Source organism: Aquarana catesbeiana, linkage group LG11 (genome assembly GCF_042186555.1).
Source record: "Aquarana catesbeiana isolate 2022-GZ linkage group LG11, ASM4218655v1, whole genome shotgun sequence".
In the NCBI taxonomy this organism is placed as follows: Eukaryota; Metazoa; Chordata; class Amphibia; order Anura; family Ranidae; genus Aquarana; species Aquarana catesbeiana.
In genome coordinates, this window is record NC_133334.1 from 163,813,995 (window position 1) to 163,886,083 (window position 72,089).

Here is a 72,089-nt window from a genome sequence, read left to right on the forward strand (position 1 = left end):
CTGACTCCAAGGGCGTGTTCAGAGGGTGGTGATAAATGGGGAGTACTCAGAATGGTCAGGGGTGGGTAGTGGGGTTCCCCAGGGTTCTGTGCTGGGACCAATCCTATTTAATTTGTTCATAAACAACCTGGAGGATGGGATAAACAGTTCAATCTCTGTATTTGCAGACGATACTAAGCTAAGCAGGGCAATAACTTCTCCGCAGGATGTGGAAATCTTGCAAAAAGACCTGAACAAATTAATGGGGTGGGCGACTACATGGCAAATGAGGTTCAATGTAGAAAAATGTAAAATAATGCATTTGGGTGGCAAAAATATGAATGCAATCTATACACTGGGGGGAGAACCTCTGGGGGAATCTAGGATGGAAAAGGACCTGGGGGTCCTAGTAGATGATAGGCTCAGCAATGGCATGCAATGCCAAGCTGCTGCTAATAAAGCAAACAGAATATTGGCATGCATTAAAAGGGGGATCAAATGCAGAGATAAAACGATAATTCTCCCGCTCTACAAGACTCTGGTCCGGCCGCACCTGGAGTATGCTGTCCAGTTCTGGGCACCAGTCCTCAGGAGGGATGTACTGGAAATGGAGCGAGTACAAAGAAGGGCAACAAAGCTAATAAAGGGTCTGGAGGATATTAGTTATGAGGAAAGGTTGCGAGCACTGAACTTATTCTCTCTGGAGAAGAGATGCTTGAGAGGGGATATGATTTCAATTTACAAATACTGTACTGGTGACCCCACAATAGGGATAAAACTTTTTTGCAGAAGAGAGTTTAATAAGACTCGTGGCCACTCATTACAATTAGAAGAAAAGAGGTTTAACCTTAAACTACGTAGAGGGTTCTTTACTGTAAGAGCTGCAAGGATGTGGAATTCCCTTCCACAGGCGGTGGTCTCAGCGGGGAGCATTGATAGCTTCAAAAAACTATTAGATAATCACCTGAATGACCGCAATATACAGGGATATGTAATGTAATACTGACACATAATCACACACATAGGTTGGACTTGATGGACTTGTGTCTTTTTTCAACCTCACCTACTATGTAACTATGTAACTATGTAACTATGATGCAAAACTTTGCAGCATTGCTCATTTCTGTGCTCCAACTATAGCATCTGTGAGGGGTTGCAGTGTTGTGGCACCAGCACCACCAGCACCACCACCAAAGGCCCAATTTTTCTACCACTGTTCAACAATGGCATGTAATTACAATTCTTGATCTAATATTTCACAGCAGGGCCCGTTCCTGCGCCCACCAAGAGTAACTGTGAGGGCTTACAGTGTTGTGGCAACACCACCACCACCACCACCAAAGGCCCAATTTTTCTGCCCCTGTTCAACAGGTGCATGTAATTACAATTCTTGATATAATATTTCACAGCAGGGCCTGTTCCAGCGCCCACCAAGAGTAACTGTGAGGACTTACAGTGTTGTGGCACCAGCACCACCACCACCAAAGGCCCAATTTTTATACCACTGTTCAACAATGGCATGTAATTACAATTCTTGATCTAATATTTCACAGCAGGGCCTGTTCCTGCGCCCACCAAGAGTAACTGTGAGGGCTTACAGTGTTGTGGCAACACCAACACCTAAGGCCCCAATTTCTGCAGAGTATATAGGGCAGGCCCCTACTTTCAAACATCTAACTTACAAACGACTCCTACTTGCAAACGGAAGGAGACAACAGGAAGTGAGATGAAATCTACCCCTAGGAAGGGAAATTCTCTCCTGTAAGAGTTAATATGGGAAAAACGTGTCTCCTTGTCACTGATGCTTTATCACCAATCCTTGTTTCACTAAAAACCCCAAATTTTCTAAAAATATTTGTCATTGGGACAGAAAGTGAGGTGAAATCTTCTGAAGAGGTGCACAGACAGCAAAACAAATGTTACAGGGGTGATAACCCTTCCCTATGTTTTCTAAAAAGCTTAAAAATAGATTTTTTGGCTGGAGCTACACTTGCAGTGCGGGGTTCCCCTTAATATCCATTCAAGACCCAAAGGGCCTGGTAATGGACTGGGGGGTGGGGGGTACCCATGTAGTTTGATTCACTGATTTTCATCCATATTGCCGGGACCCGACATTACATTAAAGCTGCAAGCAGTTTTAAATTACTTTTATTCCTTTAAAAATGTCATTTTGTGCAGGGACTGTTCTAAGCACGGGAAACACGTGCCACTTTACAGACATACTATAGATACCCCCCAGGTACGATATTTAAGGAATATTTCACTAAAATAAATCACTGCTCCCGAAAAAATGGCCGTTTTTAAAACTTTTTTGCATTGATACATGTCCCCTGGGGCAAGACCCGGGTCCCCAAACCCTTTTTAGGACAATGACTTGCATATTAGCCTTTAAAAATAGCACTTTTGAATTTGAACGTTCGAGTCCCATAGACTTTAATGGGGTTCTAAAGTTTGCGTGATCTTTCGGCCCGTTCGCAGGTTCTGGTGCGAACCGAACCGGGGGGTGTTCGGCTCATCTATAGCCAGGAATATTAATAGCCTAGTCATGTGAAGAATGAAGCCAAGATTCAGCAATACCAATTAAATCATAGTTCTCCTTGTGCACCAGAGCTTCCAACTCACATATTTTGCTTGGCAAACATCTGGGATTGGTGAACAAACACTTTAAATCATTGTCACAGTTTGCACATATATTTTTCATAATTTATATTTAGTACAAATAGTACAATTTCCAATTGTTGTTTGTAACATGGGAAGCTTCATATCACCTGCCATAGCCCTCCCCCCATCTTTCCCCATTTCACCCACCAATAGGTGCTGACCCCTGTCCGACCTGTCTGCCCCATTATAATCTGATTCACCCTCTCCCCTCAATCCTAGTTTAAATACTCCTCCAGTCTTTCCATAAACCTCTCCCCCAGCACAGCAGACCCCTTTCTACTTAGGTGCAAACCATTGTTTGCATATAGGTCATATACCAATGAAAAGTCAGCCCAGTGCTCTAACACCATAACCCTGCCTTCTTCACCAGGTCTTTAGCCATGCATTCAGTTCTCTAATCTCCCCCTGTCTTTCCTGTGTTGCGCATGGCACAGGCAATGTTTCAGAGAATATAACCTTGGAGGTCCTTCCCTTTAACTTGCAGTCTAGTTCTTTAAATTGGTTCTTAAAGAGCCTCCACCTTCCATATATTCTGTCATTGGTTCCAACGTGGACCAAGACAGCTGGGTCATGCCCAGCCCCTCCCAGTAATTTATCAACCTGGTCCACCACATGCCGAACCTTGGCACCAGGTAAACAGCAAACCATTTGGTTGAGGCGATCCTGGCTGCAAATCATTCTATCAGTGCTTCTGATTATAGAATCCCCTATTACTGCCAACTGTCTAGGCCTACCTGCACTACTCTTACCACCCATACTAGATGGGCTGCTCTCCTGGCTGTTATGGGTAGCAGTGACATCTAGGGCTGCCACCTCTGAGCTTGCCACCCACACATCTTCACCCAATTTGGCAAATCTGTTAGGGTGCTCAAACCCAGGGCTGGCCTGGATTTTCTGTGAGCCCCTAACACTCCCTCTGACTGCATTAACCCATCTTCATACCTGATAATCCTGACTTACCCCTCCACCCTCCCTATTAACCCTACTAGCCACCTGCTCAGCGAGCAGAGGACCCCTTTCAAGGTTGTCAGTTCTGCCAAGTGTTGCACTTTGCTCTTCCAGATCTCTTAAGAAGGGCAACCCACTCACATTAAGCACATGGGCCTTGTGTTTGACACATGTGAGTTAGAGTGTTGAGATAAACCCTTTACCACTGACAGGTGTGCTCACAGTGATCAGCTTTTATAAATGTAAAACTGAAAATAAATGTTTTCTGTAATTGCTTCTAAAGTGTGAGCTGGATTTCAGCTTAAGTAATGCCCTGTACACACGGTCGGACTTTGTTCGGACATTCCGAGAACAAAATCCTAGGATTTTTTCCACACGGATGTTGGCTCAAACTTGTCTTGCATACACACGGTCACACAAAGTTGTCGGAAAATCCGATCGTTCTAAACGCAGTGACGTAAAACACGTACGTCGGGACTATAAATGGGGCAGTGGCCAATAGCTTTCATCTCTTTATTTATTCTTAGCATGCATGGCACTTTGTCCGTCGGATTTGTGTACACAAGATCGGAATTTCCGACAACGGATTTTATTGTTGGAAAATTTTATATCCTGCTCTTAAACTTTTGCTCCGTACACACGGTCGGATTTTCCGATGGAAAATGTGTGATAGGACCTTCTTGACGGAAATTCTGACCGTGTGTAGGCTCCATCACACATTTTCCATCGGATTTTCCGACACACAAAGTTTGAGAGCAGGCTATAAAATTTTCCGACAACAAAATCCATTGTCGGAAATTCTGATCGTGTGTACACAAATCCGACGGACAAAGTGCCACGAATGCTCAGAATAAATAAAGAGATGAAAGCTATTGGCCACTGCCCCGTTTATAGTCCCGACGTACGTGTTTTACGTCACCGCGTTTAGAATGATCGGATTTTCCGACAACTTTGTGTGACAGTGTGTATGGAAGACAAGTTTGAGCCAACATCCGTCAGAAAAAATCCTAGGATTTTGTTGTCGGAATGTCCGAACAAAGTCCGACCGTGTGTACGGGGCATTTGTGTGTCGGAAAATCCGATGGAAAATGTGTGATGGAGCCTACACACGGTTGGAATTTCCGACAACAAGGTCCTATCACACATTTTCCGTCGGAAAATCCTACCGTGTGTACGGGGCATAAGTGTTAGTGTATTTAAATCTGCTAGTACATCTAACACTCCCCTCCCCCTAGACTGACAATACTGTTGTCCAAAGCTTCCCCTGGTTTCATTCATCCAGAGTGGGGACACTCTAATACAGGAGGTATGTTAGTGGCCAGATCACCAGGTGAAAAAAAAAGACAAATGCAATATAATACATTTTTTGCTTTGGGGTTTAATACTGATTTAAAAGGATATGTTCATATTTAGAAAAAAAAAAAAAGATTTTTGCAGGTACAAAATATGCATTTCCTTTTTTTTTTTTTTTTGGAGCCTGGAAAGCATTGCTTAGCAGATCTCTGATGCCATGCAGGTCTCCTGCAAACTGTCAATGTAAGCTGTCTGTCTGTACATTATACGGACAGGCAGATTCACAATGGATGTCGGTATTTGTAGTTCAGAACTCTATGGATGAATGACGTGGCTGTGTGAATGGAGTGCCGCACTGCCACGCTCTTTTCAAAAAGTTACAGCATGTACAGGGAACTCCCTATACTGCCATCACATTAAGAGCTCGGATCAAGAGCTGTTGCAGGAGGGGGGACATGTAACATGTTCCACCCTTGAAAAGAAAACTCCAATATTGGTGGAGCGCCGGCCATGTGACTTTGGCAGCTAACATGAGTGGGCTCTCCTGCAGCTTTTTTTTCCTTTTTTGTACAACTTCTGTTTATTTTTGTATAACTTCCGTTCATTTTTGTAGTGTTCTGCTAGCTTTGGATTATACTTTATAAATGTGTGGAACTTATCAAATAAGAATCTATGATATGTATGAATATACCCTTTCCAGGTGTAACCAAAACCTTTTCGGCCAGACTGTTTAATTTTTCACATATGACACCTTTGTTTGGTAACTTGTTTCTTAAAAATATCCTGAATCTATTTTTATACAAATCAGGGAAATTGTCAAGAAATCGTAAATTTTATTTTATTTAATTTAATGTGTACTGTATTTGGTACAAGTAGCATTCCATCTAGTTTCACTAAATTATTTTCTCCTATTTATCCAAGTACAGGCAGCCCAAATATGTGTAGGCTTTGATATAAACGTCAGTGAATATATTTTAGTACAATGACTGTAATTCACCAACAAGCCTGGGATGATCTTAAAGTGGTTGTAAAGGCTCAAGGTTTTTTACCTTCATGCATTCTATTCATGAAGGTATAAAACCTGTGTGCAGTAGCCCCACCAGTCCCCCCAAAACTTACCTGAGCCCAGTGATGTGCACAAGAGCAGCGGCTCTCTCTGGTCTTTTCCTCCTCATTGGTTAATAAAGCAGTGGGAGCCATTGGCTTCCGATACTGTCAATCACAGCCAGTGAGTCAGAGAGGAGAGAGTGGGGGTGGGGCTGAGCCATGCTCTGTTTATGAATGGACACACAGAGCAGTGCTTTGGGAGCGAGCCTGCTTGGGTACCCCCATAGCAAGCTGATTGTTATGGGGAGCACTAGACAGGAGGGAGGGGCCAGGAGCACTGGCGAGGGACCACAGAAATAGGAGAATCAGGGCTGCTCTGTGCAAAACCACTGCACAGAGCAGGTAAATATGACATGTTTGTTATTTAAAAAAAAAAAATCTGCCTTTAGTTAAACTTTAATGTACAGCATGGCCAAATAGGTTAAATAGAAAAGATAAGGCTGTGTCTATCTAATAAACAACAATTATTTCTAAGCTAAAATTTGCATCTATTTCCAAAAAATTAGAATACCCACAACTGTAAATAGGCTAAGCACTAAACACAGTTACAGCTTATGAATTCAGAGTTAAAGAAAAATGATGGCCATAAAATAATATATATTTTTTTTAATTGTATATTTTATTTTTTCCACAGTTTATAGACATATAAACAAACACATTTTACAAACACATTTAAATTGCATGCGTACCATAAAGTATATCTTAACGCAAATTGATTATATTTTCATCGAGTACATATAAGGTTACTATATAAATATTAATTAAACAACGGGGAAGGGGGAAAAAAAGAAAAGAAAAGAAAAAAATAATATTATTACCTTTGGCAATGTCTAATGTAATAAAATATGTTTTTTGTACATATATTTCTTTAATATATTATTATATTTTCCTAAATTACAGACTTCATCAACCAGATGTGCAGGCAGTAGAATTGCTCAAATATGGCCAATTTGTTTGCTCCTTCAAACAAACTTGTGAACATGCTGGATTCAGGTCTCATTTGCAAACTGAAGATGGCAAAAACTAACCTGAAAGGGGTTTTTCTTGTTGAAATTTTTATTGAAAATATCAACAGATAGCATAACAGATAATATATAAAGAAATACCATTGTGTTGTTAGACATATTACAGGTAAGGGAAAAAAATAGCTGTACATGGCCTATTCATTGACAGGTGTCCGTTTATGAAGCAGTGAAATCTATTCACTGCTTCATTCTCCGGCATTCACAGTGAAGATTTTTCTCCTCTGTGTGCCAGTTTATGAAGCTTTGTAGATCGCTTCACCTTTGGAGGAGTGAAGAGATCTACAAATGCTTTCAACAGTGGAGAAAGGCTCCTGATACTGGAATCTCGTGAGACTTTACGAGATTACAGCACCAGAAATACAGAGATGTCAGTTTATTAAGCAGTGATAAATTATCACCGCTCAATACACGGACAGACGGCGTGAATTACTGTTAATAAAATAATGAGTCCCCCTACATTATATACATATGTATACACACACACACATTATATATACATGTATATACACATACATTATATATATATACATATACACATTATATGTATATATGTATATATATATATGTATACACATAAATATGACATGGGGACATGCTTACAGTGTTGGGGGGTCTGAACGAGGCATAAGGAAGTTAAAAATCTTCCTCCTTCCCCCTCAGATCCCCCCAGATTTCCTCTTCACTCCCAGATTCACCACCTCTGAGCTGGTGAACCTGGGAGTGTGAATTCTGACTCAGATCACCAGTGAAGCGGTGAGATCACCGCTTCATAAACTGGCCCTTTCTGTGTCATTCAATGAGGATTCTCCATGTGTAGAGATAATCGGAGGGAGAACAAGTTCAAACATGTTCTCCCCCGATTATCACTGTTTCATAAACTGTTTATGTAGGTTACCTGAGAGACTGAAAGGGGTTTTAACCCTTCACTACTCTAAGTAGGGAAAAGAGTTTTGGCTATACATATGCTCAGAATGGCTTGCTTTTCTACATCCTATTACTTTAGAAGTTGATTGTTAGGTAAAGACAGATATTAGAGTACTACAGTTTGATTGCAGTAGCCCTTGTTTATTGCATCTCATGAAAAACAGCTGATATAAAGGTAGATCGGAGTAATGCAAATAATTGCATATCATAATCAGCAAGTTCTTTTTAAGCAGCCAAAGTACTTTGATAAGAATGCTTTCTCTAAGAAAAAAAATGATATGTAGTAATGGTGTGGGGTAGCTTGTATGCCACCTTTTACTACTATGAACTTACTACAATGCAGAGTTTATTCCAGATATACCAGCACTTAACAAGGACTACTGTATGCTCTATGACCCATGAAATAACTCATGTGACAGTAGGGCACATGACCATGTACACAGGACACATCAGTAGACATACCACCACCAACCATTAGCACATCTAGTCTTTGTTATTGTAAGTTCACAGTGGAGTAGTAAAAAGGGAGTACGGTAGGTCCAGCACTCAGTGTGGGAAACTAGGGTGCCCAGCTATCAGGGCCTAATCCAAAAATGTACACAGTGGCTCCTGCCATTGATTACATATTATTTGAATCTAAAATTCATTTTTTTTAATCCTTCAGCTCTTTATGCAACTGAAAAGTGAACATGATTTTAAATAAATAAATCCTGGTGGATGCCAGTATGGTATTCAGAAGTCAATAATATAAGGAAAATGATATTAAACCCAATATACAGAAAGAGGAAATACATACTCAGAAAAGTCAAATGTACACATTACCCTTTTCAGCCTAATAATCTCATTATATAAAGCTGTAATTTTACCTTACACTGTTATTCCAAATATACAATGAGGTTCAGGGGATTTAAACCCTGTAAACCTAGTCTGGTGTTAACATTATTTTACTGGTAAATCTGGGACTGTCTATAAAGGTATAGTATTAAAAGACATTTTAATTTTGTTAGCTGATGCAATCACCTAGCACAACATGTAAGTCATTTTTGTCTCTAATCCGGTGGCTGGTCTGTGCCATATGTCCTGCTTTGGCAACATCAAGTTTTTTTTTGTTTTTCTTCTGCTGAAAACCGATAGTGTTCCCCACATTTATTATTTTGATTTAACAACTGCTTTTCTTTTATATTTCACTGTTATTGACAAATATCAGATCCAAAAGTAAAAGAAATGTACTGACACATAGTTAAATGCACCTAAATGCAATGTAGTTTTAAAGGATTGCTTTTAATTTTGTGCTTAGCTATGTAAATAAAATGCCATCTTTTATTAGTTTATCATGTCAAATTTAAGGGATTATGTTGTTTGCTTCAATTTTAGGTGTAAATATTATTATCCATACTATTTTACAGGTATTCCATGTGAGTAAACAATATAGTAATGTATTAAGATGTCAGGCTGCACACATCAAACACACCTAGAAATATTATATCCAAAGAAAACAACGTTTATAAGTTGTTTGTGAGTTACAAAAAAAGGAGTACACCACAAATAAAATAGGGAATATATTAAACATGACTATGTTTTTCTTAGTTGCAGTTATCCAGCAATTATTGGTGTGTTCCATTTTCAGGTTGAATATCTGAATATCTTTACCAGGAAACAAATATATGTAAAGCACTAATTTTTGGTGTGAATAATATAAAAACTAATACTGACTCAAAAGGTTGTCACAAAATGCACCTTTCAGAAGTTCTACACTTCCACGCTAAAGAAACACGGGAAGTTTCAGAAGTGTTGTACACTTAGTTATTACAAAATGTGATTTTAGGCATATATCCTTATAATTATATCTTAAAATGTCTGTGAAATTTTTCTAAATTAGTAATTTTTTTTATTCTATGCAGACAAGCAATTTAGCTGTTACATGCATTGTTTGTTGATCATCACAAATGGATATTAACCATTTGACAATGTTAACATTTGTTATTTTTTTGTTTTAAACTCTTGACTGACAGCAGCAGTTTAAATCCAAACGTACTACTGTGTGAAATCATTTAGTTAACAAATGAATTGTTAGGAAATCAGCAGAAGGATTTGGCACAATATCTCTGCACTGACAGGGTTAAAAATATGTGGAACAAATATGCAGCCTACCTAGAAAAATCAAATGCATGGCTGGGATCCTATCCTGTACTGTGCTTTGGGATTACTGTGACGTATTTTTCTTCTTTTCGATGGATGAATGTTAAAAAAAAACACTACAGGCAAGCAAAAAACACAACAGGCTGTCTTCCTACCTTGCAAGATATCTTTTTTTAACCTTGTCAGCTGAACTATGTATCTTTAATTTATTATTCTTTAAAGAGAGCTTAAGCACTTTGGAACGTTGACCTAAAATCTGAAGATGCTGTACTTGTTACATGCAATCACTTGTACTTTTACATGCAATCATATATAATTATGTAAAGAGACCTGGGATGTGTATCAGATTCCGCGTCTGTTACAGACGATCTGCTTGTGAACTATTTTCTATGGTAAAAACAAAAACAAAGCGAAGATGTCATTTTCACAGTTTAGCTATCCATACAACAGCAACTCGCAGGTAAGTGGCAGTACTCTGCTTTCATTCATCAGTCCAATAGCACAGACATGAGGAGGATTACTTCAAGAACAGGCATTTTATTTGTACTTTTGTTGTGTGCGCACATGTGTATATATATCTATATATATATATATATATATATATATATAATCAGTACTAGTTATTTTTATTCTGCTATAAAGATGTTTTGGAATGACTAATTAGTAATTGTTTTATACAACAATTTTTAAACATATTTCATTTTCGTTGTATAGGTATTTTATGTATACAAAAAGTTAAAATTTGCTTTGTTTTGCGTCTATTCTTGCTCTAAGGTGCATAGTATCTACAAATATTTGAAAATAAAAGAGAATAATATATTAATCTAAAATAAATATAAGTGCAGTATTAATTAGTATTAATTAAATATAAAAGAAATATAAAATAGTACAAATGTAATCTTTAACTGTGTTATGTTATAATAATGGTACTCTAATTACAACATGACAAAAACTACTTTATTTATCCTGTTTATACAGCAGCAAAATATATAGTAAAGTGTACACATCATATCAGTACAAAATTATATAAATAGGACAATGTATCATTTATTATAATTTGTGTAGGGTTATCATTTTACAAAGAATTATTGCATAAGTGGATTTTGCATGTTGCATTTCTGTCCACAGTTCTTGGTTTCTGTAAATCCCAGCACAATTTGTTACGATACTTCTGCATCCGGATCTTTGCCTGTGATCTCTGCTGCTTCTGTCCAGACCTCTGCCATCTGCTGTCCTTCCTATGAGAAAAGGCTGCTGGTTAGCACAAGAACTAATCTAAATGCAGCTTTTGGAATGTATAACCCTCCGCAAACAACAGCAAGCCTGGGCTATGCCAGTTACCTCCCTTGCAGCTCTGATCCCACAGCCTTTTATTCAACCTTGGTGAGTAGCATTGAATTTGCTGACAAATTAATCTTTTCAGTTCTTCTTGCTCATGTTCAGTGTTTTCATAAGCAGTCCAAACCTGTACAGAACTGAAATACATGTTGCATTTAAGTATCGGAACTATGAATCCTTTATTTACACTGACATTTTTAATTAGTCCTTGTATTGCATATCTTTAGAGTTTAACCACTTAGTGACAGAGATAGAAATTTAATTTTTCCAAATTGTTAAGTGCAATGCTGCACATTATTTTCTTATGAAATGTTCCATTGTATGTTAATTTAATTGCATTTTTTTTCTACAAATGGAAGACCTCGCAGTATGAAATGAAGGATTCTAGCAGCGCTTTGCATTCAGGGATATCTCAGCCCTCTGTATACTCTCCATATGATCATTCCTTGGGGCAGTACCAGTATGATAGGTAAGGTTTTCTTTGATCAATAAGAATAACTAATGCTCTGTCTGTGATGGTATAACAGACATCAAACCACACCATTTTCAACTAACACTTTTTTGTGATGAATCCCAAAGCAATCATATCTCAGAGAAATATACATGTAGGCTTACCAACTAAGTAAGCTCTAATAATCTGTAGAATGATAATGCCGAATAACACAGGAATATTACACTGATCTTAGTAACTTCAGAACTTTGGCTATATGTCCAGCATGATCTACAGAAACAATATTAGAGCATAAGTTTAAATATATACTGTATATATTTTTTGTAAAGAAGATTGCAATGTATAGTACTGGAAAAAATAGAGTGAATGTAGCAAATGAATATGCATGAAGCTACAGGGAGTTTAGGATGCTAGTGTACAGCATACCTGTAGTTAGTTTCAAGCCACTAAAGCACTGTTTGAAAGCCAAAGTAGCCACCCTCTTGCCCTATTTCATGAGGATGGCTGGCCTCACCGGTAAATAGTAAAATGCAAGAGGTGAGAAGAGATAAGCATAGACTCTTGACCCTGTGAGCATGTTGCAATTTGCATATTGGTGCCCATAGGTTTCAGATCTCATGAAGGGTTCAAAGGAAAACTGAATTGACACACTGCACCTGAAAATACCTTTTCCTGACCAAAGGAAACACTAGTCTAATGTTTGGTTAAAACCTGTATGAAGTGCTTGACTCATCCACCACTCTTCTCACTCATCCTGTGCAGTTCCTCTTTGTTAATCAGCCCACCAGCTACTAATTAGTCAAGCTTTGAACTCTAACCTACAAAGTTTTCAACAATATTACATTATTTTATTATTCCTTATAATTCCCAACTACCATGGCGGACATATCCTTCACTCTGCATATGACTCTTTTTTTTATCCACTCTATCTATGTATGTACTTCCTCATATTCCTGTATCAAGGACTTCTCATAACCTTCTCCCCTGTTCTGGAATTACTCATTTGCCGCTCTGCAACCCTGACACCCTCAATACCCACCTACTCAGACAAACATAGAATCTGACTTAAGATTTCCTCTTCAGTCACTGTCTTGTATTTCAGTGTATGTCACTCTGTAATATCCCTGTATGATATACTTTGAGATAGTTTATTGGCAATGGTTATTATATGGCCATTTTGTTTGTACTGCATTAAGCAGCATTTGTTTATTAAACTTTTAGGAAGGCATATTTGCTAAGTGTCCCGAATTGTACAGGACATCCATGTGGGTCTGAACATTGTCCCATGCTCTTAACATCCAATAGGAAGTCCCACAGGATTCAAGACCCTTTGCCTTGCATGACTCCTAAGAATAAATAATTGCCAAACTAGGCTGGAGCAAAATATGTTGTCTGGGGGTGGGGGCAGAAAGGGGGGGTAGTTATGGTAAGATGAATCCTCAGGACAAATCCTTTGGCTAAGGAATCCACTGATGAATCCAATCCAACAAACTTTACACAGCACCTCTGAGAGACTGAAGAGATCTCTATAATGGTAAATAGAAAATGAGAGCAGAGTGCACAGACTAAGTGTAGTGGATATTGGACATTTATTAATGGGAGACAATTAGCATCTTTTTACAATGGAATTCTCAACTGGGGGGGGGGGGGGCTGGGCACCAAGCGAGCTGTCCAATCGGATGTACTGGATGTAGTCCTGGTGACAATTGTAGTGGCTGAGAGAAACAACAAAAGGTCACCAGATTAAGTGCAGTATGGTGGAGAGGTGGACAAAGCACACAACAATTAGCAACTCACTTGGGTGTGTAGGTAATCCCATGTATAACAGGTTATAGAAGCAATCATTGTTGCACCTGCAGCTTGGAAGGAAACATCCAGGATCCAGGGAATGCTGCTGCAGAGAGAGAGTGTAATAGCTGGGGTAACCAGGCAGCACCACCGATCCAAGCGCACCGTTTCCTGCTTACTGCTCTGAGGCTGCCTGGTTACCCCAGCTACCATGCTCCCCCTCTGCAGTGGTGGTCCAACCCCTGGATCCTGAATGTCTCCCTTCTAACTGCAGGTGTGCCAATGACCGCTTCTACCATCTGTTATACGTGAGATTACCTACACACTCTAGTGAGATGCCAATTATTGTGTACTTTGTCCACCTCTCCACCATCTTGCATTTAGTCTGGCACCCTCTTGCTGTTTCTCTCAGCCACTACAGGTGTCACCAGGACCAGATCTGGTATATTCATTTTGACAGCTTATTTGGTGTCCTCCTCAGCTGTGAATCCCATGGAAAACCATAATAAGCATATTTTACTTTATTTCATGTGAGTTGCTAATTTTCTCCTTTTAATAAATGCCTAATATCCACTACACTTAGCTTGTATACACTGCTCTCATTGGCAGGACTCCTAAGCAGCACAGTGACACTGATCCTGCCAGCCCCCTTAAAAGCACATCCATGTTCTGGTCACACCAACACATCTCTGCTATCCTACTAGTGTAAAGTGTCTCTTCTGATTGCTTTAACATGATAGCAAATATGTGAAAGACAGAAATATATTGTGTAAATTGTGAGTGTATCTTTTTAAAGTAGACAGGCTGTGTACAATTTGCCATATTTTATACACAGGCTTTAAATGCAGCTCATTCCAAAGACATCTTGCATTATTTTCAGTGGATATAAGGTGTTTTTTGACTGGAAGGGAGATTGTGCTGTTCTTATGCACCATCTTCAATCACAGAATGCCTTGTATTTGAAAATAGATGCTTTCAGAATGGACGAGCTGCAGAGGAAACGACCCACTGTTATCTCTGTACCGCAGAAAGAACTGTAGGTTTTAGATTCAGACTCTCAGCATTGACTCTATTGTAAGGGAGAAATGAAAGTAAGGGTAATACATTCCTCTGGATCAACTGTGGGTAGAGGATTGTGTTTATAGGACTGTAAAAAATGTTCCTCCTTTTATTGGTTGAGCTAGATGGACTTGTGTCTTTTTTCTGCCAGACTAACTATGTAACTATGTACAGTGCCTTAAAAGAGTATTCATACCCCTTGAAATTTTCCACATTTCATCCTGTTACAACCAAAAACATAAATGTACTTTATTGGGATTTTATGTTATAGACCAATACAAAGTGGCACATAATTGTGAAGTGGAAGGAAAATGATAAATGTTTTTCAATTTTTTTTACACATAAATATGTGAAAAGTGTGCTGATCATTTATATTCAGCCCCCTTTACTCTGATACCCCTAACTAAAATCTAGTGGAACCAATTGCCGTCAGAACTTGCTGTATACTTACCTTGTCCCCACGATCCTGCGATGTGCCCCCGCTGTGTCCGTGGGCTCTGTCCTCCACCCGATGCCTCTGTGTGCTGTGCTCCGTTCCCTGCAAGCGTCGTGATGCACGGGGCAGAGCCCGGCGGCAAATTCAAAAAAGTGAAAATTCATAATACATACAGTACACTGTAATCTTACAGATTACATTACTGTATGAAATTATTTCACATCCCTTTTCACCCTAGTGCTTTGTCCAATGCCCTGCATGCAGTTTTATATGATATATACTGTTCTTTCTGTCTGGAAACTTGAGATTGTCCATTGCAACCAAAAAGTGTCCCTTTACAGCAAAAGTGGTATTAGACCAGCTAGAAAACAGTGATAGTAAATTAGAACACTTGCAGAATTGAGCGATAGTGATTTGTGGGGAAATTAATTTTATTATATTATTATTTTTTATAATTATTTATATTTATTTATTATATAATAATTTATGATTTTGTGTTTCAAACTTCATCATACCTGGGATATCTACTAGACTCTTGGTGGACAGATTTAAGTGTGTTATTGTTAAGAATTACAGGTCTACAATATAAAACGCCAAATTTCTATGCAAAATAATTGTACTGCTTTGAAAAGCAAAAAACTGACATAATTATACCGCCAGGGAGGCTACAGCAGGGTTGGGTTATAAAAAATATCCGAAGCTTTGAACATCTCATGGAGCACTGTTCAATCCATCATCCGAGAATGGAAAAAGTATGGCACAACTGTATATTGTGCATATGATTTCCTTACATACTTAAGTGTCAAGAAAATAGAAACACCCACAAAATTATGACATTTTGGAAAGCAAATACACCAAGTTATTTATTATATGCGGTTTTAGGGGCAAATTCGAAAGCTGCCGGAACACCGTTAAAGTCTATGGGACACTAACATGAAAAATCAAAAGTGCTCATTTTAAAGACTTATATGCAAGTTATTGTCATAAAAAGTGTTTGGGGTCCTGCCCCAGGGGACATGTATCAATGCAAAAATTTTTTTTAAAAACGGACGTTTTTACGGGAGCAGTGATTTTTTTAATTCTTAAAGTGAAACAATAAAAATGAAATTAATAAATGAAAAAGGGTTTCCGCGCTCACGGACTAACCGGTCTGCAGCCTCCCCTTAATCGCACCCCCAAAGGGGTGAGAGATAATAGTAAAGAGAAGATGGGTAGGGGTATACACCATACCTGGAGCGGAGGCACCTGGGGACGGCTATACTGGATCCTAAGACGCCATTCTACTGCCTGGTACTACATGCCTATTACCCCTGCAGTGGTTTAAGGAGCTGGTGAGTGGGGACCCTTGAGGGGGAGCACTGCAAAGTCACTGAATATCAGCTATTTTCCTCACGAAAGTCACCACTTACAAGAACTTTGTTTATGCCGGAACTTTATTTTCACAGTTCTTTCTTAATTATTGGTTTTGCACCACATGTTAATTTGGTTCTAAGATTATATTCCATATTCGTTCACTTTGCATTATGGATGGGACTGTGGTTTAATATGGACCTTGGATCTATCTGATATATTTGATTCACTTGGTGGACGCTGTTCGCATTTATTTGTTTATATTATTTCAGTTATTGGTATCTGCAGGTTGTTCACCACATCATCTTTATACCATTTGCTGGGGGGATTTCTACTATTAAGACTCCTCCCCATGCAACAGGTGGGGGATTTTCATTTACATTTGTATGGTTTATTTACACCTTTAAGGTATATATGAGTGTTTTTTACCGCTTTGTACACATCAGCATGGTTTATTAATTACAAATAGGTTTATATACACCTTTAAGGTTTATATGAGTGGTCTTTACCGCTCTGTACACATCAGCACGGATTATTAATTATAAATAGGTACCCCGGCATAGGTAGCGCCACTTACCCCTACCCATCTTCTCTTTACTAATAAAAATGAAATATTCCTTTAAATATCGTGCCTGGGGTGTCTATAGTATGCCTGTAAAGTGGCACATTTTTTCCGTGTTTAGAACAGTACTGCAGCTAAATGACATTTCTAAAGGAAAAATTGTCATTTAAAACTGATCGCGGCTGTAATGAATTGTCGAGTCTCAGCAATATGGATAAAACTCATTGAAAAAAAGAGCATGGGATCCCCCCCACTCCATTACCAGGCCCTTTGGGTCTGGTATGAATATTAAGGGAAACCCCGAACCAAAATTAAAAAAAAAATTTGTGGGGGTCCTCCTAAAATCCATACCAGGCCCTTCGGGTCAGATATGGAAATTAAGGGGAACCCTGCACCAAATTTTTTATTAAAAATGACGTAGGGGTCCCCCCAAATCCATACCAGACCTCAAGGGTCTGGTATGGATTTTAAGGGAAACCCTGCGCCAAAATAAAAAAAAATGGCATAGGGGTCCCCTCAAAATCCATACCAAACCCTTATCCGAGTACTCAACCTGGCAGGCCACAGGAAAAGAGAGGGGACTAGAGAGTGTCCCCCCTCCTGAACCGTACCAGGCCACATGCCCTCAACATGGGGAGGGTGCTTTGGGATAGCCCCCTAAAGCACCTTGTCCCCATGTTGATGGGGACAAGGGCCTCATCCTCACAACGCTTGCCCGGTGGTTGTGGGGGTCTGTGGATGGGGAGCTTATCAGAATCTGGAAGCCCCCTTTTACCCCGTTACCATTTCACACAGGGGGTAGGCCGGGATCTGGGGGTCCCCTTGTTAAAGGTGGCTTCCAGATTCTGATAAGCCCCCCGCCTGCAGTCCCCCACAACCCAAAGGTTGTGGGGATGAGGCCCTTGTCCCCATCAACATGGGGACAAGGTGCTTTGGGGGACTACCCCAAAGCACCCTCCATGTGTTGAGGACATGTGGCCTGGTACAGTTTGGGGGGGCGCTCTCTCATCCCCCTCTTTTCCTGTGGCCTGCCAGGTTGCGTACTCAGATAAGGGTTTGGCAGGGATTTGGAGGGGACCCCTACGCCATTTTAAAAAAAAAATTGGCACAGGGTTCCCCTTAAAATCCATACCAGACCTGAAGGGTCTGGTATGGATTTTGGGGGGACCCCTACACCATTTTTAAAAAAAATTGGCACAGGGTTCCCCTTAATTTCCATATCAGACCTAAAGGGCCTGGTATGGATTTTCGGGGGACCCCACGCAATTTTTTTTTTCATTTTGGTTCAGGGTTCCCCTTAATATTCATACCAGACCCAAAGGGCCTGGTAATGGACTGGGGGGATCCCATGCTCTTTTTTTCAATGAGTTTTATCCATATTGCCGAGACCCGACAATTCATTACAGCAGCGATCAGTTTTAAATGACAATTTTTCCTTTAGAAATGTAATTTTGCTGTGGTACTGTTCTAAACATGGGAAAAATGCGCCACTTTACAGGCATATTATAGACACCCCCCAGGCACAATATTTAAAGGAAAATTTCATTTTTATTATTTCACTTTAAGCATTAAAAAAATCACTGCTCCCGGAAAAATGGCCGTTTTTAAAACTTTTTTTTGCATTGATACATGCCCCTGTGGCAGGACCCGGGTTCCCAAAAATTTTTATGACAATAACTTGCATATAAGCCTTTAAAATTAGCACTTTTGATTATTCATGTTTGTGTCCCATAGACTTTAACGGTGTTCGTGTGTTCTGTCAAATTTTTTGCCTGTTCGGTTCGCAGCAGAACATACCGAACAGGCCAAAAATTCACAGGAGGGTGTTTGGCTCATCCATAGCACTGACTGTTTTAAGCTAATTAAAAACATTGGAACAAACTAGAAACTCTGCACTTGCTATGTTCTGCCTACTGGAAAAACTGGCTCTGGCTGTGATCTGCAAAATGGAAAAACTGGCACTTGCTGTTATCAGCAATATTGACATTTACTGTGATCAGCAACACTAGCGCTGACAGTGATCAGCAAAAGTGGAAACCTGCCACTGGCTGCATTTATGTTTTGCATTCATGTATATTGTATGCAATGATTTGAACACTGTGATGTGATTTTGAACACTGGTACTGGCTGCAATCGACAAACTGTAGACATTAGAGCTGGTTGTCATCAGCAAACTGGAAATACTGATGATGGCTATGATCAGCATACTGGAAACCCTGAACATGCTGTAAACTGCAACACTACCACTGGGTGTGACATGGGTCCTGGATGTGATAAACAAACTGGAAACACTGGCACTGGCTTTGATTAACAAACTGGAAACACTGGCCTTTGCTGTGATCAGTAACACTGGCACTGACAGTGATCATCAAAATTGGAAAACTGACACTGGTTGTATTTACACGTATTGTGTGCACTGTGATTTGTGATTTGAACACTAGCACTGGTTGCAGTTAGCAAACTGGGAAAACTGTCACTTGCTCTGATCGGCAAATTGAAATCACTGGCTGTGATCAGCAAACGGGAAACAGGGAACTTGCTGTGATCATGCGAACTGGAAACATCAGCACGTGTGATCAGCAACACTGACAATGACAGTAATCAATAAAATAGTAAAACTGCCACTGGTTGTGATTATGTATGTTGTGTGCACTGTGAAGTAACACTGGTACTGGATGAGATCAGGAAACCAAAAAAAAATAGGCTGTGATTTGTAAACTAGCAAAGCAAAAAAAAAAGATAAGCATCACTGGAAATGACAGTGATCAGCAAAATTTGGAAAACTGCCATTGTCTGAAATGATGTGTTTTGTGGGCACTGTTATATGATTCAGACACTGGTACTGGCAGTGATCAGAAAACTGGGAACACTGGTGCTAACTGTGACGAGAAAACTGCATACAGTGGCACTATCTGTAATCAGCAAACTGTAAATACTGCACTTGTTGTGATCTGAAAACTGGAAACACTTGTACTTGTGATCAGCAACACTGGCACTGACAGTGATTAGCAAAACTGGAAAACTGCCAGTGACTGTGATTATGTGTTTTGTGTGCACTGTGAAGCAGGTGAAACACTGTAATGTGATGGGAACACTGACGCTGGCTGTGGTCAGTGCACTGGAAAAAACTGTCTGTGACCATCAAATTGGAAACATTGGCTTGATTGATATGGCTTTGAACAGCAAAAAGGAAATGCTGGCTCTGGCTGTAATTAGCAAACTGGAAACAATGGTTGTGATGTGCAAACTGTAAACACTGGTATTTGATTGTAATTAGCAACAATGACAGTGAAAAGTAAAATTGGAAAACTGCCACTGCATGTCATTAGGTGTATTGTGTGATGTGATTTGAACAATGGACTTAATATGAAAACTGGTGGCACTGGTGCTGGCTATGAATCGGCAAACTGGAAACACTGGCACTATCTATGATCAGCATGTTGGGAATATTTGTTATGGTTTTGATAGGCAAACTGGAAAAGCTCGCACTGCAAACACTGGCACTTGCTGTAATCAGCAAAACTGGAAAATGGACGCTGGCTGTGATTATGTGTATTGTGTGCATTGTGAGGTGATTAGAACACTGGCACAGGCTGTAATTCAGTCAGTATAAAAATGTTTATTAACAAATTGGGTTCTTCACAAGACCTTAGAGAACAATACAGAGAAAAAACAAAAATGAGAACCGAAGTCTACCTGTTTCGTTTAGTAAGTATAAACAAAGGGATGGGGGTCTCCCAAGTGACGTCATTGACCAAACATGTAAATTACCATATTTGGTAAGAAATGACCACCAGAGGATGCCCACATAAGTGCAGCATTAAAAAGACTTTAATGTTAAAATTACAAAAAACTGCTCACAAAGGTAGCAAAATATGACACATGTCATATGCATACTCCCCGGTGCAGATCCCAATGTTCTAGGAAACAGCCACACTGCTACTGGTCAGGCGGAAGAAACTAGGAAGTAAGCTCAGAAACAGGGACCAGGAGACCAGGGATCTCAGTGGAGTGCAGGCTGGACCAGAAGTGATGTAATACCTTGCTGGAGGGAAAAAGGGGCATGCCTATGCATTTCAGAGTCACCCAGGTTCAGTACTCAAGCCTATAGGACCTATTGTGAAGGGGCCCTTTTTTTATTCACCCAGGACTACATTTCCCAGCATTCATAAGGTGACATATGAACTATTGCTGGGAGTGGCTTCACAGTAAGGCAATACACATGAAAGGCAACAAAGTATATCTGCTAGACTAATGCCCTGTACACATGATCGGACATTGATCGGACATTCCGACAACAAAATCCATTGGCTTTATTCAGATGGATGTTGGCTTAAACTTGTCTTGCATACACACGGTCGCACAAAGTTGTCGGAATTTCCGAACGTCAAGAACGCGGTGACGTACAACACCACCCTTTGGGCTCCTTTTGCTAATCTTGTGTTAGTAAAAGTTTGGTTTTGAAGCCATGTTGCGTGTATGTACTCATCGTAGAGTTCATGCTGTGCGGGGGCTTGATGTTGGGGTTCTTACTTTGACACATGCCCAGTCCATGAACAGGGTTGGGAGGAGTTCATGGACCAAGAATTGGTTGCTCCAGCGTGACCAATTCTGTCACATGCCTTTGCTCCGTGAGATTTTTGAGAATAATCGTGACTATTTCAGGAACTTTCTCAGGATGACGGACCCCGTTTTTCACCAATTGTTGGCTTTGCTGACCCCTTATATCAGTAGGCAGGATACCTGCATGCGGCAAGCCATCACTCCGGAGCAGAGGCTAGTCGCCACGTTGCGGTACTTGGCGACGAGGAGAAGCCTGCAGGACCTCAAGTTCTCGACAGGCATCTCCCCCCAGGCTCTGGGGATCATTATCCTAGAGACCTGTTCTGCCATCATCCAGGTCCTGCAGACGGACTATATTAAGGTAAGATTTCTCCTTTAACATCACATTTTATTGTATTTAATGTTAATATATTTTATTTCTTTCATCATTCCCTAATTACCATACTGTGAATGTTCCCTTTATCCTCATGAATGCTGGAATTTTTTAAAGTTTGTTTTTTGACCTTCATGCATATTTGCCTTCACTAACCTCCCCAGCATGCTATCCTGGGCCCATATCCACCTCCCCTAGTCACTTAACAATGTATTTTGTCAGCTCCATAGTAGTGCTTACCCTAAACACCCCCTAAAATGTGTACAAATGTTATTTGTGTCCTTAAATTCATGCAGAGGGCCAGAGGCTTTTTTGGGGTCCCAAAATCATTTGGAACCCTCCCTCCCCCCAACCACTAAATCAGCTGATACCAATCCTCTATCTGATGACTTTGCCAAACCCATACACACTATACCTACCTCTTTAGTGGTCATATTTCTGTATGAATTCACCAAAGCATGTAGTGTAAGGGCCTGCCTGAATACTTTCAAATGGTAATGTTTAAAGTTTGTGTATCCTATTATTATCTTGATAGGTAATTGCAGAATGTAAAAATGTGCTCCAATTTGGACAGTGTGTATTTAGATATTTGTATTACGACACTTCTTACCTGTCCAGTGGGCTGCCAATAGTGTAAGTAAGGAGGGGCTGACCAAAGTAACACACATTATTTATGCATTCAACTCTCAATGAAGTGGAGAGGGTTACCTGTCCAAAACACCCCCCCCTCCTAAAATATTTTCAGTGGGCCATCAGAGGGAGTGAGGAATCTGATAGGTGGCCCTTATACTTTTGTCTTTAAATACTCCCTAAAATAAATGTTATACAGATGTTGGCAAAGAATGTTTGTGTCTAATCTGCTTTCAATGTTATGTGCAAAATTACTAATTATTTTTTTCTTGTTTGACACCATAGTTTCCTTCCACGCCATGGAATGGTAGACTGTGGCCTCCCACTTTGCCCAGCGGTTGGGCAATTGATGGGAAACACATCCTCATTGTCCCACCCCCAACTCGGGGTCATACTATTACAACTACAAGGAGTTCAATAGTATTGTGATGTTGGCGGTGGTGTCGGCTACTTAGGAGTTCCTCTATAATTTTTAAGGAAAAATTCCAGTGCTGCCTCAGTTGGGCCTGAGGCCGGAATTCAGAATGAACCAACCCTGATGGCGCTGGAAACTGGCTGTCCTGGCTTGCCCCCCAGACTGCCCGTAAGGTCCGTTTAAGATACCTTGAATACTTTGCGGGTAGGGGGGCCATCGATATGCCAGACAATGTCTGAGACATTTTTAAAATATAAATATATTTGAAACTGAACAAATATTTGCTTTTATTTACTGCTTGGTTTTCTTTTAGCTGTCTCCTCGGTTATCTTTTAATGGTATTTTTTTTTGGCCTTTTTCTTCAACTGTGCAAATGAAATTTCTTTGAGACATGAGGTGACAATCTCTTCTTCGGCTAACTATTATTATTATGTTGTGGGTCTGCTACACACATACCTTGTTTTTGTTGTTAATGCATGTAATGCATTACTGACAAAAATATTCATCTTAGGGAGTGCAAGAAGGTCCAGGATTCCCAGAGATCAGGAGCTACAGCAGATGACGTTTATGTCCCCAGGCTGTGGTACTTCTGTCAGACCAGACTGAAGTCAGGGAATCCCTCTCAACCCTTCCTTCCACTCTTCCTTCCACCCTATCTTCCACCCCAGCTGAGGCTTCCGACGTCCAACCTGGGACTTCCAGCCAGGAAGAAGTGGAGGAGCCCAGCTTGAGCCAGGTATAGCATTGTTCTACATATTTCTGGTCAAAAAATAAATGATGTTTACTAGATGGTATTATTGATCACTAATTGCAGATTTAATAAAGGCATTTACATAGCAATAGACAGTAGTGGCCAAAAATGATTGTGACAAGAATGAAAAATGCTGGGCTCAGAATGATAGTCTTTTCTATTTATTAACATTCAATTTGCAACAGTCATGAGCTGAAAATTGTGTGTGATTGATGAACCAAAAACTAAAACTATGTCCCTTTTTCATACACAGGAAGACCTCAGCCAGGAGGAGGCTGTGGAATGTGGTACACAGTAGGAGGCTGTGGAATGTGGCAGCCAGGAGGAGGCAGAGGTTAGTGGCAGCCAGGAGGTGGCCGGGCCCGGTAGAAGCCTCACAGAATCGCAGGTGCCTCCCCTCCGCCTTCAAACCAAAAGACCCAGGAATAGGAGGAATGTTGAGGAGTCATCGCTCAGGCTGATTCAGTAGGCTTCTGCAGCCCTCAGAGCCACCCCCACTCGTGAAGAGGCCTTTGCCTCCATGGCTGACACAAAACTGCAGGAAATGGAGGAGGGGCAATGCCTCATGTATGAGGAAATCATTTATAAAACATTAAATAAGGGGTTGAGGGGCCAAATCACACTCAATACCCACCTGTGTGAGTTGCATCATCCTCCTCCTCCTGCCACACCTCCAACACCACAGCCACAGCCTGGAAGGAAGAGTGGAAGGAAGACAAGAAAGTGATGACCTGGGTTCAGTCTGGTCTGACAAAAGATGCAGGCTCTTGTATGACCACAGCCTGGGGACATGTATGTCATCTGCTGCTGTTCCTGATCTCTTGGACTTCTGGACCAGATGGCACTCCCTTATATATGGACTCCTCAGGCCACCAATTTTGCCAGAAAATTGTTGATGTGTGCCCTGGGGGCCAAAGGCTTTGCTAATTTCAGCAGTTTCTCCAACGTTGCCTTCCTCTTTATTTGGTTATGACCCCTAATAAAGGTTTTTTTAACTAATACACGCCTATGTGTGTTATGTGTTCCTTCAAAAAGGACAGTTTGTTTGTGAGTAGGCAGGTACATTTCCAAAATACAATGTGAAATTAACAAGGGACACCAACACCAAGCAACCTCCTTGAGATTAAAAAAGACAAGATAATAATGGTGTTGTGGTAACTTGACACACAAAACACACCCAAAACAATTATGGAGATCACCAAAATAAATACAGGAGATCTGGATTAAAAAAAACAAACAACAAATAATACAAAATATAAAAACATAAAACCAAAATTTTTTTTCCGTAGATCTGACAAATAAAAACATTAAATTCATGAAATCACGAGAAATAATCAAAAAATATGTTTGTGAGAAGTCTGTGTGAATATGAGCAGCAAAACAACTTCATTCTTCTAGCATTATAAAGAAGAAGAGAGTGCGCTGCATTAAACAATTTAAAACATTGCAGCGTGATGAAAGTGCTTTATCCATTACGAATGCTAATTTTACCAGACCGAGCAGTTCCGTAATTTATTCTGAGCATGCGTGGCACTTTGTGCATTGGAATTGTCTACACACGGTCGGAATTTACGTGAACGGATTTTGTTGTCGAAAAATTTTATAGCCAGCTCTCAAAATTTGTGTGTCGAAAATTCCGATGGAAAATGTCCGATGGAGCCCACACATGGTCTGAATTTCTGACAACAATCTTCGTCGCACATTTTCCGTTGGAAAGTCCGATCGTGTGTACAGGGCATAAGAACATGCCGAGTTATTAAAAAAATGAGAATAAATATAGAAATATAAATATAAAAATACAATGTGTAATTAGTTGTGCCTTAGGATCACATGCAAACAAAGTAAGAAACAACTATTCAAACTTCCAGCACATTAAAAAAAAAATGGACAGGCTGAAACCTTATAAAAAATATTGAAATTAAATAACAAGCTATTATCCTATATCACACAAGTATTTAACATGAGGAGTAGACCTTGGTGTATGCATACCCAAAAAGGACCACTGCTCCTGGTAACAACACTGGTAGACTAAAAAATATGTGAAGAAACTATATGAAAAATTATCCCAATTCAGGGATATAAACATAAAAAAAAGAAAAAAATATCTAAATACAGAAATTTCAACAGAAGATAGAGAAAAAAAAGGGGGGTGGGACACCCTTAAAATGAATTATGTATATGCATGTGATGGTGTAAACATGTTGGTTACAAAATTTAAAATCTGGTAGGTAATAGTGATGGCATAGTGATTTATAGATAATATGAATTATGTACCTCCTATGTGTGTGTGTACAAAAAGGGTAAGTATGTCTGAGTTTTTTTTCTCTGTCTTGTTTTGAAATCCCTGTATTCACATAATTTTTCCTTTTTATGTTTATATCCCTTAATTGGAATGATTTTTTTATATAGTTTCATATAATTGTAGCCTACAAGTGTTGCTATTAGAATACTTATGCCCTGTACACACGGTCGGATTTTCCGACGGAAAATGTTCGCTGGGAGCTTGTTGTCGGAAATTCCGACCGTGTGTAGGCTTCATCGGACATTTTCCATCGGAATTTCCGACACACAAAATTTGAGATCCGGATCTCAAATTTTCCGACAACAAAATCCGTTTTCGTAAATTACGATTGTGTATACACAATTCCAATGCACAAAGTTCCACACATGCTCAGAATCAAGTATGAGATGGAAGCGCTCGGTCTGGTAAAACTAACAGTCGTAATGGAAATAGCACATTCGTCAAGCTGGAATTTTTTTAATCTTTTAATGCAGCGCATTCTCTTCTTCTCTAGAATGCTAGAATAATAAAATTGTTTTGCTGCTGATATTCACACAGAGTTCTGAAAAAAAATATTTCTTTATTATTTCTCGTGATCTCCTGAATATTTTATTTTTTGGTTTTCGTCAGATCTCCATAGTAATGTATTTAATTTTTGTTTATAGTGTTTTTTTTATCAAGGTCTCCTTGTTTTTTTTTTCTAGTGCTCTCCATAATATTGTTTTAAGTTTTGTGTGTCAAATTACCACAACACCATTATTATCTTGTATTTTTTTAACCTCAAGGAGGTTGTTTGGTGTTGGTGTCCCTTGTTAATTTGACCTTGTATTTTGGAAATGTACCTGCCTACTCACAAACAAACTGTCCTTTTTGAAGTAAAACACATACACATACATACACATACGCTATACCTGACTCAAGCCGGGCTTCCCCACTTCTTTTTCCTGGCTGGAAGGCCCAGGTTGGACGTCGGAAGCCTCAGATGGGGTGGAAGGAAGTGTGGAAGGAAGAGTGGAAGGAAGAGTGGAGAGTGATTGCCTGACTCCAGTCTGGCCTGACAGAAGACACATTCTCTCATAGTACCACAGCCTGGGGACCTAAATGGCATCTGCTGCTGCTCCTGATCTCATGGAATCCTGGACCTTATTGCACTCCCTATTATAATGTACTCCTCAGGCCACCAATTTTGGCTTTTAAATAGGGGATGGTTGCATTGAGGACCACCAGCTTCACCAACTCTAGCAATTTCTCCAGCGCTGCTTGCCTATTTTGTTTATGATTATAATGCGGATGTTTCACCTGCCACAGACAGGGCAGCTCCCTGTACTTGTCTATGAATAGGGGGAGGAAGTTGTGATCATTGAAGCCATCCATTTTCTCTGCAAGACACAACACAAGACGAACCCTAATGTCAGGCTAAACTCTCCTAATCTTGTCCCAATATAGGCCTCAAGCTATAAGCAGTATAGACTACTGATGCCCCAAGTTCAAATTGTACCTTCGTTCTAACGATCGGCGTTTCCGATACTCCTTCTCCCACTCACAGATCCTACGGATGATGCACGCGTGTTACGCTTTATATACACTGTGTATGCGTGAAACTCCGCCCGCCCCTGACATTCTTTCTAGTCTATTCCCCGCCCCTTGTCTTTCGGTGCAGTGGGAGAGCACATGGTGGAGACAGAGCAAGTGCATGCAGACAGCAGCAGCAACGACGAAAGCCCGGAGCCATGAATGTCCCAATCCCAGAAGAGATTTAAGGCCTTAAATATGTCCTTTGTAGAGATGGTGGACATCTTGAAGAGGGCCGACTATGATGGGAAGCATAGACCTTACCCAAACCCAAATGTGAGAAAGACCAAGATCATGGCTAAAGTTGTGAAGAGTCTGTGCCGGAATTTTGGGGTACGACGATCCAAGGATCAACTGAGGAAATGATGGCCAGACCTGAAATTGAGGGAGCAGGATCAATACAGAAGAATCAAGAGAGTTCTTCAAAAAAGTAAGTTGTTGTCAAGTAAGTTTTTGTCGTGTGTTCCTATTATTATTATTACTTGCATGCTGCTCCATGTGCTTTTCTTTACTGTTGTACAGTTTAAAATAGCAACTTTCAGGTTCATGGGCACAGTAATCGTTCATAGTAAACATTGTTTGTTCGCCCACTAATTCGATGTTTGGGGCAGATCCAGGTTAACTACATTTGTTCATGCATATTTGTATTAAAATAAGTTTAGTACATTGTTGTCTGGTTTGTAACTAGAATGAAATGCAAACTTGATTCAGTGTAAGAAGAGGTCACTCAGCAGCTGTTTACACATCTGGACGCAGGAGCACTAGTGTGGGACACCAGAACAAACTTTTTAGGGGGTCCCACACAGGTGCTCCAGTGGATACTAGGGGTGTCTCCATGTGTGCAAATTGTACAAAAAAGGTAAGTATTCCAGCTTTAGAAAGGGAAAAAAAATGTCTTCAGCTTGAAACTCTGTCCAAAAAGACAATTGTACGACACTTCCAAGCAATGTTTCAGATTCCTATTTCTGCCTTCAAATATCTGTGTGCTAAGTATACCTTTTTTTTCACATAGGGGAGAACAGACTCGGGACATCTGAGGACACCAGGGACCCAAAACCTCCTAAAGAAGTGGAAATACCACCAACACAACCAGATGATGTGGAGGGAGATGTTTAAGAAGTTGAACAAGGTGAAATAGTGACCACAACAGGTGAGTGTCTGAGACCACAGCTTCAGGTAATAGATGTATGCCTGCATATTTTTAATACATGGTATGTTTTTGAATTTTAGGTGATGTGGATGTTGTGGAAGAAGAAACTCATTTCACAAGTGCAAATGCACAGGTCCTCATTGGGGAGATCATGGTATGCAATCGTGATTTACAGAAGATCAAGAAGACATCAATGATGTTGAAAAAGGACTCAAAAACATCATTGATGTTTTAGGCAGAATCTAAAACACACAAAAATTCTTAAATTTCTTGAGATTTTCTAAATATTTTAAAATTTTTTGAAGTCTATTGAAAGCAAAATTTTTAGGATGCACACAGTGTGTCAACATGTGCTATCTGCCATCACGGGATATCAAGGTACGCGTTTTGTGGGTGCAACCCCTTCCTCACAATTAAAGTAGCTTAGAGGAAGGGGTTGCACCCCTGAAACATGTCCATTGATCCCCCATGATGGGAGCTAGCATATGTTGACATTAGGCATGGAATCAGGAGTGAAATCCCCATTTTGACTCTCAATTTGTGTGCATCTTCAAAATTTGGATTTCACAGGGGTGACATCACCTCATCTGATGAAGGCAATATCAACACAGTTTGGACATACTCATTTCTGATATTGCCTTCAATTTATCAAAGTTGAACTTTGTAAATTCCTGAGTTGTGTATTGTTTTATGGTTTTAAACATGCCTGTTTAACACAAAAAAGGCTATTTGTACTGTCAAACGCAAAAATGTTATTCCAAAAATATGTTGGTTTGTTCAAAAACCCTTTTCTAAGCACATGTGAATGTGCACAGAGTAAAAAATTTTACAATCAACAATGTGTGGCTTCTTCTTTCAATGCTCAATAGCAGTTTTGGTACTAAGTTGGTGTTTACAGTGACAATGGGGGTTATTTACTAAAGGCAAATCCACTTTGCACTACAAGTGCACTTTCAGTGCAGTTTCAACTGCACTTTCAGTGCAGTTTCAAGTGCACTTTTGCAGTGCACATGGAGTGCAAAGTGGATTTTCCTTTAGTTAATTATTCCCACAGTGCTTTATAATTTGCCACAATCACGCCATTTTCTTGACTCCCAAAAATTCATTCATGGTGCTGAAATTGATGAATCTTTTCATCATTAATGCATTACATACATAAACAACAAAAACAAGGTGTGTGTGTAGCAGACCCAAAACATAATAGTTCGCTGAAGAAGAGATTGTCACCTCATGTATAAATAAATTACGTTTGCACTATTGAAGAAAATGGCCAAAAAGAAAAGCCCATTGGAGAACCTAGGAGACCACTAAAAGAAACACAAGCAGTAAATCAAAGGAAATCTTATTTCAGCGTAACTAAAAAATGTATTTTTAAAATGGTTCTTAAGCATTGTCTGGCATATCAATCGCCCCCCTACCCACAAAGTACTCTAGATACTTTTCACGAACTTCGTGGGCACTTTGGGGGGGGCAAGCCGGAACGGACAGCTTCAAGAGCCGTCAGATGTGTTGGATCCGCTAATAAGCCGGCCTCAGTCCCAACTGAGGCCACATAGTATGATGCATTTTTTTTAAATAGTTATGTAATATGCAGCATGCAAGAATGATGTGATTGAGTTTATATTCCGCCATGTTTATTGCAGTGAGGAATAGGCGGAACCGGCTGGCCATTATCCGAAAAGGGTTCTCCGCCAGTCTTCTGGCTCAGGTTCTCATCGAGAACAGCTGCATCAGGTGATCACCCATCCCAAACGCTTCATCAGCGACAAAGACAAACGGGAGTCCTTCCACGATCTCTTCAGCAGGTGGCAATCCCAATCCACCATTTTGGAGCCGTCTGTAAAACTCGGTCTGGGCGATGACTTCACCATCCATTCTTCCCCACGTCCACATAGAGAAACTCATATGTCACCGACACCACCGCCAACATCACAATACTATTAAACCCCATATAGTTGTAATGGTATGACCCCGAGTTGGGGGTGGGACTATGTGGATGAGATCCCATGAATTGCCCCTCCGCAGTTGGGAAAGTTCCACCGCTGGGTAAATTGGGAAGCCACAGTCTGCCATTCCTGTGGCGTTGAAGGAAACCGTGGAGTCAAACAAGAAAAAAAAAATAGTAATTTTGCACATAACATTTGCAAGCAGATTAGACACAAACATTCTTGGCCAACATCAGTATTAACATTTATTTTAAGGAGTATTTAAAGACAAAAGTATAAGGTCCACTTATCAGATCCCCCCCTCTGATGGCTCATTGTAAAAATTTTAGGGGGGGGGATGTTTTGGACAGGTAACCCTCTCCACTTCATTGAGAGCTGAATGCATGAATAATGTGTGTTACTTTAGCCAGCCTCTCCTTACTTACACTATTGGCAGCCCACTGGACAGGTAAGAAGTGTCATAATACAAAAATATGAATACACACTGTACAAATTGAAGCACATTTTTTCATTCTGCAATTACTTATCCAGATAATAGGAGAACAAAACTTTAAACAGTACCATTTCAAAATGATTTTGGGACCCCAAAAAAAGCCTCTGGCACTCTGCATGAATTTAGGCACACAAATAACATTTAAACACATTTTAGGGGTGTTTAGGGTAAAGCAGTACTATGGAGCTGACAAAATACATTGTTAAGTGATTAGACTAGGTGGGTATGGGCCCAGGATAGAATGCTGGGAGGGTTAGTGAAGGTAAATATGCATGAAGGACAAAAAAGAACTTTAAATACTTCCAGCATGCATGAGGACAAAGGGGCCATTCACAGCATATTACAATCATGGTAATTAGGGAATGATGAAAGAAATACAATACATTAGCAAACATTAAATACATAGAATGTGATGTTAAAGGAGAAATCTTACCTTAATATAGTCCTTCTGCAGGACCTGCATGATGGCAGAACAGGTCTCTGGAATAATGATTCCCAGAGCCTGGGGGGAGATGCCTGTCGAGAACTTGATGTCCTGCAGACTTCTCCCCATCGCCAAGTACCGCAACATGTCGACTAGCCTCTGCTCGGGAGTGATGGCTTGCCACATGCAGGTGTCCTGCTTGGTAATATAAGGGTACAGCAAAGCCAACAGACAGTGAAAAATGGGGTCCGTCATCCGGAGATAATTCCTGAAATCATGGGGATTATTCTCCTGAATCTCCCACAACAAAGGCATGTGCAAGAATTGGTCATGCTGGAGCAACCAATTCTTGGTCCATGAACTCCTCCCCACCCTGTTCATGGACTGGGCTTGGGTCGAAGTAATAAGAACCCCAACACCAAGCCCCTGCAGAGCACAAACTCTACGAGGAGTACGTAACAGCAACATGGCTTCAAAACGGTTGGGTGGTCAGAACGTACTAACAGAACGCACTGAAAAACAGAAAGGCCTGAGAAGAGCGAGCTGAAAATCAGAAACGAGCGGACAAGAACGCACTGAAAATTACTAACAAATGCGAACTGACTACACGCACTGAAAACCAGATACAAATCCACAAGCACAAACTGAAGAGCAGTAACTATCTGAAAAGCACGAGGCTGAAAAGCGTGAATCGTCTCTCACCAAACTTCTACTAACATGAGATTAGCAGAAGGAGCCCAAAGGGTGGCACACTTGGTATTGAACTTCCCTTTTCTAGTGCCATTGTACGTGTTGTACGTCACCACGTTCTTAACGTTCGGAATGTCCGACAAGATTTGTGTGACCGTGTGTATGCAAGACAAGTTTGAGCCAACATCCGTCGGAAAAAATCCATGGATTTTGGTGTCGGAATGTCCGATCGTGTGTATGCGGAATTAGAGTGAACTGAACTGGCTTCAGCAGCGGTCCTTTTTGGGTACTGTATGCATACATCAAGGTCTTTATGTTAAAGTCCTTTGCAATATAGGATAATGGCTTGTTATTTCCTGTTGATATTTTTTATAAGGATTCAGCCTATCTATTTGGTAATTTTTAAATTGTGCTGGCAATTTGTGTAGTTGTTTCTTACTATTTATTCTGGATGTGATCCTAAGGAGCAACTAACCACACATCTTTTTTTTTTATATTTATATTTGTATCCATTTTTTTAACTCATAACAGTACTAGCATGTTCTTAGTCTAGCAGATATTTGTTGTTGCCTTCCATGTATTGTAGTTTCTTACTGTGAAGCCATGCTTACTAGTAGTTCCTATGTCACCTTATGAATGCTGTGAAATGTAGTCCTGGGTAAATACAAACTTCCCCCTTCACAATAGGTTCTATAGGCTTGGGTATGGAGCCGGGATGGCTCTGAAATGGGTAGCCATGCCCCTTTGGCCCACCAAAGCAATGTCTGACATCACTTCTTGTTAATCCCTGCACTCTACTAAGATCCCTGGATTTCTGGTCTCTGGTTCTGAGCTTGTTCCTAACCTCTTTCACCTGACCAGCAGCAGGCAGTGAGGCTGTTTCCCAGAATGGAGTTATCTGCCATCAATCCACATGGTATCTGTACTGAGATGTGCCTATGACAGGTGTCATTTTTCTACCTTTGTGAGTTGTTTATTGTCTTTTTTCATTAAAGTCTTTCTAATGTTACACTGGGCACCCTCTGATGTTCTTTTCTTGTCATTACAGAGAATTATTTAATCTGTTCCAAGGTGCTGCCACAAGTGTATTAAGATTTTTGTAAATTCAAAACTTTCTTTCCTTTCATGTCATGATCATAACTACATACCTCCCAACCATCCCTGATTTGCCGGGACCATCCTGGAAATTGGCCTCTGTCCCTGAGTCCAGGCAAATCAGGGCTGAGTCCCGGAATGCCCGTGGTGTGTGCAGGTTGTCTTGGTTCCCTTACCCCGTGAGCTACACTTGCATTGCAGCCGGTGTCTTGCCGAGAAAGTTCCCTCGATGGATAAGTTCCCCCCTGTACTGCGCAAGCGCTGTACTTGCGCAGTACGAATGACCAGGAGCCGCCGAAAATAGCCGAAGATGAAAATCTTCAATCAGCTGTACACGGCGCCTGCGCCCTAGGTCCAGGCTGAAGCCCCACCATCCAAGTGGACCTAGAGGGGGAATACAAAAGTGCCGAGCGCAGCGAGGCCGTGCCCGAAGCGTGGCGAGCGAAGCGAGCCCGCGAGGGGCCCTCTTACAGGCGCCCTCTTACGGCTATTTCCGCCAGCTCCGATGGGGGTCCTTATCCACCGAGAGGAACTTTCTCGGCAGAACACCGGCTTATCTCACATCTGACTCACACAGTGCAGAGTGTACTGAACCCACCCCTCCTCCTCCTGCTGTGGTGTTTTCCTATACACAGAGGAGAAGGGGGGAGGAGGCACACCACACTGCCTTAATGGCATTGTCTGTGAGGATAAAAGATTGGTGAAGTTAAAATGCAGGTAACCAGTGGTCAACAATTGCATGGTCATTCTACACTGTACTCAAATACATTTTTAATCATTTTCTTCACACAAACAGAGCTTTCTTTTTGGCGACATTTAACCTCTTGCCGACCAGCCGCAACAGTTATACTGCGGCAACATGGCTCAGCTGCGCGGATGGGCGTCATGTTACGTCAGTAACATTGACAGCCACTAGGGGGCGCGTGCATGCCACCGGAGGCGCGCACGCCCCCTACTCTCCCACAGAGCCAATGTGAGTGCCCAGCATGATCACCACCGGGCTCCCGCGATCCCTCAGGGCACACCGAGAACCGGGATCTGTGTGTGTAAACACACAGTTTCCGGTTCTCTGAGGGGAGAACAGGCAAGTAGTCTGTTCATACACAGTATGAACAGCGATCTGTCATCTCCCCTGCACAATCCCATCCCCCCTTCAGTTAGAACACACACTATGACACACTTAACCCCTTCACTGCTCCCTAGTGGTTAATTCCTTCACTGCCAGTGACATTTTTACAGTAATCAATACATTTTTATAGCATTGATCGCTGTAAAAATGCCAATGGTCTCAAAAATGTGTCAAAATTGTCCAACGTGTCCGCCATAATGTCGCAGTCCTAATAAAAATCCCAGATCGCTGTCATTACTAGTAAAAAAAAATTAATAATGAAAAAGCCATAAATCTATCCCCTATTTTGTAGACGCTATAACTTTTGCGCAAACCAATCAATATACTCTTATTGCAATTTTTTTACCAAAAATATGTAGAAGAATACATATCGGCCTAAACTGAGGAAAAAAAACTGTTTTTTAATATATTAAAAAGTAATAAATATTGCGTTTTTTTCAAAATTGTCGCTCTTTTTTTGTTTATAGCGCAAAATATAAAAACCGCAGAGGTGATCAAATACCACCAAAAGAAAGCTCTATTTGTGGGAAAAAAGGATGTCAATTTTGTTTGGGTGCAACGTTGCACGACCGCGCAATTGTCAGTTAAAGCGACGCAGTGCTGAATCGCAAAAAGTGCTCTGGTCAGGAAGGGGGTAAAATCTTTCTGGGCTGAAGCGGTTAATCACTGCTGGGTTTTTTATTTTTTACAAAAAAAGACCGAAAATTTTGAAAAAAAGATTTTTCTTAGTTTCTGTCAGTAAATTTTGTAAATAAGTAATCTTCCTCATTCACTGATGTGCACTGAGGAGATGGCAATGATGGGCACTGATAGGCTTCACCGATGGGCACTGATGAGGTTGCACTTATGGACACTGATGAGGTGGCACTTATGGGCACTGATAGGCGGCACTTATGGGCACTGAGGAGGCAATACTTATAGGCACTGATAGGTGGCACTGATGGGCACTGATAGGCAGCATGGATACGCGGCACTGATGGGCACTGATTTATGTCACTGATGGGCACTGATTTGTGTCACTGATGGGCACTCATCGGCACTGATTGGTGGCCCATATGGGCATTGATTGGTGGCACTCATGGGCATTGATTGGTGGCACTTCTGGGGCTTTGCTGTAATCAAGGCACTGATGATCAGTGCCCTGATTACATGCCCTGTTCTCCCCTGCGAGAAGATGCTCTGTCAATGTGAGGCGATGAGAGCCAGTTGGACACAGCTGATCACATGGTTAATGAGCCGCGTCAGTGGCTCTTTACAGAGATTGGGGTAACGCTGTGTCCTAGAAACACAGCGCATCTGCGATCGCTGCGGTGCATGCCCCCCCCATGTGCGTGGGATTGGCCGTTCAGGTGCACCATCATATGGCGACCACCCAGAATGAGAGCCGCACCATCCCTCGGTAATTTGACGGTGGGCGGGCGGCAAGTGGTTAACAGCATTTTATGTTTTGTGAGAGTGCTGAGGGGTTGGCTTTCAGGTTATGTTCTTTAAGTTTGCCAGGTGGTTGAATTGTTGCTGTGTGAAGACTGGCCCTTGCATGTCCCTGATCTCCAGCAATAGATTGTATTTTATTTCTCATAGCAAGCAGAGACCTGGAGAAGAGAGCTAGTTCTTGGGGTTTTGGAAAAAGCATGTGCACTTCCCTCCAAATGTACAATACAGTGCTTAGTGCCTGGGGCCACATGTAACCCATTGCCACTTTTTATGTGTCCCATTGGTCCCTTGCAGACACTTATCTGTAATATGTTATACACTATGTTTGCAGTCTATGATTGACTGCTGAAGCATGCCCCCAGTCTCCAACAACCCTGTAGCATGTTCATAGTCTGTGACAGTCTCTTGTATCATGTCTGCAGTCTCTGATAGTCTCTTTTATCATGTCTGCAGTCTCTGAAGTCTCTTCTATCATGTCTGCAGTCTCTGGCAGGCTCTTGTATCATGTCTGTAGTCTCTGACAGTCTCTTGTATCATGTCTGCAGTCTTTGATCATCTCTTGTATCATGTCTGCAGTCTCTGACCATCTCCTGTATCATGTATGCAGTCTCTGACCATCTCCAGTAACATGTCTGCAGTCTCTGACCGTCTCTTGTATGATGTATGATGATGCAGTTGCTCCAGAGCTAAGTAAATGAGGTAAAGCTTCACTTTACAAAGAACAACCAATAACATGCAAGGAAAATTAAAAACAACACTCTTGTGGGGTGGGGCTGATCGCTGCCTTCACGTCCATCTCCCACGGAGGGGTTTGCCGTCTTCCCGCCTAGGGTGGTGGTGGGGGGGGTGCAGGAATCACCGCCTTCCCGTCCATCTCCCACACGGGGGGAGCACCAGCCGCCACTGCTGTAGAACCCCCTCAGCCCCCCCGCTTACCTGGGTTCCATCTCGATCCAGCAATGTGCCCGAGAGCAACAGCTCTCCTGGCTCTGCCCCTCTCCACTGGGCAGATTGATAGCAGTGGGAATCATTGGCTCCTGCTGCTGTCAAAAAAATCCAGTGAAGAGGGAGCAGGGGTTGAGGCCAAGCTGCCCTGTCGGTGGCACTCACCGAAGAGGAGGAGCCAGGAGCGCCAGCAGGGGAACTGAGAAGAGGAGGATTGGGGCTGCTCTGTGCAAAACAATTGCACAGAGCAGGTAAGTAGGACATGTTTATTATTTTAATTAAAAAAAAAATGAGGATTGAATAGTTCAATTGTCATCTCTGGTGTAATATATTCTGCAAGCTTAATAGATAATACAGCAGCACAAATATCCAGTGTGCTCAAGATGTAGTACTGATTTTACTTCACCAATAACAAATCTGATATTGACTTGTGCTTTAAAGTCTTATGCCGCGTACACATGATCGGAAATTCACCCAGCAAAAGACCGATGAGAGCTTTTGGTCGTAAAATGCGACCGTGTGTATGCTCCATCGGACTTTTGCTGGACGAATTTCTGCCAGCAAAAGATTGAGAGCATGTTCTCAATTTTTCAGACAGAAAAAGTTTCTATCGGAAGTGTGTATGCAATTCCGACGCGCAAAAAACCACGCATGCTCAGAATCAAGTACGAGACGGAGCCGCTCAGTCTGGTAAAACGACTGTTCGTAATGGAGATGGCACATTCGTCACACTGCAAATTTTTAAATCTTTCAATGCAGCGCATTCTCTTCTTTATAATGCTAGAAGAATGAAATTTTCCTGACGCCTTCATGGCAGCACACACTGGGTTGTGACTCCGCCCCCACAACCTGACAGGATTGGTCTAGCTATAAAAGTTGAAGAGAGATGACCCCCACCATTCTCTTTTTTATCCTCACCTGACAAGATGGTTGGACATCGCAGAGCCTCTTACCGCATCACCCCAGCAGGTTCAAGCCTCTCCTGTTTGGAAGTCCCTCCTGTACAGTCTCTAAAGGAGCTTCTATGGAGGGAGCCCCCACTCTGGTGGTGTCAGGGGCAGCAACATGGATCATCTGGCACATAGTAAGCTTTAAAGAAGCTTCAGTATTGCAGTGGTCTTCACTTCTCATTTCTCTTTAACTTGCAATCTGTTTTCACCCTTTTTTGTTTCTGAATTTTTCTCTCTATTCTGCCTCTGGTACCTGTAGTCCCACAGAGCTCAGGGCATGCATGATGGCCACCGGTGCATCTCGTCCCGCATTGCGCATGCGTGGGGGAGACAGATGGGGACATCCTACCCTTTTGCCAGCTCCCAATATGGCGCCGGAGCCGTCGCGACGCTTCTGCGCATTCGCGGAGCGTCATTTTTGCCGCGCCGGCGGCGGTTTATTTAAAAAAGGGCTCTGACTTTTAAAAAAAACAGCAGTTTGGTGTTCTGCTCGTTTTTGCTAGCTCTTTTTAGCATCTTTGAACAGATATTCCCTCTGGAAGCTGGTAAGTGCTTTTATCCTCCTTGATCCATCGTTACAAGGGTTTTTTTCTTAAAAAAAAAAAAGATTTTAATTAAATAATAGAAAAATATTATTATTGTCTAGGTATAGATATATTTGTATATATTTGTCTTCCTCTTTAACCCATTCCAGACCTTTTTCTGTTCCTGCCTGCCTTCTTCCTCTCTGCTCATGGAGACCACTGCCCAAGCAGACCACCCACGTCCAGTAAGGTAAGGGGCTGTCCGTATTTTATGGTAAGTATTGAAGAGAGAAAAAAAGAGTGCACATCTTCTGACAAGACTCCTTCTATCAGTACTTCCAGGTCTGTATCAAGACACAAGGAGAGGTCAAGCCATACCTCAAGCAGAAGATCCCGCAGAAGCCGATCACGCTCCTCATCTCGCCACAGGCACTCACGCCGTAGCCATTCTCGTCATGGTCACTCACACCACAGTCATTCTCGATGTAGCCGATCTCATCATAGAAGATCACCTTCGTCACGTCGCAACCAAACCCAACACACCCGTCCCGCAGCCAATTTCTGCTGGGTATGTGGTGCCACTGCTTTGCCAGATAAATTAGCATGTCGCTCGTGCTTCAATGAAGCTACGAAGGATAGAGAATCAGACGTCAGAGAAGTAACTGACCTGATTCGGGAATCAGTCAGAGAATCTATAATGGAGTCAACTGCACCCCTGCCGGCCAGGTCAGACCCAGGTACTTCCATGGCTCCTCCTCGCTCAGCGATCGAGGAAGGGGCAGAACCAGAATCCCTTTCAGAGAACGAAGATCCAGAAGTGCCAACAGGTTTTGACTTCACCTTGGTCGAACCTTTTGCAAAATCTGTCAAAGAGGCCATAGGTTGGGAAGAATCTGAGGAAACACCTCAGAAAACACGGAAATATTTTCCGAACCTGAAGAGGGATCCAGAAACCTTCCCTTTCATTGAGGAGTTGAATGATTTGATCAAAGATGAATGGGAAAGATCTGACAAGAGGCCTAACCTAAACAATAGACTTGGAAAAATGTACCCTTTAAGAGAACCTAAGGTCACCTCCTTAATTAATGCCCCGGTTGTGGACGCCTCTTTGATGCGTCTGGCAAGGCATGTCACCCTACCCATTGAAGATGCCGTCTCCTTCCGTGACATCCTGGATCGGAAAATCGACCTGGAACTCAAAAAAGCCTACTCCACAGCAGGGGGCGCTTGCAGACCAGCAGTCACCACAGCAGCGGTTGGTAGAGTCATTTCGGGCTGGACTGTCAATATTGAAAAATCTCTTCAGGGAGAGATAGACTTGGAGAAGGTGATTACGTCTCTACAGGAACTTAAATTAGCAGGCGATTTTATCGCAGAAGCCTCCGTGGACATTATTAGGTGCTCGGCCTGGGCAATGTTAGCCTCGGTTATGGAAAGACGAGCTCTCTGGCTAAAACCCTGGGTAGCCGACGCAGCATCGAAAACAAATTGGTGCAGAATTCCCTATGATGGTTTCAATCTCTTCGGCTCCAAATTGGATACAGCAATTTCTAAGGTGACAGGGGGAAAATCGGGGCGCATTCCCTCTGACAGGAGACCCAAGAGACCAAGAGGTCCTGCTTACAAAGGTAAAATTCCCGAAAGGTACAGAGAAGCCAAAACCTACAGACCAGGCAGAGAGTTTAAAAGAAACTGGAAGAACACACAGTCTTCCTTCCTGAGGATGCGAAAAACCAAGGCCACCCCTTCTATCGAGCAGCAGAAGTCCTTTTGAAGGTACGCCCGCCCATCCTCCAAGGGTGGGCGCCAAACTAAAGAGATTCACACAAATATGGTCAGAAAACATCAGGGACCATTGGACCATTTCTACGATCAAGTACGGTCACAGGTGGAGATTCCTGAACGAGATCCCCAGGATCCACTTTTTGCCAACCAAACTCCCGGCTTCTCCAGACAAGAGAAGAATCCTTCTGAAATACATAATGGAACTAAAACAAAAGGAGGCAATTTTGGAAGTTCCACTATGTCAAAATGGCAGAGGTTTCTACTCCCCTCTGTTTTTGGTAAAAAAGAAAACGGGGGATTTACGGCCAGTGCTGGACTTAAAGAGGCTAAACAAAAATATCAAGTTAGAAACCTTCAAGATGGAAAGCCTACAGTCCATACTATTAGCGGTGAATCTAGGAGATTGGATGCTGTCCGTAGACTTATCAGACGCCTATCTTCACATCCCAATACATCCCGCCTTTCAAAGATTCCTCCGCTTTTCAATCAAACAACATTACTTCCAGTTCCAATGCCTACCCTTCGGCATCTCATCAGCTCCCAGGACCTTCACCAAAGTTCTTCTGCCTCTATTCGCATACCTCAGAGAAAGAGGTCTAAGAGTACATCATTATCTGGATGATATACTTCTTCTAGCAGAAAGTCACCAGGTCTTGATACAACACCAAGAGATCCTACTATCAACTCTGCAAAATTTTGGTTGGCTTGTGAACTGGCAGAAGAGCAAGCTTCAGCCCACTCAGAAGATGATTTTTCTAGGTGCGGAACTAGACACCATCCTGAACAGAGTACAGCTTCCTCAGGAGAAAATCATGCCCCTGATTCAGAAAATTCAGAGCCTAATCTCGGTTACACACTTGCCAGCCAGAGTATGTATGAGTGTCCTGGGCTCCATGTCGGCAACTCTGCCCATGATCCAGTGGTCCCAATGGCACACAAGAATCTTGCAGAATTCCTTTCTGAGGCAGTGGAATGGAGTATCAATGCTTCAGAGAATCTACATACACAGGTATATGAAACAATCGATAAGGTGGTGGACACGACCCAGAAATCTCAAGAGATACAAACCTCTAGTTCCTCCACAGCCAGAGGTGGTCACTTCAGATGCCAGCCAGCTAGGATGGGGAGCTCATTACCAAAATCTAGCAGCCCAAGGACAGTGGAAGTTTCAAGCCCATGGGATAGTATCCAATATACTAGAACTCAGAGCGGCTTTTCAGGCACTTCTGGCCTTCACTCCATACCTGGTGGGGAAGAACGTTGTGATACGAATGGACAACAGAGTCGCTGTAGCGTATATCCAGAGGCAAGGGGGTACAAGGAGTCGCACTTTAATGCAGGAAGTACGCCCTATCATGGAATGGGCTCAAGTGCACCTAATAGACCTGAAAGCAGTATATGTCCCAGCAGCTCAGAACATGCTGGCCGGCTATTTGAGCAGGGAACTTCTCTCAAACAACGAGTGGTCATTGAGCCAACGGGCCTTTTCCCTTCTTTTGAGAACTTGGGGCGCACCAGAGATCGACCTAGCAGCTACGCCTGCGAACACCAAATGTCGGAGATTCCTGTCAAGAGCAGCCTTCCCATCGGCCGAAGGGATGGATTGTCTGACCCATCCATGGAATTTCAAGCTGGGTTATTTTTTTCCTCCAGTACCCTTAATTGCGAGGTTCCTATCCAGGCTTTGGAAATTATCGGCAACAGTAATAGCCATAATTCCTTTTTGGCCGAGGAGGCCGTGGTTCACAACCCTACTACAACTCAGCCTACAGCAATCGCTTCCTCTCTCCGTAACATCAGACCTCCTGTCCCAGGGTCAATTTCTACACCCAGCTCCAGAGAAGTTACACTTGACAGCATGGAAATTGAAAGGACTCGGCTGTTAGAGCAGGGATGCTCGCAGGAGGTCATTTCTACTCTTCTACAAGCTAGAAAAAGCACCACCAACAAGACATACTCGCAAGTATGGAATAGGTTTTGTTCTCTGGCCCAACAAAAAAAATGGAACCCAATATCACCAGAGCCACCACAAGTTCTGGAATTCCTTCAGTTGGGTATTACCAAAGGCTTAAGCTCAAGTACTCTTAAAGTCCAGATTTCTGCTCTTTCGGCTAAAACAGGCATTAGATGGACACTACATCTTCTAGTGATTCAGTTCATGAAGGCTTGCCTAAAAATCAGACCTCCAAAGAAACCCACATTTCCAGCATGGAATCTCTCTACAGTACTCGATTCTTTATCAAAACCTCCTTTTTGGCCAATTGAGTCAATTTCACTTTGGAACCTGACTTTGAAGGTAACCTTCCTTATCGCCATTACATCTGCGAGAAGAGTTTCAGAACTTAAAGCACTACTGATAACAGAACCTTACCTAGTCTTCTATCCCGATAGAGTGGTATTGAGACCCTCGGAACGTTTCACTCCCAAGGTATCATCTTCTTTTCATTATAATCAGGATATCAACCTTCCATCCTTTACTAACGACCAGGATGAACCTCATGCATTGGATGTTAAAACTATCATTACCAGCTATTTGGAAGCTACAGCTTCTTTCAGAAAATCAGATACTCTCCTCATAATCCCTCACAGTCCTAGGAAGGGTCATCCAGCAACTTCCCGAACAATCGCATCCTGGATGGTCAACACCATTAAAAAGGTATATTCGTCTCAACAGCTAGCCATCCCAGAAGGCATCAGGGCACACTCAAGCAGGGCAGTGGCAACTTCATGGGCAGCATACTGCAGGGTTTCACCGGAGACAATCTGTAAGGCAGCTACCTGGTCATCAAGACATACATTTACTTCTCACTATAAAATTGACTCTGCGCAACTAACTACAGTGGACTTTGGCAGATCCATTATTACAGCCAATTCCACAGCTCTTTAGAATAATAAAACTTTAATTTTTTGCACCCTCCCGACTGGCGGGTTATTTCCCAGTGTGTGCTGCCATGAAGGCGTCAGGAAAATGGAAAATTGTATACTCACCTTTCCGTAATTTTCCTTTCCTGACGCATCTTCATGGCAGCACACAGATTCCCACCCTGTCTTAGATGATATATACAGAGAATGGTGGGGGTCATCTCTCTTCAACTTTTATAGCTAGACCAATCCTGTCAGGTTGTGGGGGAGGAGTCACAACCCAGTGTGTGCTGCCATGAAGATGCGTCAGAAAGGAAAATTACGGAAAGGTGAGTATACAATTTTCCATTATTTTGCTGCTCATATTCACAAACGTATTTCTTAATTTTTTCTCGTAATCTCATGAATAATATTTTTTGTTTTTAAAGCCAGATCTCCATAATAATGTTTTTAATTTTTTTATAGTCATTTTTTTTTAATTAAGATCTCCTGTTGTATTTTTTTTTTTTTTTTTACCAATTTTATAGTCATCTCCATATTTATTTTTGTATGTCACGTTTCCACAACACCATTATTATCTTGTATTTGTAAACCTCAAGGAAGTTGCTTGGTGTTGGTGTCCCTTGTCAATTTGACATTGTATTTTTGAAATGTACCTGCCTACTCACAAACAAACTGTCCTTTTTGAAGTTAAACACATAGGCAAGTATTTCTGAAAACAAAATATCCATTTATTCTGGGTCATAACAAAATAAAGAGGAAGGCAACGCTGGAGAAACGGGTGAAATTTTCCAAGCCTTTGTACCCCAGGGCAGACATCAATAATTTTACAGTCAAAATTGGTGGCCTGAGGAGTCCTTAAAATAGTGAGCACAATCCGGTCCAGGACTACAAGAGATCAGGAACAGCAGCAGATGACATATCTGTCCCCAGACTGTGGTCATACAACAGCCTGCATCTTTTGCCAGACCAGACTGAACCCAGGCCATCACTCTCTGGTCTTTCTTAGACGCTTCCTTCCAGGCTGTGGCTGTGGAGTTGGAGGTGTGGCAGGAGGTGGAGGAGGAGGACCTGGAGGAGGAGGAGGACCATGGTTCAGCTCACAAATGTGGCTTTGACTTTTGAGTTAACCCCTCATCCCCTTATTTAGGGCTTGTAACATTACTTTCTCACATAAGAGGCGTTGGCCCTCCTCCATTTCCAGCATTTTGCAAGCTGTAATGTATGCAAAGTCCTCTTGAACACTGTGGGGGGTTCTGAGGGCCGCAGTAGCCTTCAGAAATAGGCCAATTGCTGCCTCCTTCACGTTACTCCTCTTCCTGCCACTTTTTGGTGGAAGGTGGAGGGGAGGGACCTGCAATTCTAGCAGGCTACTGGGCCCGGCCACCTCCTGGCTGCCACTTTCCACAGCCTGGCTAAGGCTTTCCTGTGTATGAAAAAGGGACATCGTTTTAGTTTTTGGTTCATCAATCACACACAATTTTCATCTCATGACTGTTGCAAATGTAATTCTTGTCCCAATCATTTGTGGCCACTACTGTCTATTGTTATGTAAAACACTTTGTGAAATCAGAAATTAGTGATCAAAATTAGTATATATTTAACATCATTAATTTGACAACCAAAAATATTTTGAAGAATGCTATACCTGGCTCAAGCTTGGCCCCTCCACTTGTTGCTGCCTGGAAGGCCCAGGTTGGATGTCAGAAGCCTCAGGGGGGGAAGGAAGTGTGGAAGGAGGACTGGAGAGTGCTGGCCTGGGTTCATTCTGGCCTGCCAGAAAATGCAGTCTGTCATAGTACCACAGCCAGGGTACATAAATGTCATCTGCTGCAGCACCTGATCTCAGGGAATCCTGGACCTTCTTGTGCTCCCTATTATAAGTGCCCCTCATGCCACCAATTAGGGCATTCAAATAGGGGATGTCTGCCTTGGGGATCACGGCTTCACAAATTCCATCAATTGATCCAGCTCTGCCTTCCTCTTTGGTTTATTGTTATAAAAGGGGTGGTTTACCTGCCACAGACAGGGCAGCTCCCTGTACATATCAATGAATATGGGCATAAAGTCCTCATCATTGAATAGATCCATTTTCTCTGCAAGACACAACACAAGACAAACCCTAATGTCAGGCTAAACTCTCCAATCTTGACCCAATATAGGCCTCAATCTATAAGCAGTATAGGCCACCGATGCACCAACTTAAAATTGTACCTTCGTTGTACCTCCTCTCACAGATCGTACGTACGGCGCATGCGTGTTACGCTTTATATACACTGCGCATGCGTGAAACTCCGCCCGCGTCACCTGCCTCTGAAGTTCTTTCTAGAATATTCCCCGCCCCGTCTCTTTCATCGCAGTGGGAGAGGAATATGGCGGAGACACAGCAGGTGCTTAATAGCAGCAACGAGGAGGAAAGCCTGGAGCCAGAAATGTCCCAATCCTGAGGAGAAGATTTAAGGCCTCAAATATGTCCTTTGAAGAGATGGTGGAGATGGTGGACATATTGAAAAGGGCCGACTATGACAGGAAGTATGCACCTTACCTAAACCCAAATGTGAGAAAGACCAAAATTATGACTAAAGTTCTGAAGAGTCTGTGCCGGAATTTTGGGGTACGACGATCCAAGGAGCAATTGAGGAAACGCTGGTCGGACCTCAAATGAAGGGAGCAGGATCAGTACAGAAGGATCAAGAAAGTTCTAAAAAGTAAGTAGTTGTCGTGTGTTCCTATTATGATTATTACATGCATGCTGCGCCATATGCTTTTCTTTACAGTTGTACAGTTTAAAATGGCTACTTTCATGTTCGTGGGCACAGTAATCAGTCGTAGCAAACATCGTTCATTAAATACGATGTTTTTTACAGATACAGGGTTAACTACATTTGGTCATGATAATTTGTTTAAAAAGAAGTTTAGGACATTGTTGTCTAAATGTCTTTGAAACTAGAATGAATTGGAAACTTGATTTAGTGGAAGTAAGTAAGTAGTAAGTAGAGGACACTCAGCAGCTGTTTACACATCTGGACTCTGGAGCACTAGTGTGGAACACCAGAACACATTTTTTAGGGTGACTCACACAGGTGCTCCAGTGGATACTTGGGGTGTCTCTGTGTGAAACTTGTCCAAAAAAGGTAAGTATTCCAGCTTGGTTAAGGGAATTAATCATGTCTTCAGCTTGGAACTCTGCCCAAACAGACAATTGTACACCACTTCCAAGCAATGTTTCACATTCATATTTCTGTCCACAAATATCTGTGTGCTAAGTATACCTTTTGTTTCATTCTCATAGGGGAGAAAATACTTGCTCCGTCGGAGGACACCAGCAACACCACACCTCAGGAAGAAGGGGAGTAGAGTATTGTGGTACCTCAGGATGTGGAGGAAGGAGAGGTGGAAGAAGTGCTCAAATTTGGCACCAAAACAGGTCAGTGTCAGACACCAAAGATTCAGGTAATAGATGTATGCCTGCATATTTTGAATACATGGTGTGTATTTTTATTTTAGGTGATGTTGAGGTTGTGGTACCAAAATCGAGTCATTTCACCAGTGACAGTGCACAGCGGCTTATCCAGGAAATCATGTTTTGTAGTTGTGATTTGGACCTTATCAAGGAAAAAACCAAGGAGATTGAACAAAGACTGAAGAACATGATTGATGTACTCGGGAGAATCTAAATCCTAAAAAGATTCCTGGATTTTTTTTTTTGTTTCTAAAAATTTTACATAAAGTTTTAATACAGTTTAAAAGCCAAATTTGGAAGATGCACACAGTGTGTCAACATTAGGGATGAGCTTCGAGTTCGAGTCGAACACATGTTCGACTCGAACATTGGCTGTTCGCAAGTTCGCCGAACAGCGAACAATTTGGGGCGTTCGCAGCAAATTCGAATGCCGCGGAACACCCTTTAAAAGTCTATGGGAGAAATCAAAAGTGCTAATTTTAAAGGCTTATATGCAAGTTATTGTCATAAAAAGTGTTTGGGGACCTGGGTCCTGCCCCAGGGAACATGGATCAATGCAAAAAAAAGTTTTAAAAACGGCCGTTTTTTCAGGAGCAGTGATTTTAATAATGCTTAAAGTCAAACAATAAAAGTGTAATATGCCTTTAAATTTCGTACTTGAGGGGTGTCTATAGTATGCCTGTAAAGGGGCGCATGTTTCCCGTGTTTAGAACAGTCTGACAGCAAAATGACATTTGAAAGGAAAAAAGCCATTTAAAACTACTCGCGGCTATTGCATTGCCGGTCCGACAATACACCTAAAAGTTCATTGATAAAAATGGCATGGGAATTCCCCACAGGGGAACCCCGAACCATAATTAAAACAAAAATGACGTGGGGGTCCCCCTAAATTCCATACCAGGCCCTTCAGGTCTGGTATGGATATTAAGGGGAACCCCGGCCAAAATAATAAAAAAAAGACGTGGGGGTCCCCCTAAATTCCATACCAGGCCCTTCAGGTCTGGTATGGATTTTAAGGGGAACCCCGCGCCAAAAAAAAAAAAAACGGCGTGGGGTCCCCCCAAGAATCCATACCAGACCCTTATCCGAGCATGCAACCTGGCAGGCCGCAGGAAAAGAGGGGGGATGAGAGAGCGCCCCCCCTCCTGAACCGTACCAGGTCACATGCCCTCAACATTGGGAGGGTGCTTTGGGGTAGCCCCCAAAACACCTTGTCCCCATGTTGATGAGGACAAGGGCCTCATCCCCACAACCCTGGCCGGTGGTTGTGGGGGTCTGCGGGCGGGGGGCTTATCGGAATCTGGAAGCCCCCTTTAACAAGGGGACCCCCAGATCCCGGCCCCCCCCTGTGTGAAATGGTAAGGGGGTACAAGTACCCCTACCATTTCACTAAAAAACTGTCAAAAATGTTAAAAATGACAAGAGACAGTTTTTGACAATTCCTTTATTTAAATGCTTCTTCTTTCTTCTTTCTTCTATCTTCCTTCATCTTCTTCTTCTTCTTCTGGTTCTTCTGGCTCTTCTGGTTCTTCCTCCGGCGTTCTCGCCCAGCATCTCCTCCGTGGCGTCTTCTATCTTCTTCTCATCGGGCCGCTCCGCACCCATGGCATGGGGGGAGGCTCCCGCTCTTCTCTTCATCTTCTTCTCTTCTTCATCTTCATTTCTTCTTCTCGTCTTCTCTTCTTCATCTTCTTCTCCGGGACGCTCCGCATCCATGCTGGCATGGAGGGAGGCTCCTGCTGTGCGACGGCATCTCCTCTTCTGATGGTTCTTAAATAACAGGGGCGGGGCCACCCGGTGACCCCACCCCTGTCTGACGCACGGGACATGACGGGACTTCCTTGTGGCATTCCCTGTGATGTCACAGGGAAGTCCCGTCAAGTCACCGTGCGTCAGAGGGGGGTGGGGTCACCGGGTGGCCCCGCCCCCTGTTATTTAAGAACCGTCAGACGAGGAGATGCCGTCACACAGCGGGAGCCTCCCTCCATGTCAGCATGGATGTGGAGCGGCCCGGAGAAGAAGATGAAGAAGAAAAGAAGAGAAGAAGAAAGGAAGATGAAGAAGAGAAGAAGATGAAGAGAAGAGTGGGAGCCTCACCCCATGCCATGGGTGCGGAGCGGCCCGATGAGAAGAAGATAGAAGACGCAACGGAGGAGATGCTGGACGAGAACGCTGGAGGAAGAACCAGAAGAGCCAGAAGAACCAGAAGAAGAAGATGAAGGAAGATAGAAGAAAGAAGAAAGAAGAAGCATTTAAATAAAGGAATTGTCAAAAACTGTCTCTTGTCATTTTTAACATTTTTGACAGTTTTTTAGTGAAATGGTAGGGGTACTTGTACCCCCTTACCATTTCACATGGGGGGGCCGGGATCTGGGGGTCCCCTTGTTAAAGGGGGCTTCCAGATTCCGATAAGCCCCCCGCCCGCAGACCCCCACAACCACCGGCCAGGGTTGTGGGGATGAGGCCCTTGTCCTCATCAACATGGGGACAAGGTGTTTTGGGGGCTACCCCAAAGCACCCTCCCAATGTTGAGGGCATGTGGCCTGGTACGGTTCAGGAGGGGGGGCGCTCTCTCATCCCCCCCTCTTTTCCTGCGGCCTGCCAGGTTGCGTGCTCGGATAAGGGTCTGGTATGGATTTTTGGGGGACCCCACGCCGTTTTTTTTTTTTTTTGGCATGGGGTTCCCCTTAAAATCCATACCAGACCTGGTATGGAATTTAGGGGGACCCCCACGTCATTTTTTAAAAAAATTTTGGACGGGGTTCCCCTTAATATCCATTCCAGACCTGAAGGGCCTGGTATGGAATTTAGGGGGACCCCCACGTCATTTTTTTTTTTTAATTTTGGTTCGGGGTTCCCCTGTGGGGAATTCCCATGCCGTTTTTATCAATGAACTTCTATGTGTATTGTCGGACTGGCAATGCAATAGCCGCGAGTAGTTTTAAATGGCTTTTTTCCTTTCAAATGTCATTTTGCTGTCAGACTGTTCTAAACACGGGAAACATGCGCCCCTTTACAGGCATACTATAGACACCCCCAGGTACGAAATTTGAAGGGATATTACACTTTTATTGTTTGACTTTAAGCATTATTAAAATCACTGCTCCTCAAAAAACGGCCGTTTTTAAAACTTTTTTTTGCATTGATCCATGTCCCCTGGGGCAGGACCCAGGTCCCCAAACACTTTTTATGACAATAACTTGCATATAAGCCTTTAAAATTAGCACTTTTGATTATTCATGTTCGTGTCCCATAGACTTTAACGGTGTTTGCGTGTTCGAACTAACTTCAGGGGATTTCACGTGTTTTGTGGGTGCAACCCCTTCCTCCCAACTCTAGTAGGTGAGAGGAAGGGGTTGCACCCCCAAAACACGTCCATTGATCCCCCATGATGGGAGATAGCACATGTTGACATTAGGTATGGGATCAGAAAGGAAATCCTCATTTTGACTCACAATTTGTGTGCATTTTCTAAATGTGGCTTTTACATGGGTGACTTCACCCCATCTGATGAAAGCAAAATCAAGACCTTTTTCACATTATAAAATATCTGATATTGCCTTCTTTTTTGCAATGTTGAACTTTGTAAGTTCCAGAGTTGTGTATGCTATGTTTGGAAATATGCCTGTTTCTGTATTTATTTTTAAATTTCAAGGTAAAACTTTGAAAAAAAAAGATGTGTTTTTTTTACCTCCAAATGTTTTATAAAATGCATGGAGTAAAATGTTTTATACTCAACAATGTGTGGCTTCTTCTTTCATTGATCAATACCAGTTTTTGTGTTAAGTTGGTGTTTATAGTGACAATAGGTGTTATTTAATAATGGAAAAACCACTTGGCACTACAAGTGCACTAAGATAACCTAGGAGACAGCAAAAATAAACCCAATCAGTAAATGAAAATCAAGATTTTATCTGATAAAAGAGAAAATTTATTCAAAATGTGCTGGCATAGCAATGGCCCCCCTACCCGTAAAATATTCTACATACTTTTCTTGCACTTCACGGGCACTTTCGGGGGGCAAGCCAGGACGGACAGCTTCCAGGGCCCTCACTGTTTCCTAAAGTCCGGTCTCAGGTCCAACTGAGGCAACATAATTAGGATTATTGTGTTTCAAAAAGTTATGCAGGATGCAGCAACATAAAATTATGTGATTTAGTTTGTACTCTGCCATATTTATGACTGTTTGAAATAGGCGGAACTGGCTGGCCAGTATCCCAAAGGCATTCTCCACGACTCTTCTGGCTATGGCCAGCTGGTAATTAAAAACCCTCTTAAAAACCCTCTTCTCCGGGGTGATGGTTCTCTGGGGGAATGGCCTCATCACGTGGTCACCCAGACTGAATGCCTCATCTGCGACGAAGACAAATGGCAGTCCTTCCACGTTCTCCTCTGGAGATGGCAATCCCAAGCCACCACTCTCGAGAGGTCGATAGAACTCGGTCCGGGCAAATACTCCACCATCCAATATCCAGCCATTCCTCCCCACGTCCTAATACAGAAACTCATACAGTGGGGACGGAAAGTATTCAGACCCCTTTACATTTTTCACTCTTTGTTATATTGCAGCCATTTGCTAAAATCATTTAAGTTCTTTTTTTTCCTCGTTAATGTACACACAGCACCCCATATTGACAGAAAAACACAGAATTGTTGACATTTTTGCAGATTTATTAAAAAAGAAAAACTGAAATATCACATGGTCCCAAGTATTCAGACCCTTTGCTGTGACACTCATATATTTAACTTAGGTGCTGTCCATTTCTTCTGATCATCCTTGAGATGGTTCTACACCTTCATTTGAGTCCAGCTGTTTTTGATTATACTGATTGGACTTGATTAGGAAAGCCACACACCTGTCTATATAAGACCTTACAGCTCACTGTGCATGTCAGAGCAAATGAGAATCATGAGGTCAAAGGAACTGCCTGAAGAGCTCAGAGACAGAATTGTGGCAAGGCACAGATCTGGCCAAGGTTACAAAAAAATTCTGCTGCACTTAAGGTTCCTAAGAGCACAGTGGCCTCCATAATCCTTAAATGGAAGACTTTTTAGCGACGACCAGAACCCTTCCTAGAGCTGGCCGTCCGGCCAAACTGAGCTATCGGAGGAGAAGAGACTTGGTGAGAGAGGTAAAGAAGAACCCAAAGATCACTGTGGCTGAGCTCCAGAGATGCAGTTGGGAGATGGGAGAAAGTTGTAGATAGTCAACCATCACTGCAGCCCTCCACCAGTTGGGGCTTTATGGCAGAGTGGCCCGACAGAAGCCTCTCCTCAGTGCTAGGCCCGCATGGAGTTTGCTAAAAAACACCTGAAGGACTCCAAGATGGTGAGAAATAAGATTCTTTAGTCTGCTGAGACCAATATAGAACTTTTTGGCCTTAATTCTAAGCGGTATGTGTGGAGAAAACGAGACACTGCTCATCACCTGTCCAATACAGTCCCAACAGTGAAGCATGGTGGTGGCAGCATCATGCTGTGGGGGTGTTTTTCAGCTGCAGGAACAGGACGACTGGTTACAATCGAGGGAAAGATGAATGCGGCCAAGTACAGGGATATCCTGGATGAAAACCTTCTCCAGAGTGCTCAGGACCTCAGACTGGGCTGAAGGTTTACCTTCCAACAAGACAATGACCCTAAGCACACAGCTAAAATAATGAATGAGAGCCTCTATTAAACCATACTTTCTCCCAGGCATTCTGTGGACTAATCCAGTAAACCATAGAATGATCTCCCAGCTCAATGGAATTGTTGGGCAGTCCCTGTATCTCTGTACCTTATACAAAAAGAGTTTTGAGCTCCTCTCTAAACCATCCCTGTTGACTTCATTTTTGGGTGACCCTGGCTTCCCTGTGGCATTTAACGCAGAAATAGACTTTGCACAATGGTCCTCACAAGGACTGGTGATGCTGCTCTCGTTGCTACAGGGCACCACATTCTGCTCATTTGAACATCTAACCCAAAACTTTGCCATACCCAACTCGGATCTATATAAATACCTACAGATACAACACTTCTTCCAAAAGGCTATCTCTTAAATTAAGGGGGATGCTAGAACACCTTTTGAGGACTTGTGCCACGAGGGGTCCAGGGATAGAGGGACAATATCCACATTATATATGTACCTGAATGATCACCACACGGAGGCTATGTCCCAGGCAATGTTGGGATGGGAGGCGGAGGTGGGCCTGGAGTTTTCAGCAGAGGATTGGTGTGATATGTTTAATAATATGCATAAATGTACCCGCTCAGTAGCTGTTAAGGAAACTGTAATGAAATTGCATACTAGATGGTATTATACACCAGTTAGAATTCACAAAATGTTCCCCACCATTCCAGATAGATGTTTCAGGGACTGTGGAGAGAGGGGTACTCTACTCCATATTTTCTGGAGCTGTAGGGAGTTGGGCTCCCTCTGGAAGCAGACAACTACGAAAATACTACAAATAATGGGTTCAAACATCACCTTGACATTTCAAATTTATATTTTAATGAGGAAAAAAAATGAACTTAAATGATTTTAGCAAATGGCTGCAATATAACAAAGAGTGAAAAATTTAAGGGGGTCTGAATACTTTCCATCCCCACTGTATGTCACCGACATCACCGCCATCAACACAATACTATTAAACCCCTTGTAATTATAATAGTATGACCTCGAATGGGTTGATGGGACGATGTGAACATGCTTCCCATTGATTGCCCCTCCGCAGTTAGGAAAGTCCCACCACTGGGCAAATTGGGAAGCCACAGTCTGCCATTACTGTGGCGTTGATGGAAACTGTGGAGTCAAACAAGAAAAAAAAATTGTAATTTTGCACATAAACATTGCAAGCAGATTAGACACAAACATTCTTGGCCAACATCAGTATAACATTTATTTTATAAAAGAATATACCCCCTTCTTTTTTTAAAAAAGAGGAAGTATTAACAGCGCTAAATGTGAATAAAATATTCACCAATATGGTGTAACATATAGTCCAAAAAATTTCCATTCAACAGGCAGTGAGTAATAAACCGCCTGCCAGCTGTGGGTCTAATGTACCTGATCTGAGAAGACTGTATTGTGTATGCTACTTAAACACAATCCTGGTACATACTAGAATATTACTAATCGGAGCAAGAAAATTATAATGACATATGTAAGATAAGTATAAAAATCCAGACACTCGGGGCGTGGTCTGGACATGGCCGTGTGAAGACGTGTTAACGCTGAGCTCCCGGCCGTCTCTCACCCACCCTGGCATTACTTGACTTTTTAATACAGAATGCTCTCATCTAAGAAACGGACGAACCGGAGAAACAAGAAGAAAACCAGCCCGATCACTAATACCCCCGTTGCCGGTGACTTTCAGAGACTTTTTGGAAGATCGCAGTCTGGCTCCCCAGATCTCAAGATGGCGGGCCCTCATGTCTCTATCCCACAGACACCAGACCTCATGGAGGATCCGGAATTATCCAAGGGATCCCGCAGTCCTGTAATCTTCTCTGGCTCACCTGAGTTACCTCCCGGGCCCTCAGGGAACACTGTACCCTTGCCGATTACATTTAGAGCGGATGCGGAGTTGAAGGCTATCCTACAGGCCCTCCCGACACGTGCGGATATCGAAGCCCTGGTGGGGAGAGTGGAGGCCGCACACAAGAGAGAGATCCGGGCGGTAAAGCAGGACGTCCAAGCATTATCCACTCGCCTCTCGACAGGTGAATCCTCCTTGGTGACCCTTGAGCAGAGAGTAACCACCCTAGAATCTCGCCAAAGGGACCAATCTAACTCAGCAGTAGACCTCCAGCTCTGCATGGAGGAAATGGAGGACCGGAGCCGGAGGAACAACCTGCGGCTTCGGGGCCTCCCGGAGGCAACGGGCCCGTCAAACTTACTGGCCACGGTCATAGATATATTCAAAAGAGTGGCGGGCGATCACCTCCCTGAACGCATAGAGGTAGATCGGGTCCATAGAGCTCTGGGCCCTCACCCGTCTGACCCTTCCAGACCACGAGACGTGATTTGCCGGCTACATCACTATACACATAAAGAAGCCATAGCCCGCGGAGCCTGGGAGACAGGTGATCTGGAATTCGATGGCGCCACCATCAAGATTCTGTCCGACATCTCCAGGCCAACACTTCACCGACGTGCCCTCTTGAAACCACTACTAGACCTGGCCAGACGCTGCAACGCAACTTACCGATGGGGTTTTCCGTTGCCGGTCACCTTCCTCAAGGACCAGAAATCCTTCCTGCTGCGATCCCCGGAATCTCTGCCAGCTCTTTTTGACTTTCTCGGAACGGACCCGATCGCCATCCCCAACTGGCTGGACTACCTACCCCGTGCTCCAGCTTGTTTAAGCACATCGAGGGGACAAGCTCCACAACCTCAGCGGCCGCAACGACACGGAAGACGTCCCCGTTCTTTGTCCCAAGATGAGAACCGGGAAACGTGAGTAACTGAGTCTATACCCCTTGTGCCGCTTGTGAAACCCCGTTACCCACTTTAATTAAATCATCACCCTTATACGCGCTCACTTGAATGGCGGTACCGCTGAATCCGGCAACCATCTACTCATTGCGAGCAGTCACAGTAGACTCCCATTACCCCCTCTGCACATCTCATTCCTACTGCCACCTTTTGACTCCCATACTCCGCCTCCCGATCCATCATACATAGGAACCTGACTTGATCCGGGACCATGGGCTGCAGTATACTATTGTCCTCCTTATGTGTTTTTTTTTTTTTTTTTGTGAGGACATCCTGCTTTACCCCAGCAATGGAGTCGATATGGAAACCATCATGGGGAGGAAGGGGACATGTTGTGGATCACCTTTTCCTCACCTCCAGAAGGAGAGCGAACATTTAAGTGTTTCTGTTGGGTTAACCCCCAAAGTTGGTTAGTTAGGATCTAGACATGAAGATCACTCTCCATTGTGCCACGCAAGAAACTCTATTTTTTGTTTTATCTACCATGTAAAAGCACTCTGTGCCATTGCACTCCTAGTTGGAGAATTCTAAAAACTGATGTTTTGTCATCCAAGCGACCCTGATGTAATAATACCCTGGGGTCCCTAGTTACGCTATAAGAAGCCCAGGGGTTGTCTGTCTTTTGCTTCATGTCTCCGGGCGACCGCAGATGTGCATACAATGCAGAGCCAAACTCTGTTTACACTATATGTTTGCAAGAAACCATAGTTGCCATTTTGCTTGAATATTGCATTCTGTTTTACCATTTTTTTTTTTTTTTTTTAATTTTTATTACTGTTGATATACATGTGTTGCCGGGGTGGGTGGGAGGCCCGGATTCTTATTTTGCAGGTTACTGACCACCCACACCCCACATAGGCCATTGTATACATCCGGGGCTCCGGTTTTGTATACATATTAAGTCGATTAGACTTACCCATTTAGCTTGTACCGGGTCAGACCTCTTCGGCCCGAGTACTTATTTCTTCCTTCCTCACCTTTTACTTTCTTCCTATTTTCTCCCTCTCCCTCCCTCCTACCTTCTGTTAATCCTTACCTCTTTTTATTCTATTTTAGATTACTAAATCCCCCCCCCTTTTTTTTTTTTTTTTTGTGTGCTGAGACATTGCGGTAGATTCCCTTAAAATTACCTCTCTTAATGCGAGGGGTCTAAACACCCTGGAGAAGAGACGTATGTTGCTACATGACCTCAAAAAGTACCATACTGACATCGCCTTCATACAAGAGACGCATTTCAAAACAGATAAATCCCCTGCACTGCAGAATAGGTCTTTCTCCCGAGTCTATCACTCAACCAACTCCCACTCTAAGTCCAGGGGGGTTTCTGTATTAATTTCCAGCAAACTGCCATGGCAATTTCAGGAGGTATTAGCAGACCCTGAAGGGCGATATATCTTTCTTAAAGGACTAATTTGTGGTATACAATTTACACTAGCCACACTGTATGCTCCCAACGAACACCAAAACAGGTTTCTGAGACATGTAGTAGACAAACTATTGACATTCAAACAGGGCCAACTGATCTTAGGAGGTGATCTTAATGTTCCTCTGACTCCTTCTGTAGATACATCTTCTGGTAGCTCCTCCCTTCCCCCCTCTTCTAGAAAACATATAGCGCAGACTCTACACAACGCGCAGTTGACTGATGTGTGGCGTCTCCAACATTAGGGAGAAAGAGATTATTCCTTTTTTTCTCCCCCACATAAGGTATACTCCAGGATTGACCTGTTTTTGATGCCCCATGATCAGTTGCACCTTGTGAGCTCCACATCCATCGGTCAGATCACTTGGTCTGACCACGCTCCCGTCTCGCTCACATACGCCCTCACGGAGAGACCCTCGCCCAGGTCCCTATTTTGGCGCCTGAACGAGAGCCTTCTACAAAATCCTGAGGTGCTAGGGGATGTTACTAAAGAGCTCGATCTCTATTTTCGAGAAAATGACACACAGGGATGCGACCCTGGAATACTATGGGAAGCTCACAAGTGTGTACTCCGAGGGGTTTTTATCAAACACGGGGCATCTATTAAAAGAAAAAGAAATGAACAAATCACTAAGCTACTCTCCACCTTAGCCTCAGTAGAGATACAACATAAGCAGACACCTACCCAAGCTCTCGAGACGCAACTGATGACACTGCGCTCACAAATCACAGATTTACTTCATTACAAAGCAAAGGCAGCCTTACAGATCTGTCGAAAAATTTCTTATGAGTCGGGGAATAAGTGCGGAAGGCTACTGGCCAGATCAGTAAGAGAAATCAGATCAGCTGCTTATATTCCACAGATTACTGGTCCCAATGGCCAAAAAGCAACCACCCCAACACAAATATCCAAGAGCTTTGGGGATTTCTTCTCTGACTTATACAATCTCCCTGCTCCCCTCTCTGACCAGGCAGGCATTGATAAATATATTTCAGACTCTCAACTCCCATCACTTTCAACTGAAACCAAGACAACTCTAGACGAACCAATAACTCTAGAGGAATTACGAGTAGCGTTAAATTCTATGAAAGTGGGCAAAGCCCCAGGTCCGGACGGCTACACTGTCCAGTACCATAAAGCCTTTTTTCCCATTCTAGGCCCACGGTTAGTCGCTTTTTTCAATGCATTAGGAGCAGACACTAATTTCCCGAGAGAGACCTTAAAAGCCCATATTTCTCTGATATACAAAGAGGGAAAAGACCCATGCGCATGCGGCAGCTACAGGCCCATCTCTCTATTAAACTTGGATCTAAAGCTGTTCTCTAAAATAATTGCCTCCAGACTATCACAACACCTTCATGACCTTATCCACCTTGATCAGGTTGGTTTCATTCCCACCAGAGAGGCAAGAGACAATACTATTAAAGCTCTCAATCTCATCCACGTAGCGAATACCAGTAAGACTCCCTGCATATTTGTGAACACTGATGCCGAAAAGGCTTTAGACAGGGTTAACTGGAACTACGTGTTCTCAGTCCTCCGTCATATAGGCCTGGGAGACACGATGCAGAAATGGATTGGTAAAATATATTCTAACCCTTCAGCCCAAGTAAAAGTAAACGGTGTACTCTCGAACCCCCTTTCTATCACCAATGGTACAAGACAGGGCTGCCCTTTATCCCCCCTGCTTTTTGCCCTCGAACCATTCCTCTGCACAATCAGAAAAAACGCAGATATCACTGGGCTCCGGGTGGGGGAATCACACTGTAAAATCTCAGCGTATGCTGATGATTTACTATTCTCCCTCACCAACCCCAGAATCTCCCTTCCAAACCTTATGCGAGAATTTAAAATTTATGGAGCCATTTCCCATCTAAAAATCAATTTCTCTAAGTCGGAAGCGATGGGCATTGCTGTTCCCTCACAAACTTTACTGGAACTCCAGTCTAACTTCAATTTCAAGTGGACTGATACAGCCCTAACATACCTAGGCACGAAGATACCTTCTAACCTGTCACATACATTTGATCTTAACTTCCCGCCCTTATTAACAAATACCCGGAGCTTGTTAGAAAAATGGAACGCAGGGTTCCATTCCTGGTTTGGGAGATGCAACCTCCTGAAAATGTGTATACTCCCCAAATTTATCTACCTAATTCAAGCGCTACCTATCCATATCCCACCCTCTTACTTCAAACAGGTACAGTCCCTTTTCACAAGATTTATATGGGCACACAAAAAGCCCCGTTTACGATGCTCACAACTGACACTCCCCAAAAGTGAGGGGGGACTAGCACTACCTGACATACGACAATACTTCCTGGCCTCCCACTTGGGATGTATTCTTGACTGGAGGAGGAACAAAGCTTTCAAACTATGGGTTCATCTGGAACAATCCCAAACTCACATACCCCTGAAGGGTGCATTGTGGTGCTATAGTGACCTTCCCTCTAGAATGAGATCTCACCCCTTAATTGGTACCACCTTGAAACATAGCCATCAAATAGCCTTACAGACGTCCCTCACATCCAAAAATTCTCCTCTGCTCCCTATCTTGGGCCACCCAAACTTTACCCTGGGTTTGCAGCTGACGGACTACACTAATCTTAGAGATTCGGGATGGGACCATGTAGCCAAATGTACTAATGGAGAGAGATGGCCATCCATTACTGATCTGACTAACCCAGCGGGTGACTACCGCCTCCCTTTTTGGAAAGCCGCTCAATTACACCATTTCCTTCACTCCCTCCCAGGACCACAAGCTTTTACCCGTCAGCAAACGTCGTTTGAAGATCTTTGTACAGGAGAGGGCCCAATAGCCCACATTTTGTCCCAAACGTATTCCCTAGTAAACTCGCCAAAAGAACAACCACCTCTGCCTTGCCTGGTCAGATGGGAGAGAGATCTTTTTAGACTGCACGTTCTCAGTAGCCCAGCGACAACGAATAATCACACTAGCTCTCAAATCTTCGCTTTGCACTAAAATTCAAGAAACAAACTTCAAGCTGCTCAACCGCTGGTACTTGAACCCTTCCAGGTTGCAGAGGTGCTTTCCCTCCTCCTCAAATCGGTGCTGGCGCTGTGACGAGGAGGAGGGAACTCTAATTCACATTTTCTGGTCATGCTCTAAGCTAAGGGACTTCTGGGGAGAGATCAGACGCATAACACGAAAGTGTACAGAATATATTATCCCTAACGAGGCCGCGTTCTTTCTTCTACACCACTCTTCGATCCCCATCAAGAGGTACAAGAAATCCCTCACACGTCATTTGCTCAATGCAGCGAAGGCGTGTATACCACTCTGCTGGAAACAACCTTCTTCCCCAGCCATTTCATTATGGTTGCGGAGGGTGGAGGAAATAAAGAACATGGAAGACCTGATTCTAACTGCACAACATAAACAGGAAGCACATAAAAAGACCTGGGATATCTGGAACGCTTTCATTTACTCCGAGGAAGGCCATCGGTTACTCGGGTCATGATTATAAACCCCACAATTACTGAGATCACACGGTCCGAGTGGGTTTGTGGGCTTAACTGCCGCCATGTCTCCACTTTCCCTATCTTTCTCCTCTACTCCTCTCCCTTCCCCCCCCTCCCTTCCCCCCCCCCTTTTATACATATATTTTGATTTTTCTCTTTTTCCTTCTCTCTCAATCTAAGGAGCATCAGCTCCCACTTTCTAAAGTAAAGTTGAAAAAGTTGGTGGGGGACGCCCTGTAGGTGTAGAACTATACACAATATTGTTCAGTGATAACAGATACCACGCTAAGGGGTATCACATGCTTAGTAGAGCCTTGATCACATATGTACCATACAATGTCTTGAATATTAGTGACCCCTGTATAGCAATTGTAACATGATGTATGTACCTTCTACTTTTTTCTGTTTGTACATTGGGGCCCTCACCCCTGTTCGGAGTTAAATAAATTCTATATTTGAAAAAAAAAAAATCCAGACACTCAGTCAAAAGTGGCTATACAACATGGAAAGAGTGATGTAACCAGTCCTTTTAAAAAAAAAACACAATTCCATGCATGCAGTCTATGGCAATAAAAGTTGGGCTTCAAGATCTAACGGAGTGTACAATCCAAGGGCTGCTATACCATCACCAGACCACCTCGTGATAACCCCTTTAGGGTATATGCTTACCAGAGGTAAGTGTCAACTAAGCCTGTAGTAACTTTCCAGGTGGTAATCTGCTCCTCTGCCACTGGGTGGATCTGCTCTCCTCAGCCAGAAAGTTCTCAATACCGCAGACATGTCATATAGGAAAACAAGGGGAGGCTTTCCATAGCATTACACTGTTTATTAATTAATCAAAACCCCCCTGATACAAGTTATGCTTACAAGATAAAAGTAATAAAATGCAGCTTGTCACAGTGTCAGTGTTGCTCACCGCTGGTCGGAAATTCATAAGTCCCGCCCGCTGCGATGAGTCCCAGGATGACGCTGCCTGTGTATAGCTGAAAGGGTCGCGTGGTCACGCACTGACGTGATTTTCTGGTAAAACTCTGCTCAACAATATATCCGTACATAGTATGTTCCAATGTCTTTTAAAAATCGTTTCAATTTCCCGGTATTGCTCGTGGAACCCACTGATAGAACCCCATTCATGTTTAGAATCCTGTCTCCTTGCTTTGGGGACTAAACAGGAATCCTGAGAATTGGAGCCCACCTCTCTAATCAGTTTCTCTAGAGTGCCAGCTTTGTAGCCCTTTTCAACAAAGCGCTGTTTTATGTATTCAGCCTGGGTGACATAATCTGTATCAAAGGTACAGTTACGACGTATAAACTGCCCCTTAGGTATATTACTTAACCACTTAGGGTGATGCCCACTCTGTACTGGAATATAGCTGTTACGGTCTGTACTTTAAAAAAAAAACGCTTTGGTATACAACTGATTATCTCCTTTTATCACCATAACAACTAGATATTGTATCTGTTCCTGACTCCAGTTGAATTCAGGTTTAATGTTATTGGTGTTGCTATTTAGCCATTGGGAGTATTCTACTATTGAGGACTCTGTGCCCTGCCATATAATGAACAGGTTATCGATATAGTGTTGGTAAAACAACAGTTCTTTTCTCCTATTTTGATACACCCATTTGTCTTCCCATAAGCTCATAAATAAGTTTGCCAAACTTGGCGTGAACTTAGCACCCATAGCTACTTCCGTCTTCTGGTTATAAAAGTTGTCAGCATACCAGAAGTAGTTATGGGTTAGACAATAGTCCAGGATCATCCTCAAGAATTTCTTTTGGATGAAGGGAATATCGTCTCTCTTACTGAAGGCCCAATTAAGAGCCAGAAGCGCTTCTTCATGTTGGATTACCGTATATCATGACGGCACATCGGCAGTCACCAAAAAAAATTTGTCATCTTTAGAGAAAGATACGGTCTTAATCTTTTGCAAAAAACTTGTAGTGTCTTTAAGATACGCCTTTGTCGTGATGACACTAGACTGTAAAAAATGATCCAGGTACTGGCCAACTCGAGCTGTCACCGAGTCTATGCCATTAACGATGGATCTGGCTGGAGGTCTTTCTGAGTCCTTATGAATCTTGGGGACCATATATATGGTGGGTTTTCTATTGAAACTAGGGCATAGATATAATTTTTCCTACTTAGTAATTACTCGCATGTAGTACCCATAATCAACTAGGTTCTTCAAATCCATCCTTTATTGGATGGTAGGGTCCTTATTAAGTTGGAGGTATGTGTTTTCATCCTTCAGCATACTGGTGAGTTGTGAGTGGTAATAGGACCACCACTCCCCCTCCCTTGTTAGCCGGGTGAATGATTACATCTTTTCTACTCTCAAGGGCTTTAATGCCATCCGTTATATGTTTGGGATTTAGAGTTTTGTTAGGTGTAACTTTATCTAAATCTTTCAGGACCATTTATTTTAAGGAGTATTTAAAGGCAAAAATATAAGGTCCACTTATCATAGTCCTCATCCCCTTTGATGGCCCCTTGTAAAAATTTTAGGAGGGGGGGGGGTATGTTTTGGACAGGTAACCCTCTCAACTTCATTGAGAGCTGAATGCATAAATAATGTGTTTTACTTTGGCCAGCCCCTCCTTACTTACACTATTGGCAGCCCACTGGACAGGTAAGAAGTCTCATAATACAAATATATGGAAGCACATTTTTACATTCTGAAATTACCTATCAAGATAATAATAGGAGAACAAAACTTTAAACAGTACCATTTGAAAGTATTTGGGCAGGCCCTTTTACTACATGCTTTGGTGAATTCATCCATAAATATGACCACAAAAGAGGTAGGTATAGTGTTTATGGGTTTGGCAAAGTCAGCAGATAGAGGATTGGTATGGGTTGATTTAGTGGTTGGGGGGGGGGCAGGGTTCCAAATGATTTTGGGCCTAAAAAAAAAGCCCCTGGCACTATGCCTGAATTTAAGGACACAAATATCATTTGGACATATTTTAGGGGGGTGTTTAGGGTAAAGCACTACTATGCAGCTGACAAAATACATTGTTAGGTGACTAGGCTAGGTGGATGTAGGCCCAGGATAGCATGCTGGGGAGGTTAGTGAAGGCAAAGATTCATGAACGACAAAAAAAGAAATTTTAAAAATTGCAGCATGCATGAGGACAAAGGGGACATTCACAATCATGGTAATTAGGAAATAATGACAATCATGGTAATTAGGAAATGATGAAAGAAATACAATACATTAGCAAACATTAAATACATAGAATGTGATGTTAAAGGCAAAATCTTACCTTAATATAGCCCTTCTGCAGGATCTGAATGATGGCAGAACAGGTCTCTTGGATAATGATTCCCAGAGCCTGGGGGGGAGATGCTTGTTGAGAACTTGAGGTCCTGCAGGCTTCTCCCAGTCGCCAAGTACCACAACGTGGCGACTAGCCTTTGTTCGGGAGTTATGGCTTGCCGCATGCAGGTGTCCTGCCTGCTGATATAAGGGGACAGCAAAGCCAACAAATGGTGAAAAACGGGGTCCGTCATCCGGAGAAAATTCCTGAAATCATCAGGGTTATTCTCCTGGATCTCTCTCGACAAAGGCATATGAGAGAATTGGTCATGCTGGAGCATCCAATTCTTGGTCCATGAACTCCTCCTTGCCCTGTTCATGGAGGGGGCTTAGTTCAAAGCTAGAAGGCCAACACCAAGCCCCCACATGGCATGAACTCTACGACAAGCACGTACCTGCAACATGGCTTCAAAACGGTCGGCTGGTCAGAAGGCCTGTGAAGAGCGAGCTGAAAATCAATAACCAGCGGACAAGAATGCACTGAAAAACTGATACGAACTGACTACACGCACTGAAAACCAGATACAAACCCACAAGCACAAACTGAACAGCAGTAAAACGATCTGAAAAAGCATGAGTCTGAAAAGCGCGAATTGTCTCTCACCAAACTTCTACTAACACAAGATAAACACGAGATTAGCAGAAGGAGCCCAAAGGGTGGCGCACTGGGTATTGAACTTCCTTTTTCTAGTCCCGTCGTACGTGTTGTATGTCACCACATTCTTGACGGTCAGAATTTGGTGTGACCATGTGTATGCAAGACAGCTTGACCGAAATCCCGTCGAAATTCCGTCGAAAAAAACATCCAAGCTTTTTCCGACCAAAATTCCGATTGTGTGTACGCGGCATAAGTTGACCTTTTGCATCTGCTACATATGCAAGTGCTTATGACATGCCAGTGAATGTGTTTTACTGTTGAAATACTTGCAATTTGTGACTATGCAGACAGTGCAGGCTGTCTGGGATGTGAAGGGGTAACAGTTGCTGGACTCTTTCCTTGGCTTTTCTTGGTCTTGCCCCTGTTGTAATCTGATAAATACAAGGGGAAGGCTCAGGGCCAGGGGTTCATGATGAAAGTGCTTTATCAAGCCTGCTGAGCTATGTAGTCCGATCAGAGGATTGGGTTCCCCATCACTGGGTCACTAACATGGGGTTCCACCTGGAGCCAGGAAACCACCAGTAATGGATTGTGACTAAGAACTTGCTATATCTGGGCAAGGTATAAAGTGGGCAGCCAACCTTAAATAGAATAGGAATGTGTCTGTGCTTCTGAAACACTGTGCATTATGGACTGTACTGCTGCAAGTCTTCAGTAAAGCTGCCGCTAACTGTTTTGTGCCTGGCCTGAAGTCATTGAATAAGTTGCATTAAGGTACATGGCATGTTAAAATAACAAGGCCTGTTAAGCATGCAGAGGAGTTGGTGGAAAGTCATCTTTAACATGCAGTTACTATGGGTACCCAGGACTGGTGGGAATGCTATAACAGCCAGCGGAAAGATGATACCGTGCATGGGTAATGGGTCCGCTGGTTAGAGAGGGGGTTGGCGTTCTGACTCCCTCTGTAGTGGTTGGTATCTCACAGCAGCTGGGACCAAATCTGTGGCACGGAGCCACCACTGACGTAGCTGCAGGTACAGGAGAGTAAAGGAGATAACTAGTGCACATGTGGAGATCCATGCTCAGCGCATGGCGGGATCATTGATCTGCCATAGGGAGCAAAGTGGCAGGGTAGCTAAGCTGGTGGAGTGGGACACAGGCTCCTCAGTTCCCCCCTCGAAATGCTGCATTTAGGATTATAAGGTGTATAGTCTCACAGTGAAGAACCTCAGTTTATGTGTTATGCCCTGTACACACGGTCGGACATTGATCGGACATTCCGACAACAAAATCCTAGGATTTTTTCCCACGGATGTTGGCTCAAACTTGTCTTGCACACACACGATCACACAAAGTTGTCAGAAAATCTGATCATTCTGAACACGGTGACGTAAAACACGTACGTCGGGACTATAAACGGGGCAGTAGCCAATAGCTTTCATCTCTTTATTCATTCTGAGCATGCGTGGCACTTTGTGTGTCGGATTTGTGTACACACGATTGGAAATTCCGACAACGGATTTTGTTGTCGGAAAATTTTATAGCCTGCTCTCAAACTTTGTGTGTCGGAAAATCCGATGGAAAATGTGTGATGGAGCTTACACACGGTCGGAATTTCCGACAACATGGTCCTATCACACATTTTCCGTCGGAAAATCCGACCGTGTGTACGGGGCATTACTGTGCAAGGTGGACGGCTCACTTCTAAACATGGTGTACCACCTAAATGCTGATTCCTGCATGACCACAGTCCAGCCTGGTTCTAGGCAATATTGAGCGTGTCCACGGAGTGTTTACCATCAGTTGCCCCAGCCCCACAACCTGGTTTAGTCCCCATCTACAGGGCCAGACAAGTTACACCTGCAGGGCTGCTGTTAGAAATCACAAGGCCCGGACAGCTTACCTGACAGGGCCCCCCTTCCCCCCATTAAATATAAAAACAATATTTTTGCTAAAAATACATGAAAATCATTATTAGTGGACTGGACACAAACACTAAATAACTTTTCCTGCTAAATCTAAAAGATAATTTGTATTGAGTTAATAAAAAAAGCTCTATGTCTGAATGAGGCACACAGCCGCAGGTCCTAATTTGACAGGTGTGTGGATGCAGGTATATGGCCCCAAACACAGACAGTGTGCATTCAGGGCCACTCAGCCACACCTGAACACCTGTCAAATCAGGACATGCTGCTGTGTTTGTAAAGCCATGGTGTCCTCACAGAGTAACAGGCGGCTTAAGACACAAAAACAAACCACTCATTCATACTGTATGCCCTTACATTTTTAAATATTTTTTTAAAAGTTTTAAATTATGATTTTCATATTTGTTTTTACAACATTGTTGGCGGGGACTTTGGGGAAAAATATCAAGGATCTAAACAGACCCCTAATTTCTCACTTTTGAGACAGAGAAAGGAACTGAGAAGATAGATCATCCATCCCTTTCTCTGCAGCCTCTGCTGCACTGCAGATGAATGAAAAGAAAGCACTCTGCATAGAGGCCCCTGTTCATTTACAAACTGAAGCATAGTAAACACAGTTATGAGTTATAAATGAACACAGTGAGTGATAGGTACAGATCACTGATTGTGTTCATTTACACGCTCTGCAGCCTGAAAAGATCCCCCATGTATATGTGTGTGAGAGGAGAAGAGAGGAGGGAAGCCAGTAGTGCTGCACACGAGGGGGAGCAGACAGGGGCCTGGGTAGAAGGGGGAATTAAATCCTGGACAGGGAGAGTGATCGGTGTAGTGGGGGAGCAATTACAGGAATCAATATCCTGTGTGTCTCTCCCTGCAGTAGCTGAAAACCAGGGAGAGGAGCAGCAGTTGGCTTTCAGCTGCAGCAGAGACACACAGAGAATTGGCTCCTGTAATTGCCCCCCCCCCCACCACTGCACTGATCACTCCCTCTCCTGCCCACATCTGATTTCCCACGTTGCCTGGACAGAAGGACCCCCTTATCGGTGGTGCTGTGCACCTGTATTTAGGGTGTAACATGTAACATGGTGCAAAGTAATATGTGCACTCATAGTCTGTTAAATCTTCCTCCAGCTCTGCATCTGGCAGCTCATACAGAGCTATGGACAGGGAGTTAAAAAAAAATTTTAGCAGGGGCATGACATTTTTATACTGTAAAAAAAAAGTATTAAAGACACATGTTTTCCTGCAAAAACAAGTGCATGTATTTTTTTTTAAAAAGGTGAACCTAGCCTTTAATGTCTAGTTTTGAAGCAGATGACAGTATTGATTGCTTTAAGAGAATCATCAGAGAATATGCAGAAGATACAGATTTTTTACCTTGAACTTCTGTAGAGAGCACAGGGGCATAGGCATATGAAAATGTAACATGAAGGCTAGATAAGGACAGGTTAACTATAAATCAAAAACAGACCCAGTTCATAGTATTCTCTGTAGCTCTCACCATTTGGGTGAGAATATGTATGCTGCCATGAAGATGCACCAGGAAAGGAAAATTATGGAAAGGTAAGTGTAGCAATAACTCTCGGTGGAGCTGCTGGTTTATTATTGGGCCTATTCTCTATTCTCTTCAGCCCTCTTAAATTGTTCAATCCCCTTGACACAACTGTAGTGCAGTGTTGTAATAATATTAATACCAACTTTAACCCACAATATACACTTATATTGTATTTTACCTCTACCTGGGTGCTTGTGGCTCCACCTGCACATAAACTTCTGTAATAATCAAAATGGCTTCTTTCTTTGGGTAAATGATATATTTTATATAGAAAGTTATTACAGTGACTACACTATCACACCAACGTAGTGTAACAGTATAGTAGATAATTATGACAATATTGATAACATACACAAAATATAACTAAATCTATATTTATACCAGGGAGCTCCCCCTGCTCTAAACCGTAAAGTCACTACTATTTGTAAGTAGATGCAGGGCCCTGCAGTAAAAAGAGATAGTCTTCACGTCTTCAGTCTTCGCTAGCTTATGAATTTGTAATTGTAATCCACAAAAGGGTTCCTCTTGGGTGTTGTGCAGTGTAAGGTGATACACTAAAGCAGTTATAATCCAGCAGACTGATCAAGTATTCTTATACGAAGGAGAAAAACATCTAGTATCAGTTCTTGAAACATAAATGTATTGTACCTTTTCAATTGTCCACAAGATGGCACTATAACAACTTATGTCCTGTATAACACACATATGGCTAAAAACAAAAGTTGTCAGTGCTACATAAGTATCCAATTTTAGGTTTTCCTGGTGCATCATGGCAGCATACAATGAAAAATAACTCGCCATACAGGAGGGTGCAAGAAAAAATTTGTAATGGTCAGTAGCGTAAGTATGCACAATGAATTTTCCAAATTTTACTGTCGTGAGCTGAGTTCACCTAGTATAGTGTAATGAAGGTGTACTGGGAGGACTATATTGCTGACTTGCAAATAGCCTCAAGAGACACTGGGCTCCGTTCCGTCCACAGAACTCACACTGCCCTAGTTGAATGTGCTCTTAAGTCCTCCGGGAACAGGAAGGTCTTGTGACGAGTAGGCTCTTTTATTTTGTCTTAACAATCTAGGAGGTGACTGTACGTGTTGATGCTGACTGACCCTGTCTTAAGCCATGCCAAACCAAGCACAGATTTCAGCTTTCTTGAATGAAAAGGTAGCTGCCAGGGGGCATGGCTTGGACGGGACCCGAGATGGCTGGGTGAGAAGCCAGCTCCAGCACATAGAGGACAAAATAAGCTCTATTTGGGGAATTAGTGGCACTTTCTCACTATGGGAAAATCCAACAGAAGTACCCCAACCCCCCCTGCACACATAAACACTCCGTGACCCAGCTCAGTGGGAACATTCCGGAGCTTTCTGGACCCCTCAAGCGGCGCAACACGGGGCAACGCAGGCCTCACAAGCATCACAGGCCTCATCCCCGGACTCGCCTAGAAGCGTCGCGGACTCGCTAATAGATGGCAACGGCTTCAGCGATTCACACCCGAGCCTCCTAGACCTCCAAAGGGACCTCCAAAAGGTAGCCCTGGTTATTAAACACACCCTGACAGCGGCGATCTCTGATCTGAAGGCAGACATCCATACGATGAACCACCAAATCTCTGATGTGGAAGAAAATTCCCGGGTACAAGCGATGGCAATTAGACAATCGAGGCCGCAGACATAACGTAAGGGTGAGGGGGTGCCAGAGGGAATAGATCAGGCCACATTACCACAAGCAGTGTGCTCCATCCTTAATTATCTCCTTGACCGCCTGGCTGATTCCCCCATTGAGATAAATGTTTACACCGAGCATTGAGACCCCCTCCCCATGACTCCGAACCACCCAGGGATATTGTCTGCTGCATCGTTAACTTTCCCCTCAAGGAAGAAATCCTAAGGAAGGCAAGGGACAGAGGCCACATACTGTTTAATGGCGCTGAGATTAAACTATTTCAAGACCTTTCTCAGATCACATTACAGAACAGACGCACCCTGCGTCCCCTGCTGGAGGTTCTTCGTACACGCAACATCCAGTACAGATGGAAATTTCCATTCTGTCTCTCTGCTTCTGCCAGGAGCCACACTGCACTCCTCCAGACCCCGGAGGACTTTCCCACTTTCTGTGAATAACTGGATATACCTCCGGTGGATCTCCCTGAGTGGTACTCCTTTTACTTTCCCACGGAGCCATGGAAGCCAGTCTCTCACAACTCTTCACCCAAAGCCCAACGACAACGTTCCAGACGCCGCAGACGGGATCCCACGTCACCTGGAGAACGACCCTGTCGCGGAGACCTGCCTATGCGTAGTCCGAGGCCAGAAGATACCCCGCGTTGGAACCACCCACTGGCGTAATACAGCTATGGGACAGGCCATTTTGCGCATACATAGACCGCACTAACTATTGTTTACACATGGTTTGTCCCTTTTCTTTCAGTTTTTTTCTGAAGCAATGGACCCCTAAGGATCCCTCACTATACAAGACACTCCACTAGATACTCCATGATCAACAGAAAAGGGACTTCAGGTATATCTTACGCAGTTTCCATTTGCTTCCACCTAAACTTGCAACTGTCCCATAAGAGACTATTTCTTGGCATATCATTAGCCGAATGGGATACACCAAGGCCTCTTACAATCACTCTGTTTTTCCTTCCCAGATCCCATTGGCGCATGACACTGCATGAGTAATAGATACCTTGATGTCAAGCCTGATTTCTGCATTTTTTTTTTATATGCCTATGCTGTATAAATGTTGTGTATGCTCACTGCAAGATAAAAAATGGGAGAGGATGGAGCTCTAGCCGACCAGAGGTTGTCCCTATATTAGCACAATCCCTGACCTGAAATTAGAACCCTATAAGGTTATAAAGTAAGGATACACTGTTCCAGTCCACCACTCTGAGGTGAAAAATTTAGTGACCCTCCCGGCTTGGGCCAAGTCTTCTCCCATACAACATGCTTACTTATAAGCTGGTTTAGCGTGGATCTTATGAGTTATCCTACTATACACCAACTTCCCCTATAGATGAAAAGAACTGAATTTCGTCCTTATCTCTTGAGGGGAATGGGAAACCCCCTTAGGGGATTAGATGCGAGATCATCGGACATCGTACATCTGCCCCACAATTGATCAGGTAATTCCTTAGCAACCTACACTGAACACCATATTTCCATCCCTGCAAACCTTTCTTTGAAGACTAGAATGGTCTTACCGTAACCTCAGCTACAGCTATACTTACAACCCGACTTTAGATGGGAGCCGGAGATCTACACATTAATACCATGTTTGGCTACATGCTATCTATCATGCCACAGAAGCTTTTCGCACCGTACCCTAGAGCAGAATAAATGTGGGGAAGGGTGTGAATAAGCTGTCGGTATGAGTTAATACCATGGGGACCCTTGTAGCTCAAGACTAGATGTAGAAACACTGTTGCAAAGGCTAACCTTTCAGGGAGTGAGTCTGCCAATTTCAACAGACAACATAGAGAAGCCACCTAATCCGGCTAATATGATCTGTTTGAAAACCTACCATACTCCCTTAGAGCTTTCACAACCTTGGATCTATTGCTTATGTTGTTATGTTGTTTAAAATACAGTTAACTGTTCGCTATTTGTGTGTGTCGCAGAATAATTCCATCCGTTACATACATACTCTACTGGAACCAAAATCATTAGTGAGGGGGTACCCCTAAAGAATTGTGACATACCTGCCCACACCCCTTGTTATATTTGTGTTAAAGTTTCGTCCTGCCTAGTGCTAAGACAATTGACCCCCTCCAAGTTTACAGGCCCCTCACAGCTGTCCTTACGAACTTTAGCTGACACCCCAGCCCCGTCACATTAGGTGGATTGGAGTCCCCACTTCCACCTCTGGTATCCATACAACAGCAACTAACCCTAAAATGCTTATCACTAAATGTTAAAGGCTTAAACCTTCCGGAGAAGAGATCACAGGTGTTATCAGCCTTGACTAAACACAGGGCCCACTTCCTACTCTTGCAGGAAACACACTTTCGCACTGATGCTATACCTAAACTAGCGAACCACATCTACAATAAGATGCTACATTCCACCAATTCAGAAGCTAAAACTAAAGGGGTCTCGATTCTCATCTCCAAGCACGCTGACGTTCAGCTAACAAATTCCAGAATACACCCAGAGGGTAGATACATCTTGATTAAGGGCACATTTGCATCTAAGCCAATCACGCTGGCTCATGTATATTGTCCCAATGAGCAACAAACTATCTTTCTTTAGGAAAGTCTGCGATCTGCTATCTACCTTCCAAGAAGGTATAGTAGTGCTGGGGGGAGACTTTAATGTCCCAGTGAATCCTCTCCTAGACACCTCCACAGGTACATCCTCCCTTCCATACTGCGCCCTCCGCCAAATTAAATTACAACTGCAAAATCTGACACTGCATAACACCTGGCGCACCTTATTTCCGACAGATAAAGTCTATACCTTTTTCTTCCCACCACACCAAAAGTATTCCAGAATAGATTACTTCTTCTTATCCCAAACCGACCTGGCTTCTCTCTCCCAAGCATCAACTGAGCCAATGTTTCTGTCCGATCACCATCCCATCACGATGACTCTTACCTTCGTGGAATCAATCAAAAAAACAAAATCATGGAGGCTGAATTCCTCCCTTTTAAAAGACCCAGAGATACTGCAACAAATATGTTCTTGAATCCAATTATATTTTAAAGAAAACTTATCCCCTGACATCACACCCATTACACTTTGGGAAGCTCACAAATGTGTCATTA

General features: G+C 42.9%; 1 protein-coding gene across 1 annotated transcript; it reads left to right on the forward strand.

Annotated features, from left to right (window-relative positions):
• The first annotated feature begins 10,106 nt into the window (after positions 1 to 10,106).
• Positions 10,107 to 46,429, forward strand: IRX6 (iroquois homeobox 6). Its single transcript, XM_073603869.1, has 5 exons — positions 10,107 to 10,536; positions 11,205 to 11,459; positions 11,774 to 11,883; positions 41,864 to 42,000; positions 46,365 to 46,429. The coding sequence occupies exons 1-5, from the start codon at positions 10,492 to 10,494 to the stop codon at positions 46,427 to 46,429; spliced, it is 612 nt and encodes a 203-aa protein (XP_073459970.1). The 5' UTR covers positions 10,107 to 10,491.
• The last annotated feature ends 25,660 nt before the right edge of the window (positions 46,430 to 72,089 follow it).

What these genes read in the sequence shown, in the direction of transcription:
- IRX6 (XM_073603869.1), top strand. Translation starts at nt 10,492, where the DNA reads ATGTCATTTTCACAGTTTAGCTATCCATACAACAGCAACTCGCAG. An exon ending in CATACAACAGCAACTCGCAG is followed by an intron (nt 10,537 to 11,204) that starts GTAAGTGGCAGT and finishes TTCTGTCCACAG; the next exon opens with TTCTTGGTTTCTGTAAATCC. An exon ending in GGGCAGTACCAGTATGATAG is followed by an intron (nt 11,884 to 41,863) that starts GTAAGGTTTTCT and finishes TTTTTCCTCCAG; the next exon opens with TACCCTTAATTGCGAGGTTC.